This window comes from Ursus arctos, unplaced genomic scaffold (genome assembly GCF_023065955.2).
Source record: "Ursus arctos isolate Adak ecotype North America unplaced genomic scaffold, UrsArc2.0 scaffold_10, whole genome shotgun sequence".
NCBI lineage: Eukaryota > Metazoa > Chordata > Mammalia > Carnivora > Ursidae > Ursus > Ursus arctos.
The window spans coordinates 18975051-19047139 of NW_026622764.1; the positions used below are offsets into that span (position 1 = coordinate 18975051).

The 72089-nt window shown below is 34.7% G+C and overlaps 1 pseudogene; it reads left to right on the forward strand.

Moving 5' to 3' along the window:
* The first annotated feature begins 22659 nt into the window (after positions 1–22659).
* Positions 22660–55277, forward strand: LOC130543291 (tigger transposable element-derived protein 1-like; annotated as a pseudogene).
* Positions 55278–72089: the final 16812 nt, after the last annotated feature.

Below are 72089 nucleotides of genomic sequence, written 5' to 3' on the forward strand. Positions count from 1 at the left end.
GGCTTAAAGAATTGATGCAAGGCATATGGAAGATCTGAGGATGTTTGGGGACAGCAGGGAAATGCTAATGGAATGAGAAAGCTTGAGAACTGATGAGATGGAGGGAATGAATGAGGCTGAAGGTCCCAGAGGCAATAGAAGTCATTTAGTTTAATGGATAAAGGAGATGTTATTAGTCTGAAACGGAGGAAAGTGACATCTTTCCTACAAGCAGAAAAAAAAAAATGAACAGGTAAAAAGCAGTTTAATGTTATAGGGAAGTTTTCAAGGGAGAAAAGAAAACACAGGAGTAAAAGAGAAACTGAGAAATTTAATTCTCATTGAAGAAGGTGGTGAACATCTGCCAAAATGAATAAAAGATAGGAATTTGAAGAGTAGTAAATTTGGACTACCGACCATGGCCATCAATAAACACAATTTTAATAGTTGAAATTATATTAGCCAGGACACTTTTGGTTTTAGGTAACAAAGGCCCAACTGGATCAAAAAGAATGGTAAAAAATGAATTTAATGGGTGTGTATCAGAGTAACTTATAAAGTTAAAAGGGAAGGTAGTCAGGTCTTGGCAACTTATGATGCAGGGAAAATCACAAGCCAAGAAGGATTAGAACAGGAACATAACCACCATCCATCTTCATATTCTCTGTGTCATTTATTTATGCTTCTCTCTAGCTATTGACTCCATTTACTCTTTCTCTGTGATAGCCTTGTTCATCCAGCAGGAAACATGGTCACTATGTGGAAAAGAGACCTCTATTCCATTGCAAGAAATCCACATAGAAGATGCCAGGTATCCAGCCTGATTGAGGTATATGACGTTCAGCAATCACTCTGCCTCAGGATGAGTTTGATCAGTGGCCTAGTGTGGGTCAATGGCCCATGATGTGGAAATGTAGGAAAATTGCAATTCCTATTCAAAACATTCATTGATAGTATATTAGTTTCTGCTAATTGTGTAACAATGGCCTACAAGCTTGGTGCTTAAAAAACACAAATTCATTATCGTGCAGTCTCTGTAGGTCAGAAGCCCAGGCACTGCTCAGGGTCTTACAAGACTGAAAGCAAAGTGTCAGCTAAAATGCCAGTTGAGGCTAAATTTGTGCTTGGAGTTCAGGGTCCTCTTCCAATCTCTGTCTGTTTTCCAGAATGTAATTTCTTGCATGTGTTAGAATGATTTCTTGCTAGCTAGTTTCAGCCAGGGGTCGCTCTTCACCTCTACAGAGGCCACCATCAGGTCCTGGCTGTGTGGCTTCCCTCATAGACAGTTCATAATGTGATCGTTTGCTTATTTCCAGAGTAGCAGGAGAATATTTTGATGATGCTTTATCTTCTTTTTAGGAATTCAGTGGATTAAATTAGGCGTGCCTAGGATAATCTCCCATTTGATTATCTCAAACTCAACTCTGTAGGAATCTTGATTAAAAAACCCCTTTTCCATATTCTATAGATTAATCACAGGAGTGATACACTGTAATGTTCATTGGTGCTACCCACACTGTAAGGGAGGACATTCAGAGCATGTACATCGGAGTGGGAATCTTAGGGGTCATCCTAGAATTCTGCCTACCAGAGTCTATTTCCTGGTCCACAATGATTCATGTCCCTGCCACAAAGTAAATTACATTCACCCAGCCCCACCCCCTTCCAACACTCCCAAGAGTTTCATCCCATTATAGCATCAGTTCAAAGCCTAAATTCTCATCACCTAAATCATCTAAATTAGATGTGGATAAGGCTTCTATGTGTGACTCATTAAGTGCCAGCTAGGGCACTTTTCTGATCTACAGCTCAGGGTCCTCATCTAATCTCATTCAGATGCTGGGTAGAATACCATTCTTGATGGTTGCCGGACTGAGATCCCTATTTCCTTGCTGGCTTTTGGCTCCTAGAGACTTCTAGAGGCTTCCTTTAGAAGCTTTGTGTCTGCCTCCATAGGTAGTTTACAACAACAAATCATCGTTTACTTTCTTTCAGGCCCTCAGGGAAACTTTTCAGTGCTACTTCACTTTCTTTCAAAGATCTCACCTGGTTAGATCAGGGCCACCCTCAAAGTCAAATGTTTGGCAAACTAATCATGAAAGTGATATCCTGTCGTATTCATTGCTGTTAACCCCACACTGAAGGAGAGGGAATTATATAGAGTGTGTACATTGGAAATGGGAATTTTTCCTACCACAGGTGGATATAGCAGCAGTTGTTAGCATCCTGCCTTCCAAGGGTGTTACTGTTCCCATTGGTGGGAATCCTGCTATAAAGTCAATATTATTGATATGTATTGTCTATTCTCTACTCAAATCATTTTCAAACAAGCAAATAGCTCTATCCACCTTATTGGACAGTATCAAAAAGTCATTCCCAATCCCTCTCTTTTCCTCATATCCACAATGTAATCAATTAACAGACCCTATCTTCAGCACTTAATCCAACCAGCATCAACTCTCATGACAACAGCAGTAGCAGGAAGTTCTACCTCTTCAACCCTTGACTCCTTATAATCTACCAGCAGTATCTTCTGAAAATGCATTAGATATATCTACAAATATAATCAGATCATTAAAGAAAATTTTTAAAATTTCTAGTGACAGACTATAAACAGAATAAAATTCAAACTATCATGTTCTATAAGTTTCTACATGGTCTGTTCCCTACTTACATTATACCCAATATCATCTCTTATTACTCTCTCCACCCAACTCATTCACCCATTTCTAGCCACAGTTTTCATTTTTGCATTAAGATTATTACACTTTCTTTTTCTTTACATTTGAGACTTATTACCTTGTTAGTATGACTATCTCTTCAGTGCATTCCCTGACCATTTTATCTGAATCGTAATCTCTTTCTTATCCAGCCAACCAATGTTTATCTTGTTTACTTCAAAAAAAAAATTATTCTTGTCTGTGTGCCCTTAACTTCTAGATGTTGTTTCTATTCCTACAGAAGGGCTCAGTTCACTCCTGCACCCTCTTCCCTGGTGTCCTGCCTCATCTTAAGGAGCCAGTGTTTGCTTCCACTCTGCGTCTCAAGACTTCAATCCATATTTAGACTATCCCACTAGCATGAGTTGAACTATCTAATCCTTTGAGGGGAAAGGGGCAACGATGGCAGTGCTACTGTGGTAATACTAAGATAGGCCAGGAAAAAGTAGAAAATGAATTACAATGGAGCATTTTAAGATGCGAACTAAGCCTCAAATAGTTACATGAAAGTTATCTAATTCTCCCTGTAATTTCTATGATTTTGTGACCCAGAATTAATTTATAGCTTATATAACTGGTTGTCATAGTTCATTTAATTTTGGGTCCAATTTTATGTTACATGTATTTAAATGCACATGTTTTATATACACTGCTACAATTGCTTTTAATCTAAGGTAGTTCTACAATTTATATAAATAAAGGCTTAGCCTTAAATTCAGTAAACGTGTTTACTTTTTTTTACGTGTTTACTGACTTTTTAATAAAGCAATGTATTCAAAGGGATTAACCAGAGTAATTTACATTTATTTGAATATATATTGCAAGATAAGTTTTTATTCCAATAGAGAACACTAATAAAATAGTTGATCCCTATTTCATAAAACAAAGATTTTTTTAATGTATTCATGGAGATGCAGTAGGTATGTGTGGGTATGCATGGAGATGTGTGTACGTAAATCTATAAATATAGGTCATAGTGGTTTAAAACAGAATCTGATTTGAAGCCTTGTTTTTGACTACTAGTCACAGAGTTTGCCAGCCGTGTTGCTTTTAGGAAGTGCCTTTTTTTTAGACTTCAGTTTGTCTCATCTGTTAAATGGAAATAATAACATCTAAAACATAGAATTTTGTGAAGATCAGACTTAAGTGATATCCTTTACTAGCACTGGTCACATAGTAAATTTTTAGTAAGCTTATAATCAGGCACATAATTAGAGCAGAATAACAGTTTGGAAGTGATTAGGTTTCTGTTGATGCCAAGCCAGTTATCACACATTGAGTGTTCTGTATGTCAGAAGCTCAACACAGGTTTTTCTGGGCTAAAATATAGTTGGGAAGGTTTTTTTCTAGGGGCTCCAGGGGAGGATCTCTTTCCTTACTTATTTGAGTTATTGGCAGAATTCAATTCCTTCTTTTAATAGGACAGAAGTCCCCATTTCTTTGTCACCTGAGGGCTGCTTTCTGCTCCTAGAAGTTGCCCACATTCCCTGGTTCATGGTCCTTTTCTCCATCTTCAAAACTGCAGCAAGGGTTTAGTCCCTCTCACACTTTGAATCTCTCCTGCCTCTTCTGTGCCATCCCTTGACCCACTCTCCTGCCTTCCTCTCCCACTTGTAAAGGCCTATATGATTACTTTGGGCCCACCTGGATAATTCACAATATTCTGTGTGTTGTAGTGTCTGTAACCTTAATTCCATGTGTGAGGTCCCATTTTTGTTCTGTATATTAATATATTTTCAGGTTCTGGGGATGAGACTGTAGACATCCTCTGCCTGCCATGGACAACATTTTTTAAGAATGCTGTACACCTTTTACATAGAGAATCTGACAAAATATCAGTTTAGACTATTTTCTAACTTTCCGTGTCTCTAATAGTATGTATTCCACTTAGTTTTTAGAATCAAATACACAGAAGCATTACTGGACATTGACTGCATTAACACTAAGCAACGAACAATATGTAATTTAGGAACAGAATACACACACACAGATGTACACACATACAAACACACACATATTCACATCCATCCGTCCATGCCTGAAATTAATATGCAGATCTAAATACAATGTGATTTTAATTTTAATCAGCCTCACCTGGGAATTGATGTTTTTCTTCTTGGGAGTTGTGATCAAGGGAAACTTCACTGTGCTACTCCCATCTGCTGTTTATTGTTCTGTTTTGTTACCTGGTTCTAAATTTTGAAACATTTATTTATCTCAAATCAGTCTTTATCAGGAATCACTTCCTTATTATAGCAAAAAAAATTTTTTTACCAAGCTTTCTCAATCTATTACTGTAATTACAAGAAATTCAAGTGTTAAGTATCAGTTCTTCATCATCTGATCTTCTAGAGCTCTGATTATATCCTTTTCCCCCTATTATCTGCTGCATATTTTCATCCAGTCTGGAAACTTACAGAGGACTATTTCCCTCCTTCAGTTTTGATAAAACTATGTCTGTCACAATTGCCTTTGACCTCAAAGCAATGATTTCATCTTTGTGCTCCAATGCCAGGGCGAGGGGTTGGGGATGTAAAGATTGACCTAGATTTAGGGGAACGAAAACAACGTCTAGACTGAGTCATGCCTGGAAAGTGTTTCCCAAAGTGCAGAAAACATTTATTCTATCTATGCATAATTATTTTGTCCCAGAATCTGACGCCCCTGCTGACTGCAGCCACCTGGGTGTCCCGGCACACTCTCTGTACGGCTGTCCATCATGGCTCTGTATTTTTACGAATATAATCCTGGCCTAGAGAGGCATACTATGTCATATTTAACCCCATTTAGCAGCTTCAATAGCTAATGCTTAGAGATATAAATAAACAACATGAGCCAAATGTTACAGTTTTTAAAAACTGGCTATTCACAATTTACATACTCTATTTTATCACTTAAAGGATAGAGTACATAAATTCAATGAAAGCACTAATTTAACATTTATTCATCTCAGTTTCTTATGGATTTGTTATTAACTCAGTGCTTACTCATTTCCCCTTTCTTTTGTAAATTCTAAAATTGATATAAGTGTTTAAAAATTAAAAGAAAAAAAAGGAACAGTGTTGAAAGACTTCCCTTGAATCTTTTCCTTAAATATGTATCTTGTAAATGATATTTGATGATTTCTGTTCTTATTTCTTCTGGTGGTTACCCCTATAATTGCAAGCAATAAGTTTGTACATTATTTCCTATTTATCAACATAAACTATCTTTTTACTCTCTCTGCTACTCTGAGACAGATGCCTGACTTACACATTTGTTTTTTCCACTTTCCCATTCCTTCCAATCATTGTGAGATTAATTTTTGTTTTGTTTTTCTTTTTTAATCACTTTTAAAAATCCTACTACTGTGTCGAAATGTAATTTTGGTCCATCATATTTAGACAGTATACTTTGAATTCTCTTTATACAAAATGATGAAACTAGTACTGCCTTATCTCTACATTTCCTTCCCACTTCCTCTCTGCTCACCAGCCTCATCATTGTGTGTACAACATTGATATTTATCACATTTGCATCTCATTATATAGCTATACTTTTTCATGCTCTTTGATTGATTCTGAAAAACAAAAGGTCATAAACACTTTCTATTACAGTATAGTAATGCAAATATTACCTCCAGAACAACCATATTATTGGACCTGTAGAGCATGCAAAATCAGCTTACTCTAAAACTTGCTCTTTCTTGGGAGATAAATCCAACAGACAAGATGTATTGGAATCAATCTTTAATACTCTAGTAACTGCATAAAGTCATGTCACCTTTTAGTTTCCTTCATATTGGGACCATAAATTACATAGCCAATTTTTTTTTCCATAAAACTTTTCATTTCTATTGTTGTTGGAAGAATATAAGCCTTTCTTTGCCACATCTCTGAGATCATCAAGTCTCCTCATTTTATTCTACTAATTATTAAACAGGGATTTTAGATTGACTGCACTGCAGATCAGTTGCAAAATGCTATCCAATGATTTGTTGTGAAGATACTCTTGGGTGAGATCCATTGTTTCTTCAACGTAAATTGTGGAAGAGATCTCTATAGGTTTGTTTGGTTGTGTGTTTACTTATTTTTTAAATTGTTTTGTTAATTTGTTGTCTTTTTTTTCTCCCTGGAGAATTAGGCATGAAATCATGAAGGACGAGGGGATGGGCTGAATGTTAACTTTGTAAAGCTGAATGACAGACACCATGTATGTTCTAGAATTAGTCCTCAAACAACAAGCCTAGTTATCCAAGGGAGAAGGGGACCAGGGCATCTGAATAGAACTGTGTTTGTAGGAGAGGACCCCCTGCCCAGTGTCCTGATTGGCATAGAAAGTGAGCCCCTTAGAGGTGTTAGAATCTCTTTATAACTAACTTTCTGAATAAAAAAATGACAACTGTATTAAGGGCCAACATTTAGGAGCTAATATTTAAAATTTTGAGAATAGCTGTAGTCATTTCTGAGTATTTCTCAGAAAACTCTCAGGTTCTGACAATAGTTTTATTTATTGTCAGGGTAACTCTTAAATCTGTTTCATGAGATACAGCTTTTCTCCAAGTTGTCATAGATATATAGCGGAATTTGCAAAAAACTTGTTAAGGGCTGCTAACCACACACTACATCCCCATTTTAAAATATTTCCATTTTTAAAAATGTTTTTGATTTATACCAACTATGGTGCATATCTTCAATTTTCATGGGGATTATTATTCTCTGGTATGAGGTAAATAGTTGTAGATGAGATCCTTTATCATGAAGATTTCGTAAGGCCAGTTGTGGCCCATCCTTCTAATGGTAATGTGTAACTAGATAAAATAATACAGCATTTCCTGCAAAAAAAAATTTTTTGCTTTTCTATTTCTACTTAAAAGTAAGAATATACCTAAAGCTAGTGCCTATTATTTAAAAAGAACTGCCAAAAAATGCTTAAAATTTACTTATGCATGCAAAATGACATTTGAAGTTTACAACGAAGTTTATAGAAATGATGCTTGATTTGGGGACTTTATTGTGTATTTCCTATTGTACTTAAAATTCCTTAATTCTAATTAAAAAAATTAAAAATGTATTTAAAGAGTATAAATCTCTACTAATTTGCTATACTAGGATTAACTTCCTGCAATGTTTAGATTTTTCTAGATTGTATAAATATGTCCCAAAACATACTCTGTTATATTGAACAGAATCTCCTTTCTGAAGTAAAAAATGTGAAACCTATGCTTCCTATTAGCTATATTATATTGAGCAAAGAAAATAGAAACGAACATACAATGTTTATAAGAAATGGTTATTTTTATTAATAGAAATTGAAAAGACATGTATAAAAAATGCCTAGCAGATGATCTGGAAAAGAATTGGTGCTCAATAAACGCCCCTTCTCTTACTTTATGCTACTGTAATGAAGAGAAGAAACGATTTTAATCAGAGCAGTAAAATTTTACACTAGGAGAATAATTTTGTTTCATCCATGCCCAGTTTTTAGCCTCAGGCAAAGTAAACATAACAATAAATCTTTATTTAGTTCATCTAACTGCAAAAGCATGGTATTGTGTACTTAATAGTTCTTAGAAGGAAATGCCTAATGATTTAACAAAATGTGGCACATTTTCTGGGCCAAATCCATAAGTAATAAATTGTGGGAACTTACAGAGTTTGAAATTGCACACAAAAGTTTTCTTGAGATAAGAATAAATTGAAAAGAACAGTGGTAACCTATCATTTATATTCTTCTATTTACAACCTAAGTATTCTATGCTACATTTGGTGGTTACACATTCTTCTTCTACTGATAGTCTTCACTCCACTAGGTTATAATAGTTCTCCAAAACAAACTGAAGTGGGATAATGAGTTTGTTATTTGTACCTTGCAGTTCAATAGCTGTGGAATAAAAATAGTACGCATTTTTTTGTTTGCTTAATGTAGATTTTAAGAATATATATAAATACTTTTGTGAAATTTAAGAAGACCATCTATTTGAATTGCATGGATAAAAATACAATTTAAACGTAAATTTTCTTGAGGTAGATGATCAGTATTTTTTCAAGCATGTAATGAGATTGCACCTTTCTCTTCATTTTATGATTAATACATAAGTTGGTTTTTAAATATTTAAAGTAAATGTACAAATTGCTTGTTTATGAACTAAACAGTTCAGTAGCTCTTTTTAAGTTAAAAATGTTTTTCAAGTAACACATCTAAATGTTTTACAGAACTCAAAATCTAGATCGTGGAAGAAGCCTCATTTGAACTCAAAGAAAAAGAAATTTCAATTTATAAGGCAGATTATTCTTTTCAATTTTATTTCTGAAAAATAGAAAAATAACTTCTTTGAAACAGTATATATTATAGCTCTTTGTCTTCAAAATTGATAGGATATAAGAATTTTAAACATGAAAGTTTTTAAAGTATAATATTGTTATCAGATTTTAAACTGTAATTTTATAAATAGCATACAGTGTGATACTTAGTCTTTAAAGTTTTTTAATATACCATAATTCATGAATATGTAGAAAATAGAATAACAAAAATGAATAGATAAATAAACTACATAATGGCACTAAATTGTTCTTTATTTCCTTTCCTAAAAAAGTACCAGGGACAGATCAAAATGAACCATCGTTTAGTTGCATTTCTTTCTTACAAACATTTCATTAGAGGAATATTTTCTAAATGATGCAACTGGATACATTAAATTGAGTTTTTGCCATTTAGAATTTTATTTGGCTTGTTGAAATACTTTATCCCAATATTACACATATAAAGAATAAAAAGGAAATGAATTTTAGAAAATCTATCAATCATCTATCTTTCTATAGACTTTGAGCTCACTAAGTTTAGCTGTGTAAGCAAGTTACTTTATTCTATAGAAATTGTTTTTGATCTTTTTTTCTCTTTTCATCTGTAAACTGATGAGATTAAATTATTTTCATTGGACAACTGAGATGTTATAGTCTAAAATCATAGACTTCATAATTTATTACTGAGGTATACGCTTCTATAGCTGTAAAGAAAATAGCTATATAAAGGTAGTATGGCTATGGCATTTTATATATTTTCCTACATGTAGTAGTTATAATCTGATAAAGTTAAATGAAAAGATTTTGAGAAATTAAGTCTCATTATTAATTTTCTAGAGGCTTTTTAAATTGTTCATATGCATGCAGGGCCCTCCTCTATTAATATTAATACTTACTTTTTCAGTTTTTTTTGAAGTTTTTATTTATTTAGAGAGAGAGTGTGCAAGCTGGGGGAGGGGCAAAGGGAGAGGGAGAGAGCATCTCAAGCAGACTCTGTGCTGAGAGCAGAGCCCAAGGCAGGGCTCGATGTGGAGCTCAACTCGGGGCTCCATCTCATGACCCTGAGATTATGACCTGAGCCGTAATCAAGAGTCTGACCCTTAACTGACTGAGCAACCCAGGCACCCCAATGCTCATTTTTTATTAGAGTAACAATAGTGATATTTTGCAAAACTTTACAGAAATAGTGCATATTAGCATTCATGTATATATTTTTCTGTAACTCTAGTTATGTCCCAAATTTGGAAGACATGCTATCAAAACTCCCTACATAATATGGAAGTATTCCAATACTTTTCAACACATTTTACTTTGTGATTCATTTAAATTTGTCAAAAATATCAGTTAGTGCAAAGAATTTGAAATGAGTACAAAACCAAATATTATGAAAAGTAAAAACAATGAAATATATTAATGAATATTTCCTTACCTACTGTGATGATAGTAACATCTGCCTTCATTTTGATAGTATTATGTCTATCCATAAGAAATTTATGAAAATTGGATCCAACCAAAAGAAAATCATCTGCTTAGCCTCTTAAATTGTAATACCTCATCATCATCTTGGATCAATAAATAATGAGCTAAACAGCAAGGTGTAGTAAAAGAGGATTGTTAAAAAAAATTAAAATAAAATAGGGGCACCTGGGTGGTGAAGTTGGTTGAGCATCTGACTCTTGGTTTTGGCTCAGGTCCTATTCTCAGGGTGGTGAGATGGAGCCCCACGTCAGGCTCTGCTCTCAGTGCAGAGTCTGCCGGAGATTCTTTCTCCTTCTCCCTCTCCCTCTCCCACTTGTGTGCATGCTCTCTCTCTAAAATAAATAAATATTTTTTAAAAAATTAAAATGAAATAAATACAAGGAAAAACACTATTAAACCTCTACATAATACTCTAGTTTCTATACTTTTTTCACCAAGAGGCACCAAAAAGCTGCTTGCAAATCAGAAATTCTTGGGGCACCTGGGTATCTCAGTGGGTTAAGTGGCTGGTTCTTGATTTCCGCTCAGGTCATAATTTCAGGGTCCTGAGATCAAGCCCTGTGTGGGGCTTTCTGCTCAGCAGGGAGTCTGTTTCAGGATTTCCTCTCTCTCCCTCTGTTCCTCTCTCTCTCTCTTACTCTCTAAGATAAATAAATAAATCTTTTTAAAAAAGCAGAAACTCCCCAACTATAATGGATCATGTATTATTCATTTTGCTAACAAAGGTACATTCATTAGAATCATATAACTAAAAGACTAAAAAAGTAATCATAAATAACTTCAAAAAATAATAGGCCTTGGGGCTCCTGGGTGGCTCAGTCAGTTAAGCGTCTGCCTTTGGCTCAGGTCATGATCCCAGCGTCCTGGGATCAAGCCCCACATCGGGTTCCCTGCTCAGTGGGAAGCCTGCTTCTCCCTCTCCCACTCCCCCTGCTTGTGTTCCCCCTCTCGCTGTGTCTCTCTCTGTTGAATAAATAAAATCTTTAAAAACACACAAAACCCCCCCAAAATAAGAGGCCTTAATTATTGTTGACATTGTACATTATGTTTTCATGTTATAACAGAAGTGTGTTTCTGTAAGAGTTAAAAATGTAAAGACATTAGTTGAAGGGAGGCTATAGAAAAATTATTACCGATTACTGCCTCTGCATGGTGAGATCATGGATGTTTTCATTTTTTTTCTTTTTGTCACTGGGTTTTCTAATATTTCTATAGTCACTATGACAAAGCTGATTATGTGAAAAATAATTTATTTTTAGTTTTGAGTTACCAACTTTCACTCAAAAAATGCTGAATGCTAGTAATTGTACACTACAGAAATCATGTCTCAGTAGAGCTATACGCCTTTAGCTAAGCATCATTTTAGGAAGAAAGTCTTAAGGAAATGAATGAATAAAAGTAAATTGGTGAAAAATAATTTCATACTTTTTGAAGGATATATGGGGACATATTTTCCATTGAAAATTATTAAACCTTCCCCTCCTCCAATCAAAAGGGAATTTATCTCTTTTGTCTATAGGGCAGATAATACTAACAAATTAGGTCTTAAGGCATTGTGGCCACTGGACTTAGCAAAATCAGGATTCAAATCCTATTCCCTTGAATAAGTAAGTTTGAAATCTCAAATCAGTCATTTCATCTCTCTGAAACTCAGATTGTTTTTTTCTATAGAATCTATGCAATGGTAGTAATTATTTTAAAGACACCTTAGCTGTCTTAAGGATTAATTAAAATAATGTATAAGATATAAAGCACCAGTGTGGGATAAATATTTTTGGAAGACATTTCCTTTTCTTCCCTTTGTAGAACAAAAATTTAAAAGGTAATGATACTTATCTCTCCCTACCTGGCCTTTTTCCTTCTCTGCTCGCTTTCACTGACTCTTCTATATGTAAACTGTCTCGATATTTGAAATTGTCATTTTTTGCCTAAATTCTCATGAGTATACTCATTGAATCAAATTATTTTCCCACAGAAAGCTAAGCTATCAACTTCTAACTTTCTCATTAAGGGTGATAAATGTGTAGATCTTGACTTCTGTATTAGAATTATTCATTTGCTTTTAAGATGGTTGGTTTTAAAATGAAATTTATCTGGTTCTAGTAAAAAGACAGTAGGTTTTACTGGAATGGCCCTCTCATAGTAAAGAAATGCCAAACATGATGCAAAAATTACTCTGTGAAGGGTCTGTAGAAGGACCATACACAGGAAAGAACTGAAGGGCATTCGGCTCTTGGATGCCGGGTTGCTTGCGTGATCGTACTGCAAGGTCATTGCAAGAGCGACTTGGTAGCAAGAAGGACAAAAGCCCTTGTTCAGGCCAGAAAACACGGCTAAGGGAAACAACTTCCTTACAATGTATTTGCAATTTTCTTATAAGTTTGAGATTGTTTCAAAATAAAAATATAAAAGATGAAACAGTGAAATAAGTATAAAGACACAGTTTGAAGATTAACTGATGGAGACAGACTTACGTAAAACTAAGCATAGGAAAGCTAGTATGTCTTTATTAGGATATGGCAAATTAGATAAAACTATTTCAGTGATAGAGACATGGTAATAGCTGATGCAAAGGAACATGCTTAATTTTCCTTAGTAAAGGAACTTTTGAAAGGTAGTTTTAGAAATGAATCACTATGCTTACTGAATAAAATTGTATGGTGTATAAATCTAGCCAGAGGCATCAAGCTAAAAGCTTGGCATCAAATTCCATCAGCTATAAAATCATCTTGTTGCAGTTAATACTGTAACGGTAGGGTCCCCATAGTAAATAAATAAATAAGCTCAGGTTTTATTATAGAATTCTATTTTTCTGTGAAACAATAGGGACATAGAGTAAGCATCCCTTTCTGACATGAATCACAGTGATCTAAAACCAATTTTAACTTTAAAAACCTACACAGGAAGTTTTTAAAGTTAAATCCAAAAAGGACACTTTATCTGGTATGGTTCTATATACACAGCACAACAGTGAATGGAGTTTTCCTAAGTTAGGATGAAGTGTTGAGTACTTTTTATATTAGACAAAGAATGGATCTGAAAATCTTACATTCTGATGGCCATGACTGAAGTGGTACAGTTGCTCTATTCATTCCTATTAGTGGTCATATAATTGGAAACGGAATAGAGCATGGGGTGTGACATTCTACTGTGTGCTATAAAGCATGTATTTTTAGACATGTAGCATCTCCCTTTTTTCATATTCAAAATATATGCAAACCTGCCTCCTTTTAAGTTCCATTCTTAAAATATCAAAAAGGAAAATGCTTCTAGACATTATGAATAAGGTCAAAATAACCCAGTATTATTGTTCATTTTTTAAAAAATGGTTTTAAGGAATCAGCAGCTCTAGTATTTTGAACTTGTCTCAGCCTCAGTTTCAGAGAAAGTGGTTGTGAGGAAAAGACAAGGGACATTTCAGACAGGAAGCTCTCTCCTGATTTCCTTATCACCAGAAGCAATTCTCTATTAAAGTTTTTTCTTTTTCTTTTTAATTTTTAAAAGATTTTATTTATTTATTTGAGAGAGAGAGGGGGAAAGCACAGAGGGAGTGGGAGAGGAAACAGCAGACTTCCCTCTGAGCAGAGACACTGATATAGGGCTCAGTCCCAGGACCCTGAGATCATGACCAGAGCCAAAGGCAGATGCTTAACCCACTGAGCCACCCAGGTGCCCCAGAAAGTTTTTCCCATCTTTTTGAGTATAAACCTTGACTTTTGCTCCTTGCATGCACTTCCATTCACCTTCCTCCCCCACTCTCCCACCCCACCCCACCCCAGAGATCACTGCTGAGGCAAGTAGCTACCTGTTGTACACAGTAATTGTATCAAGTTTTATTACAGTGTGGAAAATCTCAAGTCACAATCATAGTTACAGAGGTCAGCTCTCATCAGCTGTATCATTAACTTCTCTATCCGGCTTTCTGCGATATTTGAGTTGCTATCAATTCTCAGTTGCTACCAAACCTAATCCTTAAAAGAGAACTCATCTTCTCATGGTTACATCAATTTATTTTTTTAATGAAATACTTTCAAGTAAGGAGTAGAAATTTCTGAAACGATAGTTTCTAGTAACCCGGGACTATAGCTATAGTCATTCTGTGTGCTACAAAACTAGGAAGCACCTGAACCTGTTTCAATCTTTTGTCCACCTCTCAAGTCCTTCTTCATTTTCTTAAAATTCTCATTGTGATAATCTGTTTCCATGTACATAAGCCTGGCTTTCACCTACATCAAGTGCTTTTTACTATCTCTGACATATTCCATAATATATCTCCATGCATTATGATTTTAAATTGTATTAAATCAGTCATACTAATCAACTATAGAACAAACCCCAAATATTTATTTTTGTAATACAAGAAACATATAAGAATATAAACAATTGGAAGAATTTGCCAAATATCACTGAAAAAAATTCCACAAATCTCTACCCTTGATAGTGTCCTTCACTATCATGACATCATAAGAATATTCTGGGCTTGCTCCATAAAGGTGCCCTCTATGCAGAGCTGGATGAACTCCAGGTAGTTTATATGCCGTAGTTGGCACAGTGTATAGATTTCTGCATTGTTACTTATTTTGACAGTGTGCTGCCATGGAGTTGAGCCAAGGTACAAATCTTGGGCTATACATGTGAAGGGCTGGGACTCTATGCCATTGTGTGTGTGCCTCACAAAAGAAAAAAAAATGCAATAGAGAAGACCAAATATGTTGTAAGCTTTATTCAGGAATTTTTCACAGCAGCCTAGAGATTTGATAGTATGTGAGTCTCCTATTTGAATGACGTGAGGTCAAGTGTAACCTCAGTACAATTCCTAGTGAGATGTATATCATGAATAACAGAGGTTTTCTTTCCTCTCCCTCTCCTCCTCTCCTGGTTGGCTCACTTTGACTGCCTGCCCAACTTCAGCAGCTTGCAGACTGGATGCTACTTCCCACAGCAATCCACCTTAAATGCTCAATTATTAAGCCAGAGAAAGATTGATTTAAAACTCTTAAGAAACATCTCACTTTTTACTATGGTCATCACAGTTTCTGGTCTATAACAAACACATTTTCACTATCCAAAATTGTAATGAGCTTAAAGATGAAATTTTTAAAAAGGACAAAATTGCCAGCCTAATAATAAAGATTACTGGGATCCTTACTGGCAATAAAGATTAGCTTGACAAAAACTAAAGGGTAAAAGTCATGCTAACTGTACATACTTAGGTGTAATTAATGTCAAATTATTTTAAAATATGCTAGGACTTGCACTATAAAAATATGTAATAAATATCTACTTTGAAAAGCATCATGCAAAGTGGCTTTATTTAATCTAACTACTTTTGAAACAACTTCTTTTGACAATGTTTAATCTTATCAAAGTGACAATGCTCATCCCTTCAAAATTGAATTCCATTTCAAAATGTGATTTAAAAAATAGTTACTGAAGTGGCTACCATCATTGAAATCAAGAATTTCAGAATACAGTTTGATTATTATTTTTTTTACATAGGGATATGAACTCTGGGTGCAATGACCTGATTTCTGAAATATTTTCTTTTCAAACACTGTGTGGTAGACTAAAAATCAGATCTAAGTTCTTGTCTAGTGATTAGCCTACAGATAATCAGAATGGGTTTAGTGACCTTGGGCAAATTATCATAACCAAATGTAATCTAAATCCCCAGTATAGAGAGTTTGGATTAAATGAATTGTGACAAGTGACCTTCTTTTTCATATCTATTCTGTCTCAGTCAACTTTAAGTATTTGGCTATCTTGATTAGAAGTATTAAATCCACGCAGTTGGCTGTGGAATAGGGTTCTCGATCTTGTACTGATATTTTGAGTCAAATGATTCTTTGTTTTAGGGACTGTCCTGGACATGGTAGGATGTTTAGCAGAATCCTTGGCCTTTTGTACCAGATTTCGGTAGCAGTGAAAACCAAAATGTATCAATCAAAAATGTACCCAGATATCAAATGCTCCCTGAAGACAAAATCAAACTTGGTTGAGAACCGCTGCTATAGAAGGAAAGGAAGTGGTGTCACATTTAAATAGCTTAAATGTACTAATGTCACCCTTTTTTCTTTAAAGATTATTTATTTATTTATTTGAGAGAAGGAGGGAGAGAGAGAGAGTGAGCATGGGGGGGGGGAGGAGGGTGCAGAGGAAGAGGGACAAATAGACTCCCTGCTGAGCAGGGAGCCCTATGCAGGGCTTGATCCCAGGACCCTGAAGTCATGACCTGAGCCAAAGTCAGGTGCTTAACCCACTGAACCACCCAGGTCCCCGTAATATCACTTTTTTCCCCCAATATATTTGTTCAATCTCTGATACTTCAGTGCCATATTAGTTGACATTTGATAGGAAGTTGGATTTCCACTAATCATTATTTCACTTCAGAAGTAATAAATTATGTGATTCTCTGACATTGAGAAGGAAACGTATACTTACTAATTATTAATATGTCCATACACTGGTTATCAGTTTCAAAATATTTTGCTTAAATGCTTCTATTGATTATTATTTAATGTCTGGGAAGATACTACAGAATAATTTAAAAACTTTTATTTGAACTGCTTATGATGGGATATGATAAAAACTTGGCCTTAGCTTATCAGTCTGTAGTAATCATAAGATTCAAATAGGGAAAAAAAAATTTAAGATTTTTCTTAAGTTTCAAAATTTCTTAAATTCCTTTCATTTACTGGGTTGCATTTCTAGAGCTTAAAGGAAGTCAAAAAAGAGTTTGTATTTTGGGGAAGAACCACTTTTTTTAAACTTATTATTGGCTTTAGATATCAAGATACTGATTATTGAGCACTTTTATTTTTTAGGTAACATTGCTTCTGTTCTTCCATTAATTTCTTAAAATAAGATTGTTCAATTTAAAAATGTTTTTAATAAAAATTATATACATTCATTTTTCAAAAATAGGATTTGGAAAATGTAAGGAGTTTCTTGCACGTCTTCAAAGGATTACCATTAGCCTAAAATATGAATTTTAACTTTCTTGCTGGAATACGAACTCCATTAACGTAGGAACCCAATCTAGAAAACAAATTTGCTGTATAATAATTTAAAGGTGGCCACTGAATGACACCAAATATTAATTTATTGATTTATAATGAAAAAATAAATGAATCAATATATATGTTTGAAAAATAACAAATCCAGGGTGGGGAACATTATTTTCCTTCTATGATTTAAAAAAATCTACTCTTAAAAGGTATAAGACAGCATCTCTGCTTCTTACCAAATAAATCTAATATGACATTTTGGTGAATATTGAGTCAGATTAAAGAGAATTGGACAGTCCTAGTAAATACATACAAGCTGACCATTCATATACTCATTTATTATACAAAATTAACTAAGCATCTAAAATGTGGAAGGCACACTGCCCAGTACTGAGAATATATTGATGAGGAAAAGACTTTTTATGGATCCCAAAATGAATATTGGTTGATTAGGAAACTCTCTAACCCATATACTGCTAATGATTATGGTAAATTCCAAACATCTCAAAAATTAACGACCTTAAATTATGATAATATTGAAGAGGGAAATTGACCAGAGCAGGCCCAGGCCAGGAGGCCCCAGAAGATGGAAAGTTACTAACAATAAGCTAGAGATAACCAGAAGCCCTACTGGGAGCAAGAGATAACCAGCCGTTTCTGCTTCTGGAAACAGGCTTCCTGCCACAGGCTCCCTGCACTACTGTTCCCGCCTAAAGCAGCCGCTGCTCCCCCAGTTCAAACCCACCTACCAGCAGTCAGCATAGCCCTTGGAGCCTGACTGCCTGCAGTCCCCTATAAACGCTCTGTAACCCCATTGCCTGGGGCCCAGAATTTGGAGCAGGAGCTCATCGGGGTCCGCTGGTGTAAAATAAATCCGAGTTCTCCTACTCCTCGAGTGTCATTTTGTCTCTCACCAGTCTGATTCTTATTTTTCCGCAACAATACAAAACATTGCATATTTTTAACTTTTTATTTTGAAATAATTATATAGTCACAGGAAGTTGCAAAGATAGTACAGACAAGTCCTATGTACCATTAACTCACTTTTCCCTTATATAACTATAAACAAAGATTATCCTTGACCAAAATCTTGGAAGGCTCCTCTGAGCTTTCTTCTGGACTAGGCCTCAACCTTAGCCTTTAAAGACTTGAACAAACACTGGCATAGTTTCTAACAGGTAAAGGCATTATCCCTAGGAGGAAGCTAGCCTCCTTGAAAGTGCCTGCCTGGGAAAACTCAAGGTTGCCAAAAGAAATTACTATTTGTTCCAGCCAACACTTGAAGATAGGGCCTTTGTCTCCTCGTCTTGTGGTAGTGGGGGTAGGGGTAGGAGCCTAACTTTGATAAATGCCCACTTAGCAAACCCAGATGGGTTTCTGATAGATCACCCCTCCCCAGCTTTTTGTAGTTTTTTACTTTTCTGACTCTACTGAGCCCCCGTTTATCTCCTTCACTAATTTGTCATTTTTCCTTTAAAACACTGAGTCACCTCTGAAAAAACTGAAGTTCAGTTCAGTTCATGCTGGACTCTTTTCCCCATTGCAATAGTACATAATAATTAAAATCTGTCCTTACCGTGTCTGAATGCATCTTTGACATAGTCAATATCAAACCCAGCATAATGACATTGGTACAATCCACAGGCCTTATTCAGATTTTACCAGTTTTATTGGCACTTTGTGTGTGTGTGTGAATGTTTGTGTTTATGCAATTTAATCACATCTAGAGCCACATAATCACTACCACACAAAAAAAGATACCTAACTTTTCCATTACCATAAGATCCCTCTTGCTGCCTCTATAGAGTTACACCTTTTCCCCATACTTCTTCCCAACACCATCCCTGTAGTTTTGTCATTTAAAGAATGTAGGTAAATATCATTATGCCGTATGTTTTCTTTTGAGATAGGCTTTTATCTTTCAGCATAATTCCCTTGAGATTAATTCAAATTGTTGCACTCATAAATTGTCCATTTTTGAGCATGAAATGGATGCATCACAGTTTGTTGAACCATTAACCTATTGAAAGACATTTGGGGTATTTTTGATTTGGGACTATCACAAATAAAATATCACATGGCTGTTTTTGTATCAACATAAGTTACCTGTTCTCTGGGATATATGGCTGGTGGCGAGATTGCTGAGTCACATGGTAAGAGTATTTTTAATTTCACTGTGGTTGTTTCCTAAGAAACTGAAAAAAAAAAAAATTCCAGAGTGGTTGTGTCTTTTTACATTCTCACCACCAGTTGATGAGAAATAATTTCTCTGTATTTGTGCCAACATTTGGTGACAAATGGCAGTTCATGACGGAGTAATTAACCTCATTCTGTGAGTTAGGTCGTATTAACAGTACATTTACAAAATACTATTAGAGTTGATATTTATATAAATGATAAGTTTAAAATATCAAAATTTGCGAATAGAATATAAAGTGAGATAGAAGAATGTGTTAATCTTCAGATATAATGTGTTGCCATGTATGCTTTTAACATATTTGACAATACACAGACCCATTTTGCAAAATTGCGTTAGAATAAATAAAATTGCTTTATTTGGAAAGTTTATAGTACAATTTAATAGTCTCAAAAAATTGAAGAATACCAAGCTAGGAGCTAATACTAAAGTAAATTACAAATTTGATGGGCTAGGGGAGTTGTAGCGCTATCTAAACAACATAAAGTGAAGTAAGCATTTGGCAATTATTCGTCTTTGAAAATTTAAGAATTCTTTAACTAATAGTCATAAGCAGTCCACAGTACAGTCTCCCCCAGTGATATTTTTCTCTTCTACTCTGAGTTTTGGAAGCTGTCAGGTCCCACTGTTGTTTAAATATTTAATTCAACTCAACATTTTGTGTTTTTAGTTACTATGAAATGCTGAAGAGTAACTGTATATTGGCCTACAGTTTTTCATTAATTTTTATGTGGAAGAAAATTAATGTTTCCATATTATATATTTGTGTGTATATATATATATATATATGATAGCATGTATGTTTTGTGTACACCAACCTGCACGTATATAATACACACACACCCATATGCGTGTATATAAGTGTGCATTTTTCCCCAATAAAATATCCATGATGTATTGGGCAGTTTGTTTTTTCCAGGTATTGTTATATAGCCTGATAGGTATATTATCTCATTAATTATCAAACCATCATATAGTATATTTTAAGGTGAAGATTTAGAGTTGTTAAGTTTGAATTGAGAGGCCACATAATTATCCACTACACTGTATTTTATTAACTTCAATAGGTTGACAGAAAAAAAACCAGATTTGAATAAATTAGTCACTAAGTGAAAACTCAGGCTGAATTGCAGCTCCTATAGAGGCGTTGGCAACTCCTCCCACACCCACCCTATCCCCAAACTCTTACACACATGGAACAATATTCTTTTAGAATCTTAAAGACTGTTTTATGTACTTGAAAGTATTTACACTTGTGGTTTTTATATATTGTTTATTGTTATATATTTTGGTTACTTACAAAAATTCAATGATAAAAATCTACCGTCAAAAATTACTTCTTTGAAGCTTTCTGAATGTCTGTGTATAAATCCAGACTGGATGTACATTACCCAATTCTTTATTTTCCAGTGAATCTATCTTAAAACTCAGTTTTCCCTTATTTCACTCTCCCGACTCTACGAATTATAAATTCTGTATTTACATTTAGTCATCTGTGTGAAAGACTAGTAGGCATTTTGTTTCTTCTATAATGGTGTCTAAGTCAGTCATTATTTTCAATGGTGCTGTTTTTACTATTTACACAAGTAAATGTTGGCATATTATATGTGGAAAATAGTTTGCCAGTTAATTTATCTAGAAGATCATACCCTAAATTGGGATCTCTGGCTTTCACTTAAAAAAGAAGCATTTAAGAAATGTCATAGTTTACATCAAATAGATATTTTAAAGCTCATTAATTTTGCTTCTTCAACATTGTGGGAAGCCTAAGTAATGCAGTAGCAGTTTATTTTAATGTGAGAAAGGAAGAAATCAAGAAACATATTGAATGCATTAATAATACTGTATTGTATACTTGAAATTTATTGAGAGTTCATCTTAAGTGTGCTCAGCACACACACACCCACCCCTATGTGAAGTGACAGACATGTTAATTAGGTTGATTGTGGTAATCAGTTCACAATGGATACATATATGTAAACATCACATTGTACCCCTTAAACATATACAATTTATTTATTGACTATACCTCAACAAGCTGGGGAAAACCCCCATGTTCTATGACAAGCCCTTACAGGGACTTCCCAGGTTCCTGGGTCCACTCGCTTGTATGCGAGACTGAGGATACAGTTTGCTTTCTTAGGCGGCATTTTTCCGCCATGACACGGTGGGTTGTTACTTTGCCTCGGTTGGCGGTTTGCATATACACCGACCAATTATTCGTTTTTTGTTTTTTGGTTTTTTTTTTTTTACTTTATATAAAGTTTTCGTGTGCAGTTCTCAAGTCTGTAAGAGATGACAACAAATTTTGGGTGCCTGTGAGAACACTGGGCCCCACGACGCGTCACTAGGCTGAGTGGCCCCGCCAGCCTGGGTCTGGAGCACGGACTCTCCTCAGAGGCTGTGAGGCTGGAAGCCGCCGCGGAGGAGGGGCGGGGCCGGAGCCGCCAGGTGGCGCGCAGCTGGCGGAGCGCGGGAGCCACGTCGAGTCCTTGGCCCAGCTGGCCCAGCACGAGGCCTGGCCGGGTCTCAGTCTCTCAGGCTTACGCTTCACGCACGGCCTACCAGCCTGCTTGTCCCGGGAGTGTCTCAGCTCCGCCTCAGAGCCAAGCTGTGTCCGCCACAGCCGGCGGAGTCTGTGGTGGCGGATGCTGAAGAGCCGTGGGGTGAGATCATAGGTGGCCGCCAGCAGGCGAAGCCCGGGAAGAGCAGCACCCATTGGCCGCTCGGGCGTGCTGCTATTCAGGGTTCAGGTCCAGAAAGCTGACCCTGCCGGTGCCTGGGCAGGAGCCTTCCATTCTCAGTGAGGAGCCGGTCCAGCAAGGGCTTGAAGTAGTTCCTCATGGCTGCCTGGCTCTCTTCTCTCCGAGACGACATGCCAGAGTGACGGACTCCGCTCCGACGACATGTGATATATGAGACTCCACTTTGCTAGCGGACCACTCTAGAAGATCTTTGCTGTCTTAGTGAAGCAGGTGGCCATGTTGGGAAGGACCATGAGCCCGAGAACTGGGGACAGTCTTAAGGAACTACAGGAAGCTGGTGGCCTCCAGGAGCTGAGAATGACCCTAGTCAGTAGCCAGCAAGAAGCCGGGGCCCTCAGTCCACCGACTGCGAGGAAGTAATTCTGCCAGCAGCCTCTGTCCGTGAGCCTGGGGTGGACCCTCTCCAGTCAAGCCACAGTCGGGGGACACCTTGATTACAGCTTTGTGAGACCCTAAGCAGAGGACAACAGGTAAGCCCTGCCCAGACTACTGACCCCCAGGAATGGTAAGATAATATGCGTCTGCCTTTTTAAGTTGCTAAATTTTTGGTAATTTTTATGCCACAATAGAAAACTAATATATATGACTTCAGGCTAGAAATGAAAGATAACTTTCTAAAGTATTTTGCAGCTAATATGCTTAATAACAGGTTTCAGTGAAGGAAAAGTAATCAACGGCTTAGTTTCTATCAAATTACTCTCCAATAAGAGAATCATGGAAAATAAACCTGGGAGAGATGACACATCTTCAGCCCCACAAGGAGAATAAACTGGAAGCAGATTTTAATAGCTAATTGACAAATAATGATTATTTATCCTGGTAAGGAGTTAGTTTAAGAGGCAAGAGAAATTTCTAAATTTCAAGGGAAATTACAAGAGCTATTGGGTAGCCTGTTAGGAATTTTAATGGTAATTATCAGTTCAAATGCCCATTATGGCCATAAGGTAATATAAAGAAATGAGGGGTGGCCAGAGTAAATGGTTATGCAGTCATATGGTGCTAACTAGGGGTGTGTGCCCTACTGAAAAAGGTAGCTTCTGCCTAGTCCATGGCCAGCAGTTGCTATTTGGAATTGAGTCAGCTCTGGACTGGGTTTTTCATCTTTTTAGGAGATTTCAGAGGCATGTGCTTGTAAATATCAAATAAAATATATATTTTTAAAACTATTTAAAAATATTTATCTGGAGGACAGTTGTTTGTGGCTCCTGGTTTGCCACAAGTTTGCTTTACAGAATAGTCGATGGAATACCGGGGAATAGCCAAAGGAAAGTGAGTCAACTAGAAAAGGAATGAATCGTTTTCCTTAAGCTGAGAATAGTGGATCAAAGATACAAGTTTGGAGAAGGTATAATCACCGAGATGACATAATCAAATGTGGAGGAATGATGTTGGATCAATGATTTTTACAGTAAAACTCAGAGAAATACAGGCTGTCCTTTACCCATTTGGGAAGGACAGGAGGAAAGTAAAAACTATAAGAAGGCATTAGCACTTATATCAACTGTATTTAATTATTTTAATCATCTATATATGTATGCTACCTGCTCTGTCATGTAATACACTGTTAAAGACGGAAAAGCCTATTTACAGTCAACTGTTATTAACTCTGTGGCCTTAGGTTTGTTTGCTGTGAGTAGACAGAATTGACCCTAGAGATAAAACAACATCTACCAACTTGAAACCAGCGAAATAATTGCTTATTAAGGAGAGGGATTTATATACAAAATCAATACATATAGGAATACTGGACAAATGTGTGTGGAGGGTGGGTAAGGTGAAATCATCTGTGAATATACTCCCTGGCAGATTGCTTTGAAATTTTGATATCCACATTCTTCCTTCCAGAGTGTATTGCCACCATCTCTGCAAACATTTTTGCTGCCCTTAATTTATTACTATACGAGAGTCATTTTGAATATGTCAATGTAATACAGGCGTAGGACTTTTGACTTTGATCACAGTGCAGATTTGACTACAAGCATCTGGGATACAGCACTGTAATCTCTTGGAGACAATTTGTTGTCATATATGACCAGATTGTGCACTAATTTAAGTGTGGATGATGTGTAAAGTAAGTTTCTGTTTGTTGGGTCTCATTACTAGCCACTATTTTAAGACTTTAATGTTTGCTTCTAAGTGTCACCTCTGTAAAATGAGATTTGGATTTAAGCCAGCTGGAAGTTATTCAGCAATAGATTTCAGATAGGCAAAGAACAGCTGGAATACTGTTCCTGCTACTTGGGGTGCCAGGGAAGATGTATGGTTGGGTGTCATACAAGTATAGGAGGTGTTCAATGGCAGATGCCTATTTGTTTTTTAAATAACATGATATAGCCGAATAATGCTAGTATGTCAAACCTGAACTTTACCCTCAAAAGTAGAAAGAGTATTCTAATGATGTCTAGTTAACTATAGCCTGAATTTTAAGTTTTTAATTAAAAAACACAATACATTAAAAATTATAGAAATCTTAAGTGTGGAGTTTATTTTTCCCAAGTAAACGTGTCTATGTAATTAACACGTGATCAAGAATCCCAGGACATCAGTGGCAGCCCTCAGGGCCTGTCCCAGTCCTATTCACACTCATGTCCAAAGGTGATTACCTAATCACTATCCTAATTTCTAGCACATGGGTTAGTTTTTACTGTTTTTGAAACTTACGTAATTGAAATTTTACAGTATTTACTTTTGTCTGGCTTCTTTCAGGCAATATTATGTGTGTGTGATTCAACCACATTACTGTATAGAACACGTTTTGTTTTCTTTTTTTCGTTTATATTATTATATAATACCACAATATATCCTCATACCAAAGTGTATGTGTTCTGTTGCAGGAGAGTTGCTTGTATCGACTTTGGGGCTATAACAAATAATGCTTCTATAAACATACATATATATCATTTTGTCACATTTATATTCATATATGATTTATACATGCCAGGGGGTAGAACTGCTGGTTCTAGAAGATACAAATCATCTAATTTATTAAATACTGCTGTAAAAATGAGTAAAGGAGACTTGGTTTAAAATGGAATCAGGAAGCCATGAAGGTAGAGGTCTTAGGCAGGTAACATTTGTTTCAACTTACATGACCAGCAGGAAGAAGGAAGGTTTCTACATGCCTCAGTAACAGCAAACTGCCCACCACTTGCAGCCAGTGAGAAGCTGCCATAACCTTAAACTTCTATTCTCCTCCAATGAACTTACGTTCAAAACAACCCTCCATACTTTCCTCTGAGAACCTAATAAAATCTAGCCTCCCCTTTGTCTCTTTGGATTTGCCTATGGTTTGCCATAGTTTGTTGTCCCAAATTCCAGTTCCTCTGCTATTCCTAAATAAACTTACCTTTGTTTAGTTAAATTGCCATTCATTTTATTTAAGGTCGACACTGCTAAATAGTTTTTCATAATATGATTTTATAAATACAGAATCCCACCAGGTTTGGCATAAGTAGTACCATTATCTCCATAACATATGATTTGTTAGGCTTCTTAATTTTAGTAATTTCTGTTGCTGTTGTTTATCATTGGGATTTAAATTGAATTTTCGGGATGGTTAATGAGTTTGATTAGCTTTTTCAAGTCTCAGGGCTATCTATTTACATATTCTTTTTTTCTCACGTGCCAATCTCACATTGCCTTTGTTGCTGATTCTATAGCTTCTTGGATTTCAAAATGTTTGGATTTCCACATGAACTTTAGAATCTACATGCCAGACTCCAAAACAAAACAAAACAAAATTCTGAGATCTTGAGAATGCCTTTAATCTATAGAGAAATTTTGGGAGAATTGACACTTAATAAACATTCAGTATTCCAATATGACCATGGATAGTGAAAGCACTTAGGCTTCATTCATTTTCAGTATTTTGTAGTTTTCTGAACTGAGTGTTTGAACAGTGTTCACTAGGTTTATTTCTAGGTATTGAAGTAAATGGTTTCATTTATTAATTTTATTTTTAATTATGTTTAATGATATTTTGAGCTACATTTGAATTTGGTGTATTGATACTTCATTTAGCACATTTCAGAAATTCAGTTATTGATACTAATTGTTTTGGGCAAATTAGTTTGAAATTTTTATATATACTATCTTGAGTCTGCAAAAATGACATTTTTATATCTTCTTCTTTAATCTTTGTGTTCTCCATTTCTTAGTCTTGCATTATTGCATTCTATGAGTTAGTTTTGAATAGAAGTTGTGAGAATGGACATTTATGTTTCCTTTTCAGTCTTAGGGAAAAAGAACTTTACCACTGAGTATATTGAATGCTGACATTTTTTTATAGTTACCTGTGGTAAGCAGAATTCTAAAATGGTCCTATGATATCTGGCCCATACACTTCTCCCCTTTTGTTTTAAAGAGTCCTAACTTAGTTTTAGTCTAGTTTCCTAACAGATTTTATCACTAATGAGTGTTAAATTTTATCAAATTAGTTTTCTGTATCTATTGAGATAATCTTTTGTTTTGTTTTCTGTTTATGTGGTGAATTAAATTATGTTGACTCTTGCATTTTCTTGGAATAAACTTCACTTGGTCCTGGCACTTACATTATTCTTTCTATATATAGCTTGATTTAGTTTGCTAATTTATTGGGTAGGATCTTTTTATTTGTGATTATGATAGAGGTCCCTGCTGATTGTCATTGTCTTGCTCTCCTGGTCAGATTTTGGATTCAAGAATTTGCTGACCTCATAAAACCAAGTGGGAAAATGAAATGTGTGTATAATTTGGAAGAGAAGACATCTGGGATTTGATAATTCAGAAATATTTAGTTATAACTATAGTTTATAGTTTAGTAGATATAGGACTATTCAGTTTTTCTGTTATTTAATCTGGTTGGAATGTTTGTTAATTTTTGTCTCCATAGTCCATAATCTGTGACAGCCAAAATTTGTGCTCAGCTTCTTACCCATTATCAGCTACTTTCTGCTGGATTTTCCAGCTCCCACTTAAATTTGGCAAATGCTTTGAAAGAATTCCTTTCACATTTTCTCTTGAGCTCTAAATGAAAAAAAAATCCTGCCCTATGTTAAAAAGTGTATTCATTACAAAGGGTTTTTCAGTAGCAAATTTAGTTGGAATTGTATATTTTTATCCTGAACTTGTGTTGGCTTGAACCAGTTTTGGCTGATGTTAAATTGTGGGGAGTAGAGTAATTTTATATCTCACCCCCTACTCTGGTTTTGTTCCTTAGTCCTGGGAGAAGAGTGACTACCTGGACACATCCTTCATGGTTAACTTTGCTACATAGGCATTTCTAAACTTTCTTACTCAAAATTTGTTTTTTCATAAGAGCTTTGCTCTTGTTAGTCAAGGGAACCATGAATTCCAGCTGTGTGTAGTGACAACAGAAGATCAAATAAATATTGAATAAATCCTGGCAGATGCCAACATGTATATATGCCAAGGAACAAGGGTTAGACATTCACTCTTCTTTAGTGCCTTAGCACTATGGAAGATCCCAGGATTATGTGGAACCCCTGGGGAGAGAAAGGTTAGGCTAAATTGACCTATGAGCTCCTAAATTCATTGAGATTAAATTTCCACCAACTGACAATTTAAAGGATTAAATTGAATTATAGAAAAGATTTTAAAAGTTATATTTTTGGACACTTGAGTTAGAAGTAGTGATTTGTAGCCACACTACACAGTACACACACACTTGTTTTTCTTATAAATATTGAATATAGTTTTTATATCATTTGTGTTTTTTTCATGTAAATCATCATGTTCCCATTTCCATTTTAGTACATATACATCTACAACATTCTTTTAAAATGCTTCTAAGTATTTTATAACATAGATACAATATATTTTATCTAACAATCTCCCTAGTGATGGGTATTAGGAGCATTTTCTATTTTTATCACCACAAACAATATTGTGAGATGCTTACTAACTGCTCCTTTTATTTCTGTAGGAAAAGTGGATTACTGATCAAAGGGAGTATGCATTCATGAGTATCAGATAGTCTACTAGATTCAATAAACAAGCGATGATTGTTTTCCAAATTTTATTGAGAACATTCATTTTTACTAATTTTTCTGTAGTTAAAAATTACCTGTATGAAATCTAAACCAAGTTATATATGGAGAAAATTATTTTTAATTTTAGGTCAAATAAGGGGGACTGTTTATATTTTTACATACTGTGCTGTGTTTTAATTTTTTGGTCATTTTATTCTTGAGTTCTAAAGTTAAGGCTACTAATAACCCATCAATAGAGTTCCCTAATGATAGATTTCTATTTACAATAGTCTTTCTTTCCTCCAGGTCAATTTGCTAATTACATATCTATTTTTTTTTATTTAAATTTTTAGCAGCCTAAATAACACTTTCTAAAGAGATTAACTGTGAACACTTTGAACAATACCTTCTTAGCACAAGCATTTAATTTGACTGTAGTAAAAACTCACATTCTAAAGGAATACCTATAATGGGCAACTATCTGATGTTTCAAATGCTTCTTCCTGCATCAGTGTGAATATCAAGACTATGATAAACTCAAACATAACTAAATATTTGTAAGATGATGAAGTATTTTACCCAGAGTATTTCTACTTGTTATCAACTTGACAAGTAAATATTAGACCTAAAATGAACATCTGTTCATGGTAAAGTGGCTAATAAAAATGCCTGCAGTCAGAATGGAGGAAATATTTTCACATTTCTTCCAGCATTTTAATGAAAAGTTTATATGAAATATAGCGATTTTCATGAGGATATTTGCATGCAGTATTGTAAATGCTTGATTTGAAATATTTTACTAAAATTTTTATCTTTTTTGCTGCATTCATTCATAATGCAATTAAGCAATATGAGAATGGTATTTTTGAGATTTACTTGTAATATGAATGGAAACAATATTTCAAAAGATAATATATTTTTTGTTTGTTTCAATTCTGTTGAAGGATCACTTACAATAACTATAGTCACTACAGCAGATAAAGAATGACTGTGTTAGGATGAAATGGAGGCCAGGTCTCCTTTGATCTCAGCAAATGCAACTCACCAACTGTTATAAGAAATAAACCTGCTGTCATGCAACAAGTTATGAGAATAAGAGTGTATAATAGTGATTAACAGTAAACATAGGAAGTAAAAACAAAAGTTCTGACTGCTATACCAACCAGTTTTATGTGTTGGTGACAAATTAATTTCTGTATCAGTAAGCAAGTGGAGTAGGTCATATTCTTTTTTTTTTTTTTAAGATTTTATTTATTCGAGAGCGAGAGATTGAGTGGGGGTAGGGGCAGAAGGAAAGGGAGAAGCAGACTCCGCACTGAGCAGGGATTCCCAGGACCTTGAGATCAACACCTGAGCCTAAGGCAGATGCTTAACTGACTGAGCCACGCAGTTTGTCCCAGAATAGTTCATATCCTATGGGTGTCACATTCTCTTAGCTTACATGGTTGTTGTGTAAAATTTTATGTATGATTTATAAAATATTTAATACTTGGATTGAAGGCTGAATTTGGAGAAAACATGGGGACTATTTAAGGTTGAGTCTGCAGAGGTCCTGATTAAGGTACCTGAGTAGAATTCCAGCTAGGACTATAGGCTAAAGTGTTTCTCCTGTTAGTAGAGTACTGCCTCTTTTCTAGAATAGCCCAGATTGAAAGGAAAATAGAGTGAAGAAAATCTTTGTTATTTTCTGAAGGGAAGAAAAATGTTTAAAATATGTAAGTTGGACAATGAAGTAAAGAAGGGAATCAAAATTAAACCTAAGGACAGAAAGTGCCAACACTCAGTTTATAAACGTTAAAAGCAGAACTTCTTGGTTCATTATCACCAGAAAAGGACAGATAGTACAGGCAGTAAACCAGAATATGCAAGTAAAAGGGTCACAATGAACTCTTTTCTATGGAAATGGCCACCACAAAATGTTTAGCTCATAGATGGAAGATTCTGAAAAAAATTAGCAAGTCAAGACTAAAGACCTGAAGAGAACAAAAACCTGAAGTTATCCTTTTACTTTTTTTCTTTTTTCTTTCTTCAATTTTACGTCATTATCTCTTCACCTTTACAAAAATTACTTTGCTATTCTCTCTGATTTAGAACACTAAGTATGTATGGATAGAACCATTAGGACTTGGGAATGCTTAAAGCCTCGAGACTCACAAAATAAATGTATAAAAATTAAACTTTTAAAAAAGTAATGGTGAAGGGGAAAATTACTCAGAGCAGGCCCAGGCCAGGAGGCCCCAGAAGATGGAAAGTTACTAACAATAAGCTAGAGATAACCAGAAGCCCTACTGGGAGCAGAAGATAGCTAGCCGTTTCTGCTTCTGGAAACAGGCTTCCTGCCACAGGCTCCCTGCACTACTGTTCCTGCCTAAAGCAGCCCCCACTCCCCCAGTTTAAACCCACCTACCAGCAGTCAGCATCCCCTATAAAAGCCCTATAACCCCATTGCCTGGGGCCCAGAATTTGGAGCAGGAGCTCATCTGGGTCCGCCGATGTAAAATAAATCCGAGTTCTCCCCCCTCTCTGACTGTCACTTGGTCTCTCGCCTGTCTGATTTTTATTTTCTCGTCTGACTTTTATTTTTCCGCAACAGTGAGGTATCTGACCTATTTTCTGAACTTTCTTAAATAGAGAAAAGAAGTTAGCCAAGTGAACAAGGTTGAGACCTTGAAAAGAAAAACACTTTAATGTTGTCCCCCTCAATTCCTATGCAGCATCAAGAGAATGTGAAAGACAAAATGCCCTGCATGATTAAGACGATCATTTTATTCAGCCTTATTGCATAGGAAGAATGGTCTTTAATGAGGAAGGCCTCAAAGAAAAGAAAGGAGGCTGGGGTGTTATAGAGACAGATAAACAAAGGAGTTATCTTCAAATCTTATGGGAGTCCATGGACAGTAAGTTATATGGAGAAGGGTGGTTCTTTTGAGGCTAGCTCTTTTTGGAACACAAAAGTGTGGGAGGGGTTATTCTTAACCATCACTAATCTCTGAGAGCATACAGCCCAAGTTAAATTCAACATTCACCACTTTATATGACCACTAAATCTCTATTTAACTGCAAAAGTACCTTTAACTGAGCTGTCTATTGTTTTGTTCAATATCTACTGAATAAGGTCCCAAGTGATAAATTCCTTTTAAAAGTCATTTCTAAGAAATAATACTAATTATCCTGAGGAATTGATTTTTGTCTTTTATTACACAATAAAAATTGTGTAAAACCATTATCTTTCTTTTTTTTTTTAAGATTTTATTTATTTGACAGAGAGAGAGGCAGCGAGAAAGGGAACACAAGCAGGGGGAGTGGGAGAGGGAGAATCAGGCTTCCCACTGAGCAGGGAGCCCTATGCGGGGCTCCATCCCAGAATGCTGGGATCATGACCTGAGCCAAAGGCAGACACTTAATGACTGAACCACCCAGGCACCCCAAAACCATTATCATTTTATCTATACCTAAACTGAGAGCTAAACTGTCTGCTCAATTACAGTGACTATATATATATATATATATATATATATATATCATATATATATGACTCATATATATGATGTTATATGTAGTTCCTCATTATTTACATAGTGTTATTTATAAACATTCTGTATTAGCAGTTTTATTGTTTGAACATATTTTAAACATCACTCAAGATCTTTTTGGAAAGAAGCAACATAGAAGCAAATACACTTAATGAAAACAAGGACTAGTCAACGTCTTTTGTTGTTTCTTTAAAGCCTAGCTCATATTTGTTGAAATAGTTTATGAACTCTAAAGAATTTTGAATTGAGTCTATAAAGATCATAGTAGCAGAACAAGGATTATGTAACTGATGTTGAAAATGGTTATATAGGAATTATCAGACTGAATAGGTATTTGGTAAAGGAATCACAAGATGAATTGTTAAGTATTAACAGAGAATAATTACAAAAGCCATCTCATTTCAGTGATATGCAAAATCAGTGCTTAGGTCAAAATTCCTCAGAAATGTTTGTGAGGTCTCCTTTTGCATGTTGTCTTAGTCTGGGTTCTCATTACTTGACGAAGGGAGAGGGAATGTTAAATGTTAGAACTTGAAAATGACTCAAAGGCAACTTACTCAAGTAATTGAAATTCCTTCTAAAATTCTAGTACAGTGCCTTACACTTTTACACTTGTTCAGATGTCAGCAACAAGCAAATATACATTGAGATGGGAAAGGTAACTGATAGTTGATTGCCTGCTTACTGTATACCAAGTAGCATTTATATACATTATCTCATTATCTCTGTGAGATCACATTGCTCTTTACAGTGTTACTCAAATTGTGGCCTGAATTATTTTTGTAAACTGGTAGAAAATGCATATTCTCAGACCACATCCTAGATTAAACAAAACAAAACAAAACAAAAAACAAAACCAAAAAGCTAAATAAAACAAAAACTGGAATCTCTGGAATATGTGGCTTAACAAGTTATCCAGGTGATTTGAGAAACACTGGTTTTTATTATTGTACTGTTAAGGAAAAAGGTCAGAAGTACTAAGCAACTGGCCCAGTTCTGTGTAGCTAGTGAGTTGCAGAATGGGAGTGGTTACTGAAATCAGTAAACTTCCTCTTTTCATCAGAAACTCCTGTATCTTTGATTCACTAATTCATAAATTATTTCTGTGACCAGCCTGTCTGCTGAATCCCTTTTCACCTGTCCTTTAACCTTATCAGCCCCATTAACGTACGGATCTCTCTATTTTCTCCTTATTGAACAACAGTTCCAACGTCACTTCGTTCTCTAAAACGTTGAGACCCACGGTGAGTCATTTCAACTGTTTTCTTTCCGTATTCCTTATGTTATATCTCTTTGGTGGAATTCCTAAAGCATATGTATCTGGATATCAGCTGCTATTATGATGGTACCCAGGCAGGTTGGCAGTGGTGGGAGTAATTAATATACCTTGCCGCGTAGGATCCATAATCATCACGAACCTCAACTGGATCTCAGCAATGTCACATTATTCATATTTTTCCTTGTTGGCTTGCTATCATAGTTTTCACAGTATCTGTTTTAATTTTCTGTACTTGTCTCAAACTGTGCTGACTCTACCTCCTTAATCTCAAGACGTGACTTTGTCTTCTGTTTCTCAGATTAAATAGAAGCAATTATGTAGTAATTCCTCTAAGTCGGCATAGCTAAATATATCAACCTAAATAAATAAATAATGCCTCATCTCAGTAATCTCGTTTGTGAAGGTTGTCTTAGGTCAGCTCTAGTCTACTGTACTCTTTACCCTCTTCCACACTAAAGGAAATGCCTTATTTCAACCTTTGTGCTACCACAATATTTGGCACTTGGCACATTTTGATACTATATAAATGCTTCACTGGAATTATTTTGATTAAAAGTCTGTTTCCTTTAGTAATCTGTAAGATTTCAGAAGATAAGAAACTTATATTTCTTTTCTTTGAAACTCAGTTTGCTAACACTACCACAAAGCAATTAAAGAATGAGTAATATAATGGTGCAAATAAACCAATTTCTCTTACTTTTTAAAAAGAACTATCTAGATCTACCTTTTGTTGGAGAATAAAAGTCTCCTTTATACGGTGACATACTAGTAGAAAAATAAAAGTTAACCTAAATTTTTTGAGGTCTTAAAAGTAATTTCAATCTTTAAAAATAAAAATGATGAAAGAAGAACATATATGGAGTTCAAGGTTGTAATTGGTGCCAAACCATGACCAACAGCTTTTGGCTTAAAATGGATATAGTAAATATTTCGATCACTATGGAATAGAAGACATCAAAGGAGATTTTATCTGGAAATACTATTTTCTAAACAGTACAGTCAAATGATTTATTTTTCTTTTTCAACAAAGTAGTATCAAATTGCAGTGTAATAACACAGCATAGAGACATCCCTGATGGTGAATTTCACCAAGGTTGTGGAGTCAGAGCTGTTAAGAGCTAGTTGATGGTTTTGCCTCATCCTAACCCATTTCTCTTAAAGGTTGTGGAAAGAGTGAAAAGTATAAACAGATTTTACAGAAAATGAAATATTTTCTGAGGCAGAATGGCAGAGCATATTTGTGTTTTATTAAAAAAAAAGAGAGAGAGAAAGAAAGAAAGAAACAAACTAGACTTTCTAACAAGTTGGCTTTTCACCATAGGTCTGACCACTGTCCTGCACGATGCACAGTTTGACTGATTTTGTTCTCTTTGGCCTTTTCTTTGTTATTTTTGCTATATAATCAAGATCTTCATACTTGCTAGCTTTCAGCAGGAGTATAGGTTTTGTGTACTTAGAAATTTATCAGACTGGTCAAAGATGAAATAAATACTATTTCAAATTATGTTGGCATTTTGTGGGGTACATTGTATAAAACGGTGTTGTAAGATTTCAGTATTTTGGGGGAAATTTTAGATAAAATTAAGCAGCCTCTTAAAAAAATTTTTTTAGACTACTTGATATGATGTGCTTTCTTTCCAAAGGAGGAAAGAGCACAACTCCATTTTTCAGTCCTGTTTGATGATGTGACTCGTCTTAAGAAACAATTCCAGACAAACATTTTATAGAATGTAATAAGAAATAATAGTCTACCCATATAATTTTGTTTTGAAACAGAGGAAACTATATCATTTTTTAGTATATAATACTGCTGATTTCCTCATTGTTTCATCTTGTATAATTTTTGTTTTGAGAAATACAACTAGAAGGATAAATATGATGTATAGCACTTTACATGCACATACTTTTTTTTCCCATTGTTCACTTAGTTATTACTAATTTTAGCGAGGCTAATTTTTCTATAGATTTGCCCAAAGACTTCTGGAGTTGCTTTTCATGTGATCCGAGCAATGAACTCACAATTGTTTGGTGATCAAATACAAATTTCGTTTTGCTGAACATTAGGAAAATGTATTTGAATTTCTTTTTAATGTAGATAGAAGATAGAAAAAAATGAAGTAAGAGTACAGATAATAGTAATAGCTTTTATTTGTTGAGTGTTTATTCTGTGTTATTGGCCATGTTAAGTGAATCACTTATATGATATTATTTATTCTTGATAAGAGCCCCGGGCTAAGATGCCACCATTACCTCCATGTCATAGATGAGGAGACTTGAAATTCTATAGATTAGGTGATTTTACTGTGGCTTCCTAGTAAGCAAGAGAGCAGAACTGGGACTGATATGAATTTGACCCTGGCCCACATTCCCTGGTGAACAGTGGCTGGTTTGCTTCACGTCAGCCCTGCTCAGAGTCAAGAGTGATTGATTTAGGACCTCAGTAGTGAGTTAGGGTTTAGAGAGGTTCAAGTCTAGTGGAAAACCATTGAAGAGATGAGAGAAGATGCCTGTTGCCCAGTTCACTGCCACCATTATTGATGTGAGGAAAGGAAGCTCCCCTCAGTTGCCAGTTTGCTTCCATGTCCTGTCCATGAGGAATTCTTGTTATGTGGAGTGGAGCTAGAGTAGAGATAAGATGAACACAGACTCCCCATTCTATGAGATTTAGGGTAGCTTTTTAATAGCCTCAGCTCTCAGGCTGTTGGGATAGTGCCAGAACTATGAACATTCTAATTTTTCCGTCTCCTCTTCAGGGCTACCCTAGTACACTCACAGAGACTTAAGGAGTACTTCTTCCAATCCTAAGAGTGAAGGGATAATGGTATGGCAGATATCCCAAGCAGTTCCAGGAGTTTGATTATGGTTTTGACATGTGAACAAATCCTAAGAAAAAATCGGGCCAACATTCAAAATACTTTGTACACACTCTCCAACAAAAATATGCCAATTATCTAACCATCCCAGAAGAGAAGTTGGTTTCTGTACAGATTGTTTCTGTTTGTAATATTTTCCTAGAAGTTTAGGCTTTAAAAAAACTATAATGTCTCATTAGTTATGAATACTAAACATCCTCAAATTTGAAACTTAAAATGTTATCTTCTGAAACCAGTATTTCTCCAATCTCCATTCTCTCTCTTTTAATTTGTTCACTGTCAAAATTCTTAAAATAGTACTGTTGCCTCCACTACCTTTTCTTCCAGTATCAACCTACTCGTTGTTATTCTTCCCACCAACTTGCTGAAACTACTGTCTTTGAGAGCTCAAGTTACCAACGACCTACTAATTAACAAATTCAATGGTCTCTTCTAAGTCCTTACTCAACTAGACCTCTCCACGGCAATCAAAATCACAGACCACTTGTTCCTTCTTGAAAAGCTCTTATAACTGGAAGAAGAAAATGACTATTTCTTCCCCATAGAGAGATTTGGGAGAAAAATGGCCCTTGGCTAAGAATTTAATCAAGTACTTATAAGAAGTAATTTCAAAGGCTCCACCTGGTCTTAGTGTAGCAAAGGTAGCAGGCTGTAGGAGATATATGGGTCAACATTAGCTCATTTATTATTCCAGGTAGACCTGAAATAGCGCATTTAAAAAGGTGGGGGGGTGGGAAGATGAAGGAAAGGGAGCATGATGGCACTGCATAATAATGAGACCATGCTAACTCCATTACAGTTATGTGAACTTGTGAGTTAGGAGGCAAGTGGAAAATTGTTTATTTTTTTCTGATCAGATTTGGCACTGTTGTAGAAGTCTATTATGCATGCATATGGGTGCATATGGAAGAGAGAGATACACAGAGATTTTCAATATATTACAATTGGAAAATTGGAAGAACAGAATGTTTGTGATGACTTCTGACCTTTGGGAAACAACTGAAGGGTACAATAAAGTCCTCAGGGCCCCTCCTGGGTTGTGTGAAGGAACTCTGATAAATAGGCAATTCTTGAGAATTCCATTAAGGCCCACATGTTATTCTAGCCTGAATATGACTAAGGTAGTGACATTTAAGCTGAGATGAGATCAATCTCTATAGATTGACTGTAGAAGGAGAAAATTTTGTTAAAACCAGTCTAAAAAACAATGGGTACATTAATAAAGATGCTAAGTATATTTAATTTAGGTGTTTGTCTCTTTTCTCTTTCAATTTTTGAACTCTTGGAATGCGAAGATTTTGCCTTAGTCCTCTTTTAACATCATTGCCTCTTCCAGGGAGGTCTGGTATTGTTTATATGGTTAGTATTCAATAAACATTTTAGAATTGAATTGTTGAACTAAACATACATGTATATGCAGTGAATTAGTCATTCACCAAATTTTATATTTACTTAGATAAATTTAATTATGTAAATTGAAAGAAATGTGAAAAGTAGATAGTACGGAATTCATCAATATTAAACATATAAAAGTTAACAAAAATCATGTAGTAACCTGGTAAGGAGATAATGAAATAGTGTAAGTAGCTATCTTTTTTTAGTAGCTATTTTTTTATTCCATTTATTTAACTAAAACAAAAACAAGAACAAGTCACTCACTTCTCCAAACCCTCATCTTCTACCTCTGTCAACCACTACTCTTTTCTCTATATCTATGGCCATGGCTATTTATTTATTTAGTTAGTTAGTTATAGACTGTACTTATGAGAGAGTTCATTAGATTCTATCTGTCTCTCTGATTTATTTCACTTAGCATAATGCCTTCAGCGTATATCCATGTTGTCACAAATGATAAAATTTCATTCTGTTTTTATGGCTGAATAATATTCCGTTGTATATGTATATACCACATCTTCTTTATCTATTCATCCATCAGTGAACACTTACATTATTTCCATATGTTGACTATTGTAAGTAATGCTCTAGTGAACATGGGGGTGCAGATGTCTTTTTGAGTTAGTGTTTTTATTTTCTTTAGATAATTACCCAGAAGTAGATTTGCTGGATCATATGGTAGTTTTATTTTTAAATTTTTGAGAAATGTCCATACTGTTTTTCATAGTGGCTGCACCAATTTATATTTTCCTCAACAGTGCACAAGTGTTCTTTTTTCTCCACATCCTCACCAACACTTATTTCTAGTCTTTTTGATAATAGTCATTCTAACAGGTGTGGGGTGATATCTCATGGTGGTTGTTATTTGCATTTCCCTGATATTAATGACATAGAGTATCTTTTCATGTACTTATTGGCCATCTGTAAGTCTTCTTTGGAGAAATCTATTTAGATCTTCTGCCCATTTTTTAATCAGACAGTTTGGAATTTTTTTGCCATTGGGTTGTAATAAGTAGCTATTTTTGATGGTGTTGGTGGTAGTAGATGGAAAAAGTAGGACCTAAGCTAATGTTTATTACAAGTACCTGTAAAATGTCAGACACTTTATATACACCATCATATGAAATATAAATAAATGATCTGAGATATAGGTATGTTAATTTCAGTATACCACTGAAGAATCCAAAATTTGAAAATGTTGAATAAGTAGCTCAGGGAAGACAAGTAAGTTTCAACTTTCTTGCAACTACCTATCAATTTATTCTGGCTGCAGAGAAATGGCGAAAAGAAACCCTTGGCTATATCTCTATTCAATAAGAAAGAATCCTCATGGATTAGCAATATTTGCTTTAATCTCAGAAGGGAGATGAGGCTGTTCATTGCCAAGTATTATTATCATTGCACAAATCCAAAGTCTGAATGGAAAAATGAAAGTATGTGGATGTGTTTATTTGTGAGTGTGGGGAGAGAGTTGAAAGAGAGGGATGGTTGGGATTTGAGCTCAGATACGTCTTATTCTCAAATATAATGCTATTTCCATGACACGCTTAATTTAACTTTAAAATCTGAAAAAAAATCAATACATGTTTTTGATGAATGTATTATTAATGCCAGATGCCACTGAAAGAAGAGACTTAAGAAACAGTTTAAATTAAAAGTCTCTTAAATAAATAATACCAATTAAAATGTATTAACAGTAGAACAGAAATTGGAAAGGAGTCACTCCTCTGCTTTCTCCATTCTCAAGACATAGTTTACCATTTTCATATCTAAAGGTCTTTGTAAGCTTGAGGATAATATGTATAAACATTTTGACATAGTACCACTACATAGCCAAGAAAATAAAATATCTGTTCCTGAGTTCAGATGGTCTTTCCCTTTCAGGCAGTTGTCATACCTAAGTTTCCCCAAAAGGAAAAAAAAAAAGTATTTGATTCCTTTAAAATTTCCATCTATAAGCAAAGGTTTTACAAAATAAAATGTATTTACTACAAAGTTACCAAGTTAAGTTGGGCCTAAAAATTACCAAATAACTAAAAGATGAAATTAAATACAAATGAATTGAGGAAAGCAGGGCAATGTATATTCCCCAAATTATAGTATCTTTTGGTTTTAAGCCAACAATGCCTTTGATGCTCTGATTCTGTCTTCCAAAGACTAGACATTTGTGCTAGTGATTTGCCAAACTGGAAATGGACATTTTAGACCACTTGTAGTTACTTAAGTGAATTTATAAAAATGTAAAAGGCCAACTAGTCTTTTTCTTCAGGGTGAACCTTCAGAATGTGAGCAGTAGGGTGGTTCTTTTTTACTTGCCTACCACATCCATTTTTGGTTTTCTTATCCACTTGAGCATCAGGGGTCGATCCCTATGGAAAGTATTACCAGAAACCCCATGCTGGCTGGATTAGGTTTAAGAACCTAATCTCACCAACATGAGATTAGAGGGCAGGAGTAAAGAGAGATTCTCTATTCTCCTTTGCTTTGGGATGCATTTTTGTCTACAGCTGCTTCTCTTCACAATGAGGAGCTGGATAGTCCTTACTCACTAGTTCAAGTATCACTGAGGAATTTACAAATATTTCTGTCTTTTTTTCCTTCAAGTGTACAGATAGTAATGGCTCCCTAACATTACTAGTGTCTGGATGCCTCACTAAACCTTATTTGCTCCATTAGTCCTGCCTACAAGTCCTCAGCAATCTCTTCATATTAGCCATATGGAACAAATTTTATTTCCTTCCAGGAGTCACCAATCCAAATTGTGTCCTTGTTTTTCGTAGTGTTTTTCTTCTTTATGCTTATAAATGTGTTTGTTTTATTTTATTTTATTATTTTTTAAAGGCTTTATTTATTTATTCGACAGAGATAGAGACAGCCAGCGAGAGAGGGAACACAAGCAGGGGGAGTGGGAGAGGAAGAAGCAGGCTCATAGCAGAGGAGCCTGATGTGGGGCTCGATCCCATAACGCCAGGATCACGCCCTGAGCTGAAGGCAGACACTTAACCGCTGTGCCACCCAGGCGCCCCTAAATGTGTTTGTTTTAATGCTGGGTTTGCATCTCTAGTCCATACGATATCCTTGGTTGTCAAGGACACTCTGTCTAGTTTGTGCGTCATATCCTCCTTCTTCCTTCTTCCACTTTAAAAGTGGTTTTCTATAGAAATTATTTTAATCTTACTTGTTTTATTAATACACCACAGGGTTAAAGTGAGTGACTATAGCTGATAATTGATAAAGTACTCCCTCCCAGGTAATACTCTCATATTTCTACTGAGTAGTGGCGATGTGCTGGGAAGAGGCCTGCAGTTTAAGGAAGATCAGTACCTGAGCTAAGCTCTGGCCTTAATTATTTCATATTGCAAAGATCTTGTAAATGCCTATTCTTTTATGTCAAGTATAGGCACTTATTGATCCAAGACATCAAAAATGATTAATCACATTAATTCAGAGTATACTTTGAATGGATAATACATAGCAGAATAAGGATGTTGTGAAGATAAAGCAAATAGTTTCTAATCAGTAAAGAACATTTTTAGGAAGTCCTGAAGACTCAACAATAACAACAGAAACTGTTAGAACTAATAAATGAATCAGTAAAGTTGCAGGATACAAAATCAACATATAAAAACTTGGCATCTTTATATACAAACAATGAAGAATCTGAAAAGGCAAATAAAAATTATATTCACAGTAGCAACAAAAATAATAAAATACATAGAAATAGAATTATTGAAAGTGAAAGAGTTGTAACTGAAAATTATAGACATTGATGAAAGAATTAAAAAGACATAAGTAAATGGAAGACACCCCAAGTTCATGGATTGGAAGAATTGATATTGTTAAAACATCTGTGCCACATAAAACTATCTACAGATTCAGTGCAATCTCTATCAAAATCTCAATGGCATTCTTTACAGAAATAGAGAAAACAATCCTAAATTCATATGGAACCACAAACAACTCCTGTAGCCAAAGCAATCTTGAGCAAGGAGAACAAAGCAGGAGGATTACACACTTCCTGATTTCAAAGTATATTACAAAGGTAAGTGATAAAAACAGTATGGTACTGAGAAAACAGAACAGTCATAGAGACCAGTGGAACAGAATAGAGAGCCCGGAAATAAATCTATACATTTACTTTCAACTGATCTTCAAGAAGTGTGTCAAGAACACGCAATGGGGAAAGGATAATCTCTTCAACTTATGGTGCTGGAGAATTGAATATTCATGTACAAAAGAATGAAATCAGATCCCTCTCTAACATGTAAAAAACATCAACTCAAAATGGATTAAAGACTTTAATGCAAGACCTGAAATCATAACACTACTAGGGGCTTTTTGACATTGGTCTGGGCAACAAGTTTTTGGTTATGACCCCCAAAAACACAGGCAAGAAAAGCAAAAAATAGATGGGACTGTATCAAACTAAAACATTTATGCACAGCAAGAAAAAAAATCAAGAGTGAAAAGCAGCTTATGGAATGAGAGAAAATGTTTTCAAGCCATACATTTGATAAGGGCATTATATCCAAAACATATAAGGAACTCACACAACTCAATAGCAAGATGAAAAACAACTAACTGCGTTAAAAAATGAGTAATGGACCTGAATAGGTATTTCTCAAAAGAAGACATACAGAGCCAACAGGTATATGAAAAGATGCCCACTATTACTAATCATCAGGGAAATGCAAATCAAAATAATGATGAGATATTACTGCACACAAGTTAGAATGGCTGTTATCAAAAAGACAAGCGATAACAAGTGTTAGTAAGAACGTGGAGGAAAGGGAATCCTTGTACACAATTGGTAAGAATGTGGATAGCCATTATGAAAAACAGTATGGAAGTTCCTCAAAAAATTTAAATAGAAGTACCATGTGATTGGGTAGTTCCAGTTCTTGGTTTATACCCAAAGGAAATGAAATCTGTATCTCATATATCTGCACTCCCATGTTCAGTATTATTCACAATAGCCAAGATGTGGACACAACTAGATGTTTGATGATAGATGAATTTATAAAGAAAACATGGTAGACAAATATGTACACAATGGAATATTATTCAGTCTTAAAAATGAAGGAAATTTTGCCTTTTACAGCAACATGGATGAACCTGGAGGACATTATGTTCAGTAAAATAAGCCAAATACTGTATGATCTCACTCATATGGGCTCTTAAATAGTCAAATTTGTAGAAGTAGAGGCTAAAAAGGTGGTTACCAAGTTCTGGGGGAGGGAGAGATGGGGTCAAATGGTATTGTGTTTTATTTATGCAAGATGAATATGTTTTGGAGATCTAATATATGGGGACTTGAACTATAGTTAGTAATACTGTATTGTATACTTCACATTTGCTAAAAGGGTAGATCTTAAGTGCCCTTGCCACAGAGGGCAAAAATAAGTATATGAGATGATAGATGTTAGTTTTTGATATTCATTTCACTGTATATATGTGTATCAAAACATGAGATGCACACCTAGATATATACAATTTTTGTGTGTGTAAAGAACAATAAAGTAGGGAAAAAAGAGCATTTAATTTTGTTTTATTCTCTTCCTTCTGTGTTAGGCTTTAATTTTTTAAAATATCTTTTTATTACAATGCAGTGTTTTTTTTTTAATTTTGAGAGTGTTGACTAATACAGATTATACTACAGTGTCTATTACTTAGTTTTTACCTAGAATGTGTGAAATTGAATTAAATTTTCTACAACTTGTTTTCAGTTGAAGAACATATGTTCTAAATCCTTTCTAACATGAAATTCTAAGGACCAACTGTTTACTTATAGCACTACTAAATATATTGATAGATTGATGCCATAAGCTCAAATGGTATTCCCTTTAGATTATACAATAAACCTTGTTAATATCTTTGGAATTACCCAGGAATTTTGAGGAATATTGAAAGGTTCATCCATTTCAAATTTATCCTCAATGCAATCTAATGTTTAATCAAATTTTCAATATTTATTCAAAACTTTGAATCATACATAATACATCTGTTTTGAAGGGCAGTGACTATATTTGGAAAATAAAGGATAACTTGCACAATGTTTTCATTTGACTTTTAAGAGTTGATAATAGCTTTTATATTCACATTACCTAATTTCTATGATAATTTTATACATTGGGTGGACATATTGCATTTTCAAATAACTCAAAATATCTTTGGAAGCAAGGAAATAAATTCATATAAATCATAATGAGTTCGTATAAGATGATGTTGTCTTATTAATACCGAAGAAAGTTTCATACTTCCTCAAACATAATTGAAGTATCTGACCATTAGAACAATAAACTATTTTTGTTAATTTTATTGATATTTGCTCAAATATCAATGTGTAATTTTGCTGTGTCAGACAGTATTTTGTTTTATCATAAGATGCCATTGTTTTTGAATCAGTGAATTCTTTTTTAGAAGGAAAGTAAAATTAATAACATTTTTACCTAGATTTTGTATTTCTTTGCTCCTCTCATCTATAAAGTTTGACAGTGAAATAGTTAAGTAAACACAAAGTTTCTAAGAAGAAGCACTGAAGTGCATATGATCTAACATAATGTGCTTCACAGAAACTAGAAATTGGATTAATACTGCTTGCTCATGCTTGAAGCACAGAAAATTGCTCAAAGGCAGATGGATGGAGAGTGAAAATCTAAAAATAAAATTCCCAGTGGAAATGAGGATTTTCACAGTTCAGATTGGTTTCTTCTAGGATATAAGTCTTAGGACACAGAAGAAAACCTTACAAGCAGGGCATTTAAAAATATTATGAGGTGTATATATGTATATGTGTGTGTGTATATATATATTTATATGTGTGTTTATGTGTATAATTATATATGCATATTTAAAATTGTATGTGTCAGGAGAGAGAGAGGAAGGAAGGAAGGAGAGCGGTACAGAAATCTGAAATTTCATAAATTTGAAAACAACAGAATTAACAAAATTAAATCTGCTCTTTATCTGTAGCAAAGTGTTATTATTTATTCATCTTACTTATGATTCTTTTGTAGGTTTCTATTAGTAGACTTTCAAAATTTAACTGATTATTATTTTAATTAAAAAACACAATGAATCTTGGCATCCTTTTTATTGTTCCATTTTAAGAAAATCTAGATGGTGATATATTCTCCTTATGGTTTATAGTTATTAACTTCTGAAAGGCTCAGGTGTCTAACTGATGTAATTACAATATTTACAGGTAAATCACCTCAAGTGTATATAATGTGGTGTTATCATAATTATGGAAAAAGGAATTATGAATGAAAATTTATCTAAAAATACTGCATTGTGCATAGCATTGAAAAAATTCCTAACCAGAAAATATGTTAAGTAATCAGATTTAATACATTTATCTTAGCATAAGGGGAAAAAAAAGTCTATTTTATTGCACTTCACTTTATTCCACTTCTCAGATATTGTGCTTTTTATAAATTATGTGTTGAGTAAGTCTATCAGTGCTGTTTTTCTAACAGAATATGCTCATTTCATGTGTTTGTGTCATGTTTTGTTAATTCTTGGAGTATTTCGAACTTTTTCATCATATTTTTCATGGTAATCTGTGATCAGTGGTCTCTGACATTACTATCGTAATTGTTTTTGGGACACCACGAACTGTCCCCATATAACACAGCAAACTTAATCAATAAATGGACTGTTTGGACTGTTCCACTGATAAACAATTCTTCCAACTCTTTCCCTCTCCTCAGGCCTCCCAATTCCCTAAGACACACAATATTGAAATTAAGACCTATTAATAACCTTATAAAGGCCTCCAAGTATTCAAGTGAAAGGAATAGTTACATGTCTCTCACTTTAAATCAAAAGCTAGAAATGATTAAATTTACTGAAGAAGGCATGTCAAACAAAAGCTGAGATAAGCTGAAAGCTAGGCCACTTGAGCCAGTTAGCCTAGTTGTGAATCAAAAGATAGTTCTTGAAGGAAATATAAAGTGCCACTCCATTGTACACATGAATGATAAGTAAGTGAAATAACCTTATTGCTGATACGGAGAAAGTTTCAGTGGTCTGGGGAGGAGAGCAAACCAGCCATAATATTCCCTTAGGCCAAAGCCAAATCCAGAGCAAGGCCCTAACTCTCTTCAGTTCTGTGAAGGCTGAGAGAGATGAGGAAGCTACAGAAGAAAAATTTGAAGCTAGTAGAGGTTGGTTCATGAGTTTTAAGAAAAGAAGCCATTTCCATAATATAAAAGTGCAAGGTGAATCAGCAAGTACTAATGTAGAAGCCACAGCAGGTTATCCAGAAAATGTAGCAAAGATAACTAATTAAAGTGGCTACACTAAACAACAGGTTTTTAGTGTAAATAAAATAGCCTTCTGTTGGAAGAATATGTCATCCAGGACTTTCATAGCTGGAGAGAAGATGACGCCTGGCTTAAAAACTTCAAAGGACAGGCTGACTTTCTTATTGGGAACTATGTTGTTGTTTCCTTTAAGTTGAAGCCGGTGCTCATTGACCATTTCAAAACTCCTAGGGCCCTTAGAAATTATGCTAAGTCTACCCTGCCTGTGCACTATACAGGGAATAACAAAACCTGGATGACAGCACATCTGTTTACAGTGTGGTTTACTGAATATTTTAAGCCCACTGTTGAAATCTGCTCAGAAAACAGATTCCTTTCAAAATATTACTGTTCACTGACAATGCATCTGGTCACCTAAGAGCTCTGATGAAGATGTACAATGAGATTATTGTTGTTTTCATGCCCACTAACATAATATCTGTTCTGCAGCTTATAGGTGAAGGATTAATTTTGACTTTCAAGTCTTATTATTTAAGAAATACATTTTATAAGGCTGTAACTGCCATAGATAGTGATTCCTCTGATGGATCTATTGAAAACTTTATGGAAAGGATTCACTGTTCTAGGTGACATTATGAAAATATGTGATTCACGGGAAGCAAACATCAACATTAATAGGAGTTTGGAAGAAGTTGATTCCAGACCTCAAGGATGACTTAGTGAGATTCAAGATTTCAGTGGAGGAAGTCACCACAGATATGGAATTAACAAGAGAACTAGAGTTGGAAGTGGAGCCTGAAGATGTGAATGAATTTCTACAATCTCATGATAAAACTAGTGGATGAGAAGTTGCTTATGGATAAGCAAAGAAAGTGCTTTCTTGAGATGGAATCTACTACTGGTGAAGATGCTGGGAAGATTGTTGAAATGACAATCTAGGATTTAGAATAATACATAAATTTAGTTGATAAAGCAGTGGCAGGGTTTGAGAGGACTGACTTCAGTTTTGAAAGAGGTTCTATTGTGGTTAAAATACTATCAAACAGCATCACATGCTGCAGAGAACTTATTCATGAAAGCAAAAGTCAGTCAATGTGGAAAACTTCCTTGTCTTTTTTTAAACAGGTTTTATTTATTTATTTATTTATTTGAGAGTGAGCGAGAGAGCATGAGTGGGTAGGAGGGGGAGAGAGAAAGGGAGAAGCAGACTCCTTGCTGAGCAGAGAGCCTGATGTGGGGCTCGATCCCAGGTTCCTGAGATTGTGACCTGAGCTGAAGGCAGACACTTAACCGACTGAGCCATCCAAGAGCCCCAGAAAACCTCATTGTCTTATTATAAGAAATTACCCACAGCCACCCGAACCACCGCCCTGATTAGTCAGCAGGCATCAACAATGAGGCAAGACCCTCCACTAGCAAAAAGATTATGACTCCCTGAAAGCCCATATGATGATTAGCATTTTTTAGCAATAAAGCATTTTTTAATTAAGGTATGCACATTATTTTTTTAGACAGAATGCTGTTGCAAACTTAACAGACTGTAGTATAGTGTAAACAAAACTTTTATATGGAGTGGACCACTGAAAAATTCATTTGACTTACTTCATTGTGATATTTGCTTTATTATGGTGGTCTGGAACTGAACCCACAATTATCTCCAAGATATGCCCATATATAAAACTAGTGATTTTTATTGTTAGCATAATTACTTGCTATCTAGTAATCATTATAAATACAAGGTTCTAAGTATACCCACTTACTAAAAATGCATTTATTATGTTTATCTCTTTAATTCTAGAAACTCTGCTTAAATAATAGTAGTTAATACTTTTATTGGTGGTCAGACTTACCTGAATTATCTAATTTTCTTCAGTAAAAAAGGAGAAAATGTTTACAAATAATGCTATTTCTCCTTCATTACTAACACCAACCCACACCAAGTACACAAATGATTCACTAATTTCCTGATCATTTATTTTACAATGGCTTTATTTCATTAAGCCTTAATACATGAGCTACAGTATTAATCAAAAGAAAGAGATACTTATACTGTATTTAATGATAATTCCCTATTAGATTTAAAGCTTAACGGCTTGGAAGGGGTTAAGCTTTTCTTTTTACCAATTTAAGAAGTTTGACTACATTGACTTATTTTCTGTGTGTCTGCCCAATGGATCTATAAATTAGCTTTAAGGAAAATCATAAAATATGTTTTTGTCTTAAGGCTAGAAAGAAAAAATCTCTGTGGTAACCTGATAATTGCTTAAGCTTTGAAGACTGGAGAGAACACAGGCTTGTCACAAGACTGATCCTTCAGTCCCAGCCTTACCATGGATTTGCTGGGTGACCTTCACTGTTACCCTGCACCTTCTCTGTAAATGGAAAGGATCGATGATCTCTCAAGGCCCTTCTCAGGCTATAAATGCATTTTAAGGAAAGGACTGTGGCAGCTGTTCTTCATCTTCACTGATAACAGAACAAAAATATAAAAGACAAAGAAAAATGGCAGAAAGACAAAAATTGACTTAAATTTCAGGAAGGTTTGGTATATCAAGAAAAATTAAGAACTTGAATGAACCCTAGTAATCAATAATGGCAATGGCCTGATTTTATAGGTGATGGCAAATGGCAAGTCCCTTAGGAAAATAGAAATTCTTTAAAACAGTAGTGTATGTATGCCCATCTAAATGAGAGTTTAGAATCAAGTTAGTTTGGTTATATATATACATAGGAAAGAGAATTAGCATTTCAAGATTCATAAACTAACATCATATAAACATATGCTAAGTGACATATATTAGGGAAGAATTGTCTTGTAATATCAACATTATGAATTCATTAAAGAACTTTAGGGGATAATCCACTTTGTTCTCAAGTCCTAGCATCAATCTCCGTATGCCATTAAAACGAAAGTTGTATACCATTCAATGAAAGCTGTACACCAGGGGCGCCTGGGTGGCTCAGTCAGTTAAACTTCTGCCTTCAGCTCAGGTCATGATCCCAGGGTCCTGAGGTCTAGCCCCTAGTCCTGCTCAGCGGGGAGCCTGCTTCTCTCTCCCTCTCCCACTCCCCCTCTTTGTGTTCCCTCTCTAGCTGTCTCTCTCTCTGTCAAATAAATAAATAAAATCTTTTAAAAAATAAAATAAAAACGAATTAAAAAAAAAGAAAGCTGTACACCAATGAATATTTCCCATGTTCAACATGTTTTTTTTCCATTTACAGTTAAAATATTTGCATGATTTTCTTTGTTATTCTAACATCTGCTAAAGTTGTCACTCTCCTAAACATAAGGTTAATGATAAATTAGAATATATAACTATAATTTGATTGTTAAACATTTCACTAAGAATGAATATAATTTTACTCTTAGAAATTCTCACATGTCTCCCATTTTTAGAAGTGAAAAAGCATTTCTGCTTGAGAAAAAAAGCCAAAAAACAAACGTAAACACAGGAAAAACTATATAGCTTGTTATAAGGATGTAAACAAGAACATCTTGGAATCAGCACTGTGTTTAAGATAAACTATTTTAATTCTAAAATAAACAAAAAACCCTGTATACCTAAGAAGGAGAAGATCTTAGTTACATAAATTTGAAAACTGCTGTAACCATGAATACTCCTAGTGTGATTCCTTGTGTCAAGTTATTCTAAGATGATTCCCTTTAGTTTGATTGGAGGGTACAATGAATCACCTAAAAACTTTTTAAAATAAAAATTAGTAGTCTTATTTCATACAAGAATCATATATTTTAAAAAAATCTTAAGACCATTATCCATAGCAATACCTTAAAAGCAATTTATTCTTTACAATTTTTAATAGTTTTTGTTAGGATAATATTCTGTATCTATTTTATGTGAATCTGATTTATATTATTATTTTGAATTTCTGTATTTTATTCATTCAGAGTTCTCAAAGACATGTATTTTCACAAAGATTAAATTATTAGAAAAACATACAAGTACTGACATAATTTTCTTCTCCAAAATCATAATATTTTACATATTTCAAATGCCTTTTGGGTATTATTTTTATTTTTGCTAATTAAAAAAAGTAGTTCCTTCCACTTCACCAAAAACAAGATTGCCTTTAAACTTGGTATTTAAAGCTCAGGTACATGGCCAGAAATAAGGGAAAGTGGCTTGGTAAGGTGCTGTTTGTCCCACAGTTTACACACTTAAAGGGAGAATAACAGAACTCCTTTCCACATATGTGGGATTTTAGAGTTGTATATAAAATTAAGTTTATATGATTTAAATAGCTTGCTGTAGAGGGACAGTAGATCAGAAGTCTCATGTAGAAGCAATCAGGCTGGACAGAGAACACTTCAGGTATAACCTGGAACTTTTATCCTTTAAAGTTTCTGGAAGAATAGACGTTTTATAAATAACAAAAAAGTAGAGCTTAGGGGATCATTTAATTCAGAAAGAATACAATTTATATCATATAATATTCTCTAAGCATCACTGTAAACCTGTTGCATATATGAAAAAGAATAAGCAAGTACTTTTTGGGAAATGTTTGGAAATATTTTTCATATTTAGTCAAAAACAAGGTTCGTAGGGCATAGAAAATGGAGTAGAATAGGGCATATAAAAAGGCACATAGTGATGTGAAAAATTTTGTTCCTCCAAAACTACAAATGGATAGATGCACGAACCAATGATCATTATTTTTAAGCCGGTTTCTTTGTTTTGTTAATTTTATGTATATGATTTTTTTAATATTTAGTAATAATAAAATAAGGCCCAGTAACAGTACCAGTTTGCGGCCTGATAAAATAATAATCAAGGCAGAAATAAAGTTAAGTAAAAAGAAAAAAGAACAAGCATACTGAAAAATAAATGAATGCATGGCATTTTAAATTATATATCAAATTCAACATCACAGTTAATAGTATAAAGTAAAAAAAAAATTATCAGTCTCTCCATATACCAGTACCACACAGCCTTGATTATCACAGTTTATAGTACGTTTGTATTCTTAAGAAGAATATATACTCTGCTGTTGCAGCCTGGAAAGTTCTATGTATATCTCTTAGGTATAGTTGGCTTATAATATTCTTCGATTTCCTTGTTGGTCTTCTCCCTAGTTATTCCTTCCATTATTAAAAGTGGAGAATTGAAGTCTCCAGTTATTATTGTTGAATGGTCTATTCTCAGCCCCCATCCCACAGCTGAGCACAACTTCCTGAGTTAAATTTTTACAAAATCATCGTTGATAGAGAATAGAGATTTTTCAGGAAGTTGCAAGTTTGGACAAAATATTAACTGTATTCTGGGTGTGGTGTTTTTTTAGGGAAGCTCCAAAAGAGGTCAGACCCCTCCATTGTATGCAGTGCTGCTATTAGCTACTGAGCCATTGAGTTGGAGAAGGAAGGAGTGATGGGAATAGCCCCAGGTTAATAAAACATCTGAGACCCCATTGTCTTCATGATAGATAAATAGAAGGACCACCTTTATTTTGACTTAGCCTTCAGCTTTCTTTGCTCCTAATATACAAGATGCTTGCAAGCCTCTAACAACCATTGACTAGCAATAAGAGGCCCAGGTAACACATTGAATTTCAATATACAGAAAGAGCTGCTTTCATTAGCCACCAACACAGCCTAGAAGAAAGTATTGGCAGAAGCTAAGTAAATCTGTTGAGTGGTGGATAGAAATACACCTTTTTTTTCCCCCTGTGGTTTCCTAGTAGAAGTCTTGTCCATGCCTCTACATGTCAGCTAAAAGAATTGAACCCATTATTAATTGATGTCATCTTCCTAAAATTGTTAAAGGTGTTGTATAATTATTTTTACGTCTTAAACTATTTATATCAGAAATTAAATTTTGAGTCTTCATTTATCTGTTCCTAAACTACAACATGAATAAAATTACCATTTTCAGATTCACAATTGTCCAAAGTAAAAATGTGGGTTTGCTACCATGAAAATTGACTTCTCAAAGAGGCATTTCTCTTTGGGATAGCACTCAGGCCAGCAGTGAGTATATTAGTACATGCTATTTAAAATATAATTCAGGGAATTCTGAATGTACTTTAAATTCTAGTCTAAAATCCAAGTATATGGAGTTTCTCTTCCAAGAGCCACTATAGAGGATTTTATTTAAAAAGATGATGTTAAAGCATTGGATATAATAATAAAAAGAACTAATATGTTTGAAAAAAGGTGCTGTAAAAGTGTAATAGACTGTTTTGCTTCTCTTATTTATCCTGTAGAGATAGTATGATAGCTAGGTTCAAAGGATTACAAAGGTGAAGCTTAAAGTTTTAAGTCTCTTATAGTTTCTATTCCAAACTCAAGAGCAACAATAACCCTATCTTAGAAATCAATACTTAGGTAGATTTGGGGGAGAAAAAAATTTTTTTTCAGTAGACGAGTAATACCTAATTTCCCACACAATTATGTTTCTGTCATAATCAACAGTCTCCTGTCACCTTTCTCCAGGAAGAGAAAAGCTGTGAATTTACTTCAACTAATAGAGGAGGTGTGTATGATAAACAAATACCTTGAGTGTTTGAATAAAATAGCCAGTCAACCATGTAATATGTATCATTTTTCAGCCTTTTGAAAATATCAAAAAATTAAAATTGAAATGTTGAAACATTTGTTTCTTTTCTTAATGCTAAACTCTTGAAGGAAAATAATGAATAATAATTACCTGACAATTATTGAAGATTACATATTTTAAAAAATCTCAAATTTAACATGGATCTGGTTTGGTCTCAGAAAGGTTTTTTTTTTTTTTTTAAATAAGAACTACTATAGTTTTTTTTAAATTTTTAACTCACAGAGAATCTTGCCAATTAAACATGTTCGTAGTTCAATAAATCCTACTTGAATAAATAGTGCTACGTACAAAGGCTGATGGAAACTATGTAGGAAAATTATGTGTAGCAGCTAGGTTTTCTTAAGAAATTCCTTTCAGATAACACTATTTTGACAGAATGTTACCTACTTCAATCACTACTAAACCATCTTGAGAAAAGAAAGTCAAGGAGAGTTGCAGGAGTTTTTAACTGTTTGATGAGAACTTCATCACCTTTCCTTTGAAGTGTAACTTTCTCTTGAGAGGCTGAAGGCAACTCTGCGAGGGAGATTGGCACCTGAAGGATCTGAGTGTTGTAACTCTGTGATCTCTTCATTGTATTTATTTGTGGGTAAATATTTTATAAAAGTCTTCAAAATAAAACTTACCCAGTCATGGTTTTTAACATCCCCTTTGGTTTAACTAAGTTTCCTTTCTTCCCTTGTCTTAATAGGGAACCTAACATAAGGACTTCTTGCATTTCAAAATCAGTAAATCCATAAAAATCTATTTTTATACTATGAGAAGTTTTGAATATAATGTTAATCCTAAGTCATTTCAAACAAAGCTACCTGTTCGTTATCAGAAATTTTTTTGCAGTTTGTTCCTATTGGTGTTTTCTCAGAATCATTAATATTAATAGTAAACTTGATTGTATTTGATCAGTTTCAAATTTTTATTAGAGATCTGTGAGCTCTTTATAATCGAATATGACATTAACTGAAAGGGTGTTACCTCTCTTACTATATAAAAATATCGTATATTTTAAGTCTCAATTGTTATAAGGTGTATTTTTTGACTAAAGAAAATACATTGAAATAAAATACTCTGTGAGAAAGCAGACCTATCAGAAAAAAATCTTTAAGTCAAGCAAAAAATTTTCAGTAGACCTTTGCATCTAATTTCTCTTTAAACTATGGTTGCTATAAAGTCAAAGCTAACAAAACAATAATCTGGTTCATACTTGGGAATAAATAGCAATAAAGAGGAAATACAGGAAATGATATTCTAATATGAGTACCCAGCTATTTCAAAAGATTTTATAGTATTATTGGTATTAATATGTCATGATTATGGGAAGAAAATTACAAATACCAGTTAAAAGGTGATCATCTTAATTGAACTTCAGTGCAACTTGGGTGCTACCCAGAACTATCATAAACTGGAGTTTATGATAAACTACAATATTGTGACTATTGAGAAAAGTTGTTTTAACTAAACCCCAATATCTTCCAGTTCGTGTATATTTTTAAAAATGGTTCTTTGAGCCTGTATGGATGTGTATGACATTTTATTTCTTAATTTCCTTGTTGAACACACACAGTTATTAAGCCATAAATTCAGGACAATTTTAGTCTAGTAAAAACCAAGGTTGCTTTTGTCACTTTTGAAAATTGTTTAATGGTACCACTCACCACTCCTGGCTCTTCTCTTCAGCTCCAGCACATTACCTTCATGGTACAAAATGTATACCTCTGTCCCAACACTTTTTACATTGTGTTATCAGGTTTTATAACACCTATGGGCCTTGGGAAAAAAATGTAAGCCCTGAAATGGTTTCTTATTATATTTGATGTTTTTCCTTTTTCATTTCATTACCTGAACTGAACATATTTCCTGGCCCTTATTAGATCTCAGTGTATTTTTTAAAAATAATAAGTAAGTGCATAAACAGTGTGAATTTCTGCATGCATCTTGTTATTAAAAATAAATTAATCCATTTGTCCTTTTTTATTGCCCTTTAATCCATTTGTTCTATTGAAAGGGAATGTGCAAATTGTTATAGTCTCAACTATTAAAATTAATTTCAATGTAGTTAAGTAGAGTGGGTTGAAAAACAGTTAAACTACATTAATTCAAAATTTTGCCTGGAATAGTAGTATCTGAGTTAACAATTGCTGGGAAGAAAATTCTTCCTCTAGCTCTAAGCCTTATTTTGCAATTTATAAGGTAGCTGTATATATGCCCTGAAGGTGTTATGACAGGATTAATAGCAGTAATGGGAGAATGAGCCCATCTACACAATCAATTAATAAGTAAAATGTTGGGCGCCTGGGTGGCTCAGTTGGTTAAGCGTGTGCCTCCCACTCAGGTCATGATCCCAGTGTCCTGGGATCAAGTCCTGCATCAGGCTCCCTGCTCAGTGGGGAGTCTGCTTCTCCCTCTACCCTTCCACCCAGCTCATGATCTCTCACTCTCTCAAATAAATAAATAAAATCTTTTTTTAAAAAAGTAAAATGTTAGATACATAATGATGTAAAAGAACCCTTTGTAACAAACATTGTATAAAACTTATTGATACCTATTTGATAAATAAAGAATAATGGTAGCACCCTACTTCTTTCTAGAGTGAAAATATAGACTATGCATAATAAAGTTCATAAAATTCCTTGAACCATTAAAATACAGTTTGGGTAGATTTTGGAGAGATAAAATGTTGCATTTTCTATCTGTTTTAAATTATCCCTGCCTATGATTGAAATGTATATGCAGAGGAATTTATAAAATATTTGGAAGTGCTATCAGGAACTTGGGGATCTCTTAAAATTTTTTCTCTGTCATCTTTTGAATATAGCTTTCTTTTCTGTGGTTGCAAGATGCCTACCTCACCTTCAAAATCTTTTGGGACATCCTGATCCAGTAGAAGAACAAAGCATGAAAGGACATGATTATCTATATGGCCTGTTTGCCCCTGTAAACCTCCTTGGAAGCCTCATCCCATGAAGCCTTTGTAAATCATATTGGCTATGACAGAGTTACATGGGCACCCTTAGACCAATGCTTGGAAGGTAATTTTGGAGAGGGTGGTTGTAGGTAGGGTTAGTCAGCCAATCAACAGTGCCTCCCACTGTTTTTGCTTAAAAGTGATAAGAGACAAAAGAGAAAGATTAAATAAGAACTATAATAATATGTTCAATTTTCTTAAAATGTCCTTTGTATGGTGCTTTTGTATACAGTATGGTAGATAGGAAGTGTTATTAAAAGTTCAGAACTCTGCTGGTGATTTGCTTGGCTTTGCTTCAGTGATGTCCCGAAAGACTGGCACACTTACTCAGGAGAATATGAAAAATAGGAATACTCTCACACAATACACAATTATTACCAATATGAGATTTTTATATATTTTGTGTTTCCTTGGAGAAATCACTCAAATACAAGCACTAGATACAAAACTATAAGCTAGTAAAGGAGTCTTTACGTTAATTTCCAGCAACCAAAATTAAATTGAATGCATCTGGTCGAAGGAGAGTAAAACTAAATAGGATTTGAGCTGATTCTTTCTTGGCCACACTTGCATGAGTGCCTCTGATACTTCCCTTTAGGGTGCAAAAGATGAAGAAGTAGTCCAGGTCTCCTTTGGAACTTTATCTGCCTTAGATTAGAACAATGGTTTCATGGTGTTTTTTATGTTGTGGCACAATAGAATGGTAATATTTGAGATTTGTTGAATGATTTCCATGGACAGAGTGGTTTGCAATCGTGGGACACCTGTAACCCATACATGGCTTCTCCGCATGTCACAATAAATTGGTTGGAGAAACTATTTCTTATACAATGTTTGCATCAGGGCTTGTGTCTTTCTGATGAGCAAACACAGTTCTGAATGAGGACAGAGGGAAAACTCCAGATACTGACTTCACTACTAATGGCTGATTTCCTTTCTTTGCTCCCAAGGCCTAATTTCCTCCAGTTGTTTACAATACACGTTCTTTTCCATAGCCCTTCCAATGCTAATGGCCTCCTTCTATTAAAAAAATTCTTTCCCCTCTCATATATCCCCCCCCCCCCCCCGCCGCCCATGGCCTCACTGTTGTTTCTTTTTCATTAAGTCATGTTATGGAGTATGAATCCTGAACAAAGTCAGTCTTTAGGCAAAGCGTGTGCAGTGATGAACAATGCAGGGCTTGCCCTTAGCTGGTTCTCTATTGGCATGGCTAGGCTAAGGCAACATACGAAGTCTGAAACTTGGACTTTCTCGTTTGTTTGACTTCCCTCTTTTTATGGCTTTGCTGCTCATACTCCCCAACTTCCTTGCTCCACCATGGCTCAACTGAAAATGTGCTCTCTTTTTGCTCAGATTTCCATTAATAAGGATTCTTTAGTCTTCCCACAAAAATCTCTTATACAGCAGTAATTCTTATGAAATCATTTCAGTTGGCTTTAATCTTTTTTTCCTTTTTCTTAATTTAAATTCAGTTAGCCAACATAAAATACATCATTGGTTTTCGATGTAGTGTTCAGTGATTCACTAGTTGCATATAATACCCAGTGCTCATCATATCACGTGCCCTCCTTAGTGTCCATCACCCAGTTACCTCATCTCCCCACCCACCTCCCTTTCCACAACCCTCAGTTTGTTTCCCAGAGTCCAGAGTCTCTCATGATTTGTCTCCCTCTCTGATTTCTGCCCATGCAGTTTTCCCTCCCTTCCCCTATGATCCTCTGCATTATTTCTTATATTCCACATAATGAGTGAAAGCATATGATAATTTTCTTTCTCTGATTGACTTATTTCACTTAGCATAATACCCTCTAGTTCCATCTATGTCGATGTAAATGGTAGGTAGTCATCCTTTCTGATGTCTAAGTAATATTCCATTGTCTGTATGAACCACATCTTCTTTATCCATTCATCTGTTGAAGAACATTGGCTTCTTCCACAGTTTGGCTATTGTGGACATTGCTGCTATGAACATTGGGGTGCAGGTGACCCTTCGTCTCACTACCTGTGTGTCTTTGGAATAAGTACCCAGTAGTGCAATTGCTGGGTCATAGGGTAGTTCTGTTTTTAACTTCTTGAGGAACCTCCATACCGTTTTCCAGAGTGGCTGTACCGGCTTGAATTCCCACCAACAGTGTAAGAGGATTCCCCTTTCTCCATATCCTTTCCAACATTTGTTGTTTCCTGTCTTGTTAATTTTAGCCATTCTAATTGTGTAAGGTGCCATCTCATTGTATTTCTCTGATGACAAGTAATATGGAGCATTTATTCATGTGTCTGTTGGCCATTTGTATGTCTTCTTTGGAGAAGTGTCTGTTCATGTCTTCTGCCCATTTCTTGACTGGATTTTTTTTTTTTTGGGGGGGGTGTTGAGTTTGATAAGTTCTTTATAGATCTTGGATAATAGTCCTTTATCTGATAGGTCATTTGCAAATATTTTCTCCCATTCTGTAGGTTGTCTTTTAGTTTTGTTGACTGTTTCCTTTGCCTTGCAGAAGTTTTTATCTTGATGAAGTCCCAAAGTTCATTTTTGCTTTTGTTTCCCTTGCCTTTAGAGACATGTCTTGCAAGAAGTGACTATGGCCGAGGTTGAAGAGGTTGCTGCTTATGTTTTCCTCTAGGATTTTGATGGATTGCTGTTTCACATTGAGGTCTTTCATCCATTTTGAGTTTATCTTTGTGTATGGTGTAGAAGAATGGTCCAGTTTCATTCTTCTGCATGTGGCTGTCCATTTTTATGAGCACCATTTATTGAAGAGACTATCTTTTTTCCATTGGATATTCTTCCTGCTTTGTCGAAGATTACTTGACCGTAGAGTTGAGGGTCCATTTCTGAGCTCTCTATTCTGTTCCATTGATCTATGTGTCTGCTTTTGTGCCAGTGCCATGCTGTTTTGTTGATGATCACAACTTTGTAATATAGCTTGAAGTCAGGCCTTGATGCAGAAAAAGCATTTGACAAGGGGCGCCTGGGTGGCACAGCGGTTAAGCGTCTGCCTTCGGCTCAGGGCGTGATCCCGGCGTTACGGGATCGAGCCCCGCATCAGGCTCCTCCGCTAGGGGCCTGCTTCTTCCTCTCCCACTCCCCCTGCTTGTGTTCCCTCTCTTGCTGGCTGTCTCTATCCCTGTTGAATAAATAAATAAATAAAATCTTTAAAAAAAAAAAAAAAAGAAAAAGCATTTGACAAAATACAACATCCTTTCTTGATTGATACTCTTCACAGTGTAGGGATAGAGGGAACATACCTCAATATCATAAAAGCCATCTCCAAAAAGCCCACAGCAAATATCATTCTCAATGGGGAAAAACTGAGCACTTTCCCCTAAGGTCGGGAACATGACAGGGATGCCCACTCTGCACTGTTGTTCAACATAGTACTAGAAGTCCTAGCCTCAGCAATCAGAAAACAAAAAGAAATAAAAGGCATTCAAATTGGCAAAGAAGATGTCAAACTCAAAGTCTTTGCAGGTGACATGATACTTTATGTGGAAAACCCAAAAGACTCCACTCCAAAATTGCTTGAAGTCATATAGCAATTCAGCAACATGGCAGGATACAAAATCAATGCACAGAATTCATTTGAGTTTCTATACACTAACAATGTGACTGAAGAGAGAAATTAAGGAATTGATCCCATTTATGTAAAAATTGCACCAAAAACCATAAGGCACATAGGAATAAACCTAACCAAAGAGGTAAATGGTCTGTACTCTAAAACTACAGAACACTTATGAAAGAAATTGAGGAAGATACAAAGAGGTGGAAAGACATTCCGTCCTCATGGATTGGAAGAATAAACATCGTTAAAATGTCTATGCTGCCTGGAGCAATCTACACATTCAGTGCAGTCCCTATCAAAATACCATCCACATTTTTCACAGAGCTGGAACAAACAATCCTAAAATTTGTATGGAAACAGAAAAGACCCCAAATAGCCAGGAGAATGTTGAAAAAGAAAACTAAAGCTGGGGGCATCATAATGGCCTGACTTCAACTATATTACAAAGCTGTGATCAAGACAGTGTGGTACTGGCACAAAAACAGTTGACTTTAATCTTATATGGTGTTTCATGTAGATCACAAATTCTTTGAAAATAATTGGACCTTCTAAATATCTGTACTGACAACATTGCCCTAAATATGGGCAATCAATAAGGAATGCTTTTAAAAATACTATATAACTTTTCAAGCATAAAATTATATAATACGATAAAATATATTCATGACACCCAATATTCATATCTGGCATATCTTGTTTTGTTTTGTTTTTCCAATGCACTAAGTCTTCCCAATTATCAGATACTATAAATATGTCAGTATATTTTCCTAAAATATATGGACTTAAGAAAATTACAACATACCACTTTCACACTAAAAAATTAACAGTAATTTCACAATTTTTGCTCAATATTCACATTTCTCAAGGTGTCTGATAAGTGATAATAACATATTATTCCTTTATCTGAATACAAAGAAGGATCATATATTGTGATAGCATGTCTTCTTAATGTTAATCTATATCTTCTCTCTTTTTTCCAAATGAAGTAAAATTTACATTAAATGAAATGCACAGATATTGTGACAATTCTGAGTTTTGATTAATATATACATCCGTGCAAACAGTACCCCAGTCAAAATATATACATTTCCATGACCCCCGAAACTTTCCTTGTGCCTTCTACTGGTCAATTGCCATAACCCCATTGTTCTGATTTTTCCATAATACATTGAATTTGTCTTATCTAGAAATTGATTATATACCATGTGTAATGTCTTCTCTTGTGATAGATTATTTCTCTCAACAAAATGTTTATGAGCTTTGGCCATGTTTCCCATATTATGTTTTTTTATGGCTGAGTAATATTTCATTATATCAATATATCGCAGTGTTTTCCTTTCTAATGTTGATGGGCATCTGAGTTGCTTTTCATATTTTGCTATAATAAAGCTTCCATAAACATGTTGCATGTAAAATTACTTTTCTGTTCTTATACTTCCATTTCTTTTGGGTAAATAGTTGGAATTGCTTGTTCATAAATTTGACCTTAAAAACAAAATTATGGGGTGCCTGGGTGGCTCAGTTCATTGGGCGCCTGACTCTTGATTTTGGCTCAGGTCATGATCTCATGGGTTGTGATATCTAGCCCTGTGATTCTCTCTCTCTCCTCCTGCCCCTTTCCCACTTGTGTGCTCTCTCTCTCTCTAACGTAAGTAAATAAAATCTTAAAAAAAAAAACTGTCAGTGTGGATTTTTCACTTTTAATTCTCAACAGCAATGTATAAACATCTCAGTTCCATCACATTATGGCCAAATCTAATTGGGTTTTTGGCTTTTTATTTTTGATATATAGGAGGTCATATAACTTACATATCAGTTTTATATGATATACAATATATAATACATATATTAAAGAAATATAGATACTATATATTAAACATTTTAAAATGTAAAATATATACCATAATAGGGTATAATATAAATAGGATTATATATGTATAAGTACATATATAGGTATTAATATAATACGATGTATTGTACATTATATAAAGTATAATATAAACTACAATATATACTATAATATAGTATAAAGTATAACAGAGTATAATATACACAGTAATACAGCTTAGTATAATATAATATTAAATATATAATATTGTATATGTATGTAGTTCTATGTCTGTATTAAGTTACATGTTAGGAACAAGTCCTTTGTAATAATAATGCCTACTAGAGATATGGAAATGTTTTTTACCAATTTGCGGCTTGCTTTTTATTTTTTAATGGTATTGTTTGATGAGAAAATAATTAAATTTCTGTTGATGCCCAGTTGATATTTTTTTGTGTTTATAGTTAGTGTTTTTTATAGTCTCTGAGAAATCACTGGTTGCTAAAAGATATGAAAGATATTCTACTATATTTTCTTTTAGAAGATTTGAAATTTAAACTTTTACTATTAGATCTGTGGAAATTCCAAATTAATATTTGCTATACTATGCAGTAATGATCAAGGATTACTTTTTCAATGTTCATCCATAGCACTAGGTTTTGAAAAGATATTTCTTTCCCAATTGAATTGCTCTGTTGACTCTGTCAGTATTTAATTGATGTTATATGTGGGTTAATTTCTGGACTCTCCATTCTATTAATTGTAGTGTCTATTTTTATATCAGTCACACACTTTACTGATTACTGTAGCCTTGTAGGAAGTCAGAAAATCAGGAAAAAACTTAATATATATATTTTTTCTGTCAAGATATCTGGCTATTCTAGGTCCTTTTTATTTTTGTATACATTTTATAAAGTTTGTCAGTTTCTTCAAAAATATGTTGTTATTTTGGTTGGGAATGCATAGATTCTGTAGCTTGATTTTGAGAGAATTGACATCTTAACAATGTTAACATACATTTTCCTGTCTATGATATTATATATAATTATCCACTTGTCTTCCTTAGTTTCTCTCAGTAATGTTTTTGAACTTTTAAATGTGGAGAACTTGCACATCTTTTAAAAAATATTTCTAAATATTTCTGGGTATTTATGTTATTGCAAAGGGTATTTTTTAAATTAAATTTTCTTCTTAGTTCTATATACCAGTATATAGAAATAAAACATATTTTTCTTTATAGACCTTCTACCTTATAATCCGTCTAAATTTATTTTTTAACTCTACAGATTTTAACTCTAGCTTACACATTTCATATGATTATATCTCTATCTTTCTATCTATATCTATCTATCTATCTATCTATCTATCTATCTATCTTCTATCATGAATTCTGTAGGAAAAGACTTGTCTTTCCTCATTTCCGGTCATTGTACCCTTTATTTATTTTTCTTACTTTCTGGTGCTAACAAGAACAGTGTTGAATGGGAGCCCTGAGAGAAGACATCTTTGCCTTTTTTTGCTTTCAGAGGGAGGATGTATCATTGTTAAAGTATGATGTTAGCTGTAAGTTTTTTACAGGCGCTTTTATTCAGGTTGAGGAAATTTTCAATTATTTTTGGCTGAGTGGCTCTATCGTGATTGGATGTTGAATCTTTTTTTTCAAATGATTTTTCTTAAAATATTCAGATTGGTCAAGTGATTCTTTTAGCTTCTTAATATACATGTTCAGTGATTTTAAACCTATCTTTTTTTCTAATATAGGTATTTGAATGATAGATTTGCTTCTAGGTGCTTCATCAATGCATCTCACATTTTGATAGGTGTAGTTTTCATTTTTATTTTAAAATAGTTTCTAATTTTCGTGTGTTTCTTTTTTAAAACAAATAGGTTCTCATATGTGTTTTGTTTAATTTTCAAATATTTGATGCTTTTTAAAGTTTATTATTGATTTTTAATTTAATCTCATTGTGGACAAAGAACAATAGTTTGTAAGATTTCATTATTTTGAAATTGGAGTCTAGTTTTATGGCCCCCATTTTAGTATAGCTTAGTGAATGCTCCATGTGCACTAGAAAAGAATGTATATTCTGCAGTAGTGGGAGTATTGTCTTATAAATTTAATATAGTTCATGTTGATAGTGTTGAAAAGCATAAATACTTGAGTTTTTGTATGTATGGAATTGTTTTACCAATTGCTGAAGAAGTGTTAAACCTTTAAATATGATTAGTGGTCTTCTCTATTTCTTTGGTTCTATTACTTTGTCTATATATTTTATGACTCTGTTATTAAACACATACTCATTTTACATTGTTTTTCAAAAAAAAATTCAAATCTTTAATCCATGACATCATCTCTTTATCTATGGCCTTGTCTTAAAGTCCATTTTTCTCTTCTGAGGATATTAATAGGGTCAGTATCTTTCTTGTGCTTATACTTTGTATTTTTTTTTCCCTCTTTTTGCATTTAATCTATCTGTGCATGTAATAGGCCAATCCGGTATTGTCTTACTTTAAATTTGAGTAGTTCTTTATGTTTTATAAAATTGTTTCTATTTCCTCTTTCCACATTTGCTTTTTTTGTTCTTTTACCCCACTTTTACATCTTTTCTTTCCTTTTTTTTTTCTCGTTTGTGCATTCCATGTTATTTTTGCAAGTTACTTTTTAGGACAACTTTTTGTATATTTTTTGGTGGCTGATCTAGAAACTAAAACATATTTCTTTAATTTGTCGATATCTACTGAGAGTTAATATTTATACCACTTCAGGGGCGCCTGGGTGGCACAGCGGTTAAGCGTCTGCCTTCGGCTCAGGGCGTGATCCCGGCGTTATGGGATTGAGCCCCACATCAGGCTCCTCTGCTATGAGCCTGCTTCTTCCTCTCCCACTCCCCCTGCTTGTGTTCCCTCTCTCGCTGGCTGTCTCTATCTCTGTCAAATAAATAAATAAAATCTTCAAAAAAATATTTATACCACTTCAGGTAAAATCTAAGAACTTTATTGCAATGCAATTCTCATGTACCCTTTACTATACTTGATACTATTATTGTCACATATTTCACTTCTAAATATATAATGTACCCCACAGTACAACTTTTTTTTTAATGGCTCAGTTACTTTTAATGAATTGAAGAAAAGAAAATAAAAATTTATCCATATCTTTATAATTGTGGAATTCTTCATTTTTCTTATAGATATGTGTTTCCATCTAGTAAATTTTTCTGTTAAACTTGAAGAACTTTATTTAGCATTTCTCTTAGTGCAGAACTATTGGCAATGAATTCACTTAGCTTTTCTCATCATAAAATGTCTTTATTTCACCCTTATTTTTGAAAGATTGATTCACTGTATATAGTATTCTGAATTAACTACCTCCCCCCCCCCCCCCCCCGCCCAACTCCACTCATGAACTTTTAAAAAGTATCCTTTGTTTGCCTCTGGCATCCAAGGTTATGAGCAGTAAGCCATCATTCTTATAATTGTTTTCCTTTGTGTGTAACCTGTTTTTAACCTCTTTGATTGCTCTTGAAATTTTGTCCTTGAGTTTGATAGTGTGATTATGGTATGCACAGTTTAGATTTTCTTTGTATTTATCCTGCTGGGGGTATCCTTAGGCTCTTGGATATGTAGATCAAAGTTTTACAGAAAGTTTTCTAGGTCATTTATCCTGTAAAACTACTCATAATCTAATATTTCTGATAGCATCCATGTGGTGGCATAAATTATTTCCTCTGTTCCTTATATGCTCTGTATATAAATACAGAGTTTTGATGAAACTAAGATATGATTTTTCTGGGGGGAGTGAGAGTCAAGAATACTTTATAGGTGGTATCATATGTTTTAAAAAGCAAATAATAATGTTATTTTTCTTTTGCAATGCTTTAAAACAGTAATTATTGTATAGATTCATTTCTTCATTGTGGTTGCAAAATGGTAACGGTGTAATTCTGTCATGGTTTGTTCTTTTGTTAGCTGGATGACTTTTAAGAATTGGAATAGCTCACATCATCTGGTTCCATGAAGAGAAGACAATAATATGCTAGATTTTTTTGACATTTACTTATTACTATTCAAAATAACAAGGTGGTTCCCTAACAATCTCCAAGGTTGAACATTTTAAAGTATACTTAAGAACTCTTGGATCTAGACATATTTTAAGTGTTTTAATGTATGGAAACTAAAATCCTATTTTCAAGCCAACAGAAGCCCAGTTGCCTTACCATTGTTTCCTCCTACACAGATACCGTTTCCATAGGGGTATTATAACTGCCAGTGGGTTTTCATCATTTACTCATGCTTTAGAGTTCAGGGAAATACCTTGTTCTCTAATTTAGTTGTAGATTTTACCTGTAGGTTTTGGTTGTACTATACTTTTTGAAGGGATATGGGGAATGCAGTAAGTACCCTACTGTTGTTGCTCTTAAAAAAATCTTCATTTGAACATTTTTTCATGTGTCTGTTAGCCATTTGTATGTCTTCATTGGAAAAGTGTCTGTTCATATCTTCTGCCCATTTTTTTATTTGATTATTTGTTTCACGTGTATTGAGTTTGAGAAGTTCTTTGTAGATCTTGGATACTAGTCTTTTATCTGTAGTGTCATTTGCAAATATCTTCTCCCATTCTGTGGGCTGCCTCTTAGTTTTTTTGACTGTTTCCTTGGCTGTGCAGAAGATTTTGATCTTGATGAAGTCCCACAAGTTCATTTTTTCTTTTGTTTCTCTTCCCTTTGGAGATGTGTCATGAAAAAAGTTGCTGTGGCCGATGTCAAAGAGGTTGTAGCCTATGTTCTCCTCTAGGATTTTGATGGATTCCTGTCTCACATCGAGGTCTTTCAACCATATACAATGGAATATTACTTAGACATCAGAGAGAACGATTACACAACATTTGCAGCAACATGGACGGGACTGGAGGAGATTATGCTAAGTGAAATAAGTCAAGCAGAGAAAGACAATTATCATATGGTTTCACTCATTTATGGAACATAAGAAATAGGAAGATCGGTAGGAGAAGGAAGGGAAGAATGAAGGGGGGGTAAACAGAAGGGGGAATGAACCATGAGAGACTGTGGACTCTGGGAAACAAACTGAGGGCTTCAGAGGGGAGGGGGTGGGGGATTGGGATAGGCCAGTGATGGGTATTAAGGAGGGCACATATTGCATGGTGCACTGGGTGTTATATGCAAATAATGAATCATGGAACATTGCATCAACAACTGGGGATGTACTGTATGGTGACTAATATAACAAAATAAAAAAAAAATCTTCATTTGAGCTTTTTGAATAAATAAATGTTGATGGTACTATAACTGTTCCAATTGCTGCATATCTTTGAAATTATTTGCTATGTGAGCTAATGTGAAAAATCAGGCAGTATGATAGTGACTTACAGGGCAGTACTGTGCCATAACCCCCATCATGGTAGTTTGTACCAAAATATGCTCTGCTGGAAATAATACCCTGCCCATGCTGTCCAAGCCTCTTTTGAGATAAAGAGAGGTTGTATTTGAAAGAGATTGTGTTAAATGGTCTTTAGGGACTCTTTGGCTATTGTGTACACTTTCAGTCATACCTAATAGGAAGCCATTTTTATGAGAAATCTGATATTTATTACTTTCAAAAGCAAAACAGAAGTTTTCTTTCTACTGTGAAATATTCTTGGGTATTTTCCAGTTATAACTTGGGATAATTAATTTGATTTGACAATTTTGTTGCCTTTTCTAGCCTCTGTTAGTATTAAATAAAGAAGCACATGAAACAAAATACTAAATTACAAGAACCCTCTTAAGTAAACTTAAAGCCTTTATGGCATTGTGATTAACATATAATCTCCCATTAGTAGTTTTCTTTGGAAAAACTGTACTTGTTGAAAGATGAATTTGCTTCAGAGATCAGTCTGGTCATTTTATTTTAAAAAGATACTGACAATAACCAAGACACATTGTTCTAAAGAAGAAAGAAGCTAAACCATCCTCTTACCAAGGCCAGCTATCGACTGCTCTGATCTCTTTCCACTCTTTAACCACTTAAGGCAATTCACTTTCATTTCTCACAGGAGGATATTTGGGAGTGCATCAAAGACAAACTTGAAATTGGGTTAACCCGTTTGTTCTCAGTTTCTGCCAAATGGCATCAACTAACACTAAAAAGGAAGGATAAGCATGGAGTATCCCTGAAGACCTGATTGCAAAGAATGTAACTGAAACTCCTGGGGAAATGTGTGGTCATTTTTGTTCAGTTGTTTCACGCAATTTCTTTTATTTTTTTAAATTAATTAATGGAAACTATATTTTGCCTCTATGCACTAGTTAAGTTCTTGTTACACCAATTTATTGGAAACATAATTTATATATTTTTTTCACTTCAAAAGGAGCACTCATTTTAGTTCTGTATCAATTGCTTTGCCATCCACTTCTCCAATTTAATTTCAGATTCATTTAAATTATGTGAACATGACCTGTTCAAATAAGAAAATTGATTTATGAAGCACGATTTTTTCTTAGTTAAAAAAATGGAATATTTCTGTATACAAACTTAAATATACAATAAATTGGTCTTAACTAGGTCACAGCATCAATGGTAATAACATAGATTGGATCACTTAACCTGTTCTTGACATCCGTTTTGTTTTATTTTTTATTTTTTTAAAGATTTTATTTATTCGACAGAGATAGAGACAGCCAGCGAGAGAGGGAACACAAGCAGGGGGAGTGGGAGAGGAAGAAGCAGGCTCATAGCAGAGGAGCCTGATGTGGGGCTTGATCCCATAACGCCGGGATCACACCCTGAGCCTAAGGCAGACGCTTAACCGCTGTGCCACCCAGGTGCCCCATGTTTTGTTTTAAATAGGATCTATTTTCACTAATTAGATGGCTTTCCACAGAAGTTGGTGTTACCCACTCTGGGTTTTTTTGTGTTTGTTTGAGCTTGAAAAAACATCTGAGAATTTTCTGTGCTTCTTAGGTGTGCAAAAATGATAGCAGCAATGGCAGAAGTAGTTACAGTGGCAAATTCTTTATTCTTGCATTGGAATTATAGTGTCTATTCTTCAGATTCCTAGATGTCAAGCAGTAGTTGCTTTGACAGCATTGGGGATAGTGGTGGTTTCTTGCTTCCAGTATATCACCAACGGTAGACTAGAGCTGAGCTAGTTCTTTGTATTTTGAGAAATATCTTTGAGACTCAGCCAAGAATTTGGTCCTTCAAATATTTTATAATGTTTACGAGCACCAAACTCCTTCTAATAAATCTCTTACTGGTTGAAGTAATTAGAATCTTGTTTTGTGAACTGTTTGTGATCAATCTGTTGATTGATCCAGGTGCTGAAAAAGAACTAGGATACACATACTTACATTCACATATTTTTTACTACCCACTTGCAATTTCTTTTTACCTTCAAATATCTATTTGAAGATTATTTTAATTTCTGATAGAGGGTTTTTATCAAGATAAAGTTCAGTTTGCAACCAGCCCCTATTGCTTTAGGAATGGTGCTGCACTCTTTCTGTATTCTTCCCTGCTTAGAAGTATTTATAGAAATTAAACAGGAGAGCTAATATCAAAAATACAAAAATACAAAAAAATATGCCAAAATAAGACTGTCAATCATCTATCTTTGTTTTAATAGATTGGAAATGGCATTTCCATTAAGTGTGTAATAATTTTGTACCATTTTGTGACCTAAAGCAAAGGATTTAATATCCACTTGTCAAAATGCCCTAGAATAAAGCCCCCTCAGAGTAGAACCACAAAGAGAGTCTTTATTTACCGTTAGTAGGAGGGTCATTATGAAAGCAAGACTCCCTTGCCTTCTGGCCATAAGCAAAGGTTTTATATGACTCAGGAAAGCAGGTTGATGGTGAGTAAAAGGTACAAGGAAACAAGAGTACATTGTGCCAGGCAAGACAGTTCTCAAAAGTAAATGGCCTAAGGGCAAGCAAGACTGGGGAAGCATATTCTACAGGCTAGATGGTTTAACAAGGAAAACTGACACTTTAAACTAGTTTTTGATTTTAACAAGAACTTTAGGTTAGTGGCATATTGATGTAGGGGTTACACAAAAGATCCTAATCATTACATAAACCTGCAACAAGTTGCCAGTGTGTTCTCCATGTCTTAAACAGGTGTATGTTTTTGTCAAAACTGAGGTGCTGTATACTTAAGATCTGTGCGTTCAATTGTATGTAAAACTTATGTCAAAAAATATTTTAAATGAACTCTGATGATAAGTATGCTGTTTATGGAAAACTATAGTGATATCTGACATTTAATTTGTAATAGATCGGAAATAATTTGGAACAATGGGTGGATGGATAGAAGGATAGGTATATATGTAATAAATGAAGTATGGTGAAATGTTAATGGTGGAATCTTGGTGGATACGTGGATGGACATGGTAAAATTCTTCCAACTCAGTTATATGTTTGAAAATATCCATAGAATATTTGGGAAAAGAACAGACATTTTTTTTAAGACAAAAGCTCAATAAGAGTTTCATAAGTAATATGAAGTTTGAAATAAATTATAAATCAGTGTTTATGTTTCCTTAAATGACAGAGTAGACAGATGACCAGCATTCGTTAAGTATGGTATTAAAAAGACTCCATGGTCAGCTTTACCGTTACCCTTTAAATAACCTTGGTGAAATCAAATAAATGATAAAATGAAGATAATACTATGTCCCATGATTCTCACAATTGTATTGTGAAGATTAATGTTCAAATTACTATGCAAATATTAATTTATATTATTCAAATTAAGGACTCCATTTAATAATGCTCCAAGAATACACAAATCCAAAGCTTGCCTTTTACACATAGACTGGAAGATCAGAAAGTGAAGCTTTTTTCTCTAATCCTTGGAGGTTTCTTTCTCTTCTATTTTAGGCTGCCGTTAATTGCTGATAAATGGTGGCAATTTGTTAGAAGCAGACAGTATTGTATGTAGTCAGTGGAGCAGAGGAAAGCATTGTGAAGCAAAAATTCTAAGATCTGATGGAGACCAGTTTTTAAAAAAAAAGTTTTGAGGTTTAATATCCATTAGAAAAGGGAAGAAATGATATGATATCTTTAAAATATGCTCCATTTTTAATCAATAAATATGGAAAGGAGGTACTCTACCAGCAGTTTCCATAGAGTTACTGGCAAGATTGAGGACCAGTGCATTCATTTCCTATTGCGGCATAAGGATTAATCACCACAAACAGCAGCTTAGAACACACATTTAGTATACAGTTTCATGCGTTAAAAGTCCAGATACAGGTTACCTGGGACTTTTGTTCAGGGCCTCAGCAGTTAAATTCAGAGTGTTGGCAGAGACTACCACCTCATATCAAGTTCAGGGTCCACATCTAAGTTCATGTAGTTTTTGACAGAATTTAGTTCCTTTTGGTTGTATAACTGAGCTCCGTTTTCTTGATAGTTGTCAGTCAGGGTTGTTCTCAGCTCCTAGAGGTTTTCCCTTGGGTCCTAACCATGTACCTTTCTTTTTTTTTTTTTTTTTTTTTAAAAGATTTTTTATTTATTTATTCGACAGAGATAGAGACAGCCAGTGAGAGAGGGAACACAAGCAGGGGGAGTGGGAGAGGAGGAAGCAGGCTCATAGCAGAGGAGCCTGATGTGGGGCTCGATCCCATAACGCCGGGACCACGCCCTGAGCCGAAGGCAGACGCTTAACTGCTGTGCCACCCAGGCGCCCCAACCATGTACCTTTCTTGCAACATAGAAACTTGCTTCTCCAAACCCAGCAGAAGAATCTCTAGTCTTTATGATGGATGGGGTCTATATAAAGTAAGATAATCACAGGGGTTATTATCCCCTTATATTTAGAGGTTCTGCCCACACTCAAGCAGAGGGGATTGTACAGATTGTGTACACCAGGTGACAGGAATCTTAAGGGCCATCTTAGAAGAATATTGTTTTCCAATCTATACAGAATCCTCAACATTAAGTGTAAACACTTAAATCAGAAGTAGTGGGGCCTTTAGAAAAAAAAAGCCTCATGATCCAAACACATATCACTGGAACATGATGGATGTCCTCACTAATTCACCTGGCGAATCAGGAATAAGAGCTTACTGTGGCCTGAACAACATTAAAATAAATTTATTCATTCATTTATTCATTCACTTAGTAAATGCATCTTTATTTGTGTCCAGATGCTTAACACCATTTGTCATCCTTCTGTGTTGTATAAATATGAAAGAAACAGTTCTCATTCTCAGGGAGCTCCCTTTCTACTACAGAGAATATTCAAGAAGAAAATGACAAACGTGTGGGGGTATAAATTTTATGGCGATGATATGCATAGGATTCTTCAGGAGCATAAAAGAGAGGCACCTGACACACACACTGACTCTCATTGATGGTTTAATATGTGATAGTATTGATAGTGATACTTTTGCTGCCGTAAGTATAAGTTGAATTGGGCCAAGAAAAAAAATCAATTGTTGCAAGTAGCGTGAAGTATATGCTCAAAGGAATGAAGTCATGGCAGAATTGGGGGAAGGGAAACCTAGATACTTTAACTAGAATACAGGTGGTATAGCACACATTTGCAAGGATATGAAGAAATAAGGAAGACCCACACATGAATGATAAATGACTAAGAGAGATCTGGGTAAAAGTCTTCACTCCATCAGTAACAAAGAAGGTGACTTCCACCAATTAGTCAAGTACAGGTTTCTCATCTTAGAATAATGTATGTCACAGGATATTGTAGACCAGAAGAGATAAGGGATATAAAGCCTGTACATAGCAGCTATCATTAGCTAGGTTATTACTTAAATGCTAGGCAAAGAACACACTGAAAACAAAAAACCAAACTTTTCTTACAAGATCTAATAAGGGGTCTAAATACATGAGATTAGAGTGGGTAATAGCAAGATGAGATTTGCTTCAAGAAATAGTGCCCTATCAAGAGATTAGACTACTGTTTGAAGGGGGTTGACACTGGAGGTAGAGAGACTGGTAAGGGAAAAAAATAGGGTTTTATGCTAAGGTAATGGCAGTAAAGACAGCAGGGGATGGGTTTGAGAGATCTACAGATAAAATCACTAAGAATATATGGTAAACTGAGAGGGAAGAAACTTGAATGATTCTTATGTCTCACAGTTAATTGAATTAATAGCAGTATCATACTGGAAATAAGGTGAGTTATAAAGAAAACAAAACAAAACAAAAGATGACATATCACTTATGATTATTCTGCTTTCACGCCAAAAGGTTGTGGCGGGGAGAATATGCAGAATTTCACAGAGTTGTATGTTGTTAAAGAAAATGATTGGCAGAACAAAGTAGAAACTGCTGACAAGTTAGAGGGAGAGTCCTCAACAGTCAAAATGGGAAGGAGACTATGATTTTGAATTTTATAGATTTAGGGTCTTTAAGCATGTTCCTTTGCAAAGATTACATGAGATAGCCAGGATCTTG